General features: G+C 36.6%; 2 protein-coding genes across 2 annotated transcripts; both read right to left on the bottom strand.

The window, feature by feature from the left end:
* Positions 1-33,179: 33,179 nt before the first annotated feature.
* Positions 33,180-40,872, bottom strand: LOC125821013 (probable glucan 1,3-alpha-glucosidase). Its single transcript, XM_049500442.1, has 6 exons — positions 39,156-40,872; positions 36,907-37,180; positions 36,679-36,814; positions 34,631-34,841; positions 34,068-34,274; positions 33,180-33,664 (listed from the first exon to the last, which is right to left on the bottom strand). The coding sequence occupies exons 1-6, from the start codon at positions 40,734-40,736 to the stop codon at positions 33,299-33,301; spliced, it is 2,775 nt and encodes a 924-aa protein (XP_049356399.1). The 5' UTR covers positions 40,737-40,872; the 3' UTR covers positions 33,180-33,298.
* Positions 40,873-45,590: 4,718 nt separating this feature from the next.
* On the bottom strand, positions 45,591-48,023 carry LOC125821075 (serine/threonine-protein kinase PCRK1-like). The gene is made up of 5 exons (XM_049500494.1): positions 47,990-48,023; positions 47,101-47,465; positions 46,763-47,023; positions 46,553-46,675; positions 45,591-46,197 (listed from the first exon to the last, which is right to left on the bottom strand). Exons 2-5 carry the CDS (start codon positions 47,461-47,463, stop codon positions 45,667-45,669), a joined length of 1,278 nt encoding a protein of 425 aa, XP_049356451.1. The 5' UTR covers positions 47,464-47,465; positions 47,990-48,023; the 3' UTR covers positions 45,591-45,666.
* Between the last annotated feature and the right edge of the window lie 24,066 nt (positions 48,024-72,089).

Genomic DNA, 72,089 nt, shown 5'->3' with positions numbered 1-72,089 from the left:
CTATTATGATATAGATGACTAAGAGTCAATTATGCTTATATGATTATGACTTATCTCCATTGCTCATTAGTTATGCCTTATGTTGAGTTATGTTTATATGATGCTTATGTTGGAGATCATGCTATGACTATGATGATTATGCTATGAGTTTGTTATTATCTCTTATGATTATGTCTTATGCTGACTAATCATTTTGAGATGCTCTTATGATGTTGTGCTAGCTTTCATACTTGGTACATTTTGTACTAACACATATTGCCTACATTCTAATCGAATGTAGGCTTTCGGAGATTGAGTTGCTTCGAAGGCAAGGTTTCTAAGGTGCAAGAAGAGTTGAAGAATTGGTGAGTCCTCATAGCTTCGAGGACAAAACCCATGTTTCCTTTATGTCATTTCTTTATGTTTTAGACTTTGTATGGGATGTGCCCAAGACTTTGATTCAAGAGTTTTATAGATGGTTTGAGACAAAGTTTAGAAAAAGACTCTGCTTGCATTATAAAAGAATATTTTTGATTGTATGGATAAAGTTTTTAAATTTCCATACTTTTCTATTATCTTATGTAATGATTATGCCAAGGGCTTGTATGAGACCCCTTCTGGGTCAAGTATGCCATGTTATGTCTAGGGGGTACCCCTGGGTCGTGACAATGTAGGTCTCCAGTTGGTTGGTTTGAAGTAGGTGAAGCAACCTTAATAGGGCCAAATTCAATTCATGGTGTTATGGAGAAAGTGCAACTCATTAGAGATAGACTTAAGATATCCCAGAGTCGCTAGAAGTCCTATGCAGATGTAAGGATGAGGGAATTAGACTTCTAAGTTAATGATTGGATTTTCCTGAAAGTGTCACCCATGAAGGGGTGATGAGATTTGACAAGAAAGGGAGGCTTAGTCCTAGATATGTAGGCCCTTACAAGATGTTGGAAAGAGTTGGTAAAGTGACTTATGAGTTAGAGTTGCCAGTAGAACTAGCAGCAGTGCATCCTGTTTTTCATATTTCATTGTTAAAGAAGTGTGTGGGTGATCCAGCATCTATTGTACCTTTAGAAAGTGTGGCTGTGAAGGATAGTCTCACTTATGAAAAGGTACCAGCTGAGATTCTTGATCATCAGGTTCGAAGGTTGAGAAACAAAAAAGTCGCTTCAATTAAGGTTTTATGGAGGAGTCAGTCCGTAGAGGGAGCTACTTGGGAAGCAGAAGCAGCCATGAAGGCCAAGTATCCTCATCTCTTTCCTTCTAATTCCATTCCAGCTTGAGGTAATAGTTCCTCTTCAGCATTTCAGTCATTCATGCGCATATTCAATCTTAGTATCATGTTCATTCAGTTTGTACTTTCATTTTCAGCATATTTGCATGTCCTTGGAACTTAGTTCTGTCAGAAATCAGTTTCTAGTAAATAATGGTAGGGTTTGTAGCTCTTTCCCTCCCTATCCAACTAGTTTAGACTTCATTCAAGAACAAATGTTCCCAAGGGGGAGATAATGTAACACCCCGTATTCAAAAACAGACCGAACCAAAAGATTTCAAGAAGTTGCAGGTGCAACCCACAGTTGCCACCCACGGACCGTAGGTGACCTACGGTCCGTCCTGGTGGTCCGTGAATGGCTACCTGCAGTCCTCCACTGAATCAGTCTAAAAATTCCTCAGGACCACCCCCTAGAACCCATCCTCTAAATTCAATTGATGGACTGACTGGACAGATTATGGATCAGTCCACGGATCGTCGATCAGTCCGTAGGTCGAGACCCTCAAGAACCCCCAGAACCCATCCTCTGAAGTTGATCAACGGACTGACAGGACGGATCATAGATCAGTCCACGGATCGTTGATCAGTCCATAGGTCGAGACCCTCAGGACCCCCTAGAACCCATCATCTGAAGATGATCGACGGACTGACAGGACAAATCGTGGATCAGTCCATAGGTGGCTTCAACAAATTTTAAGTCCGGGGTCATTTGGTCTTTTCCTTATTCGTTGGACCTCTAAACTACTTCGTTTAACCCATAAACTACATGGTTTTGGTCAGTTTTAGCCTAGTAAACTAATTAGAACTTACCTTAATCAATTATTCACAAAAAATTCATTAACCTTAGAGCAAAATAGATGAGAAAGTCGACCACGCATAGTTCAAGAACGTAACAAGTTGTTATCAGTTCCAGCCCCAAAATCGAAAGATTTCTCCGTGAATTTTGCACCAGGTATGTGGGATTTCACTAGTGGGTTCCTCTTACCCATTAGGTCCCTAGATTTTAGTTAGAATCTTGATTCGCTTAATATTATCTAGACCTAGAGTTTCTAGAATGTTAGAAATTGTTGGGTTTTATATGTTAGAATGATCCAAATCAGATTATCATGATTTTTATATTGTTGTGTGTAAATTCTTTTATAAATTCAGAACCCTGGCCATGTAGTTCTTTTAGTTCATGAATTACACATGCTAGGCCAGTGATTTCATATATACATGCTTCAGTTTACGAATGTCACATTATCAGTCATAACTGTTGCATTCTCAGAGGTTGCATATCAGTAATTGAGCTATTCGGTACTTCACATTTCAGTCATAAAATTGCTTATATACATTATAATTGGTAGTAACTTAATACCGAGTGGAGTATGGTTCAGCGTACCTAAATAGTCCCAGAACTACATGCCCCCGTAGGTTTATAAGTCCCCTCTGTGGGCATTACATTTTAGTGATCACGCCAGTCATGCCTCTATACCTCTGGCAGGGTGTATTGGGGCCTCTCGATGGGGCGTATACATCAGACTCCACATTTAGCTCATATGGTTTTATGTCGGTTATTAGTAGCTCTCTTACAGCAAGATTCTATTGCATTGACCATGTTATCAGTACAGTCAGATCTCAGTCTCAACATGTTATAAGCTTGGTCATTGTATTCAGTTAGTTCATGTTCAATATTTTCAGTATAGTATCATGCTTATCTCATATCATTGCTCAGTTATATGCTTTGGTTCATTTCTGTTTATTATTCATCTTTACTCTATCATGCATGCTCAGTACCTTTCAAGTACTAACGCATACTCTGCGCTACATCTTCTCGTGATGTAGGTTTAGGTTCTCAGCTTCCACATCACGCATAGACCATTTCCCGATCTTCAGCTCAGTAGTATCAGGGGTGAGTCCTCATTCTCCGAGGACGACATACATGTTTCCTTTACTTTTAGTCTTTACTTTCAGTTTTTGCTAGATCTAGCTAGGCATGTACCTACATTTCTAGTCAGTAGAGGCTTTATTTCAGATATAGTTAGATTCAGCTTTAGCATTTGAGTTTGACATTTCATCTGTTGTTAAACTCAAAACTCTTTCAATCAAGCAAGTAAGCCAAGCAAGGCAAATCGCCAATTGATTTGCCGATCCAACTATGGACAAAACACCACGCCCACGGGCTAGGCCGAACCGAGCCGCCCAGGCCACAAATGACAACAAGGCAGATTCTCAGACTGAAGAAGTAGTGGCTACCATTGCTGAAGTCCAGCATCAGGAACAACCTCATATATTCAGATAGTTTATGGGTATTCCCCATCATTTCAGTTTACATGATGATTTAGCTTCCGCACAATATTTCTTGTTTCAGTTTATCTTTAAGTATGCTTATGATATGCCAACAAGGTTAGCTTGGGGTCACTCATGATCCTAGGTCCCGTGTCCGCGTCTTGGGGTAGCTTTGGGGTGTGACACATAGTTTATGGGACACGGGTAATTTCCAGTTGCCCACTCCCTCCTAAGCATAATTACCACAGAATAGTCACCAATCATATTCATATTATCTTTAAGGGACATGGGTAATCGTCTCTTGTCTTATCGTTATGGGGATATGGGTAATCGCCTCTTGTTTTATCATTAGAATAGCTCCTAAAACTTGATTCATAGTTTAGTTGAGAAAGCCTTTCAACTCTAAGAATCCTTTATGTGAGAAAACATTTTCACATTCACGTATTGAGTAATATGTGAGAAATCCTTTCACAACAATCAACAACAACAACATTTATGCTTTACTATCAAAGCAACTTAAATCATTTTCATCAATTTCATAAGAACATGCTTATCTTCATAAATTCATCTTTTCATAGTTCAAAACCTACTTTCAATCATCATAGTCTAGAAAACATGGTTTAAGCATAGGTTCATGGAAATTCAACTTGAAAACATAGAATTATCTCAATTCATGCATAATAGTTCATAAAACAATCAATTGGATCAACATTGAAAGGAACCCATGATATAGAAGAAAACCCTAAACTCAATTAGAGATTTCTAACTTGTAAATTATAGTATTTAGGAACCCTATGGAGGAAATAGATCCATAGGTGAAGACCAGCATACCTTGATGCAAAAAGCTTGCAAGTAATTAAGGATTTGGAGACTTCATCTTGAAACCTTAGTCTTCTTCTTCCTTAGAGAGAGAAATATTTGAGACGATTATTGGTTCAAATTTTGGGAATTTAGGAGAATGAATTGAATTGGTTGTTTTGGGGGTTAAAAATCATTATATAGGGCTTTGGGTAGAGAGTAAAGTGACATAGTATTGGGTTAAAACAATTAGGGGAAAACTAAGAAGCCCCTTTAAAATAATTGTCGACCCTCGTTGACGGTCTGACTTACAGACTGTCCTTGTCAACTGTCTGTGGCTTCAGAGACACCTTTTTTAGATCTCCAACAATGGGACCCTATGTACGGTCCATGGGTCCTTTTACGGACTTTATATCCCATTGTGGGTCCTAACTTTTGATCCTAAAATTCGCTAAGTATGAGACTCATCTACGAGACATATCTATGACTTGTATATAGAACGACAGGCCATGCTGGTGAACCGTCAAATATTACTGGGACTTATCAATCTAAATGTTTAGGAAATTGCATTGATAATCCCATCTACGGTACGTGGTCTGACCTACGGACCGTCGGTGGTGTCATTTGTGCTGGCACCAGCTTTTGTGAAAATTGAAACTTCTACCTTCTTTTCAAATTTGAGGTGTTACAATATCTCCCCCTTGGGAACATTCATCCTAGAATGAGATTCAAGATATCATGAGAAGGGTAGGAACTAGATCTAACAGCCCAATATGAATGCAATAACTTAAATGCACATACCCTAAGAAGAAACATCAGCTCCAAGCTTAAAGCATGTTCAAAACATCATTTCATAAGGTCTATATACAACTCATACTCAAATGCACCTAAACATGAAGAAATCAATCAAGTTAACTCATTTTCTCAAAAATCACTCTTTTCATGAACATGCATAAATGAGGAATCATGGGAATAACTAAGACACGAAACCAAAAGAATGAACCATGAGGAACTCAATACCTCAAGCTAGAGTAGGGACAGAGGGAAAAAGATGAGGATAACGGGATATCATATCGGCCTCGGCCTCCCAAGTACTACCCTCAACTAACTGAATCCTTCAATGAACCTTCACCGAAGTAATTCTTTATTTCACAACTTTTGAACTTGCCGGTTTAAGATCTCAACCGGAACTTCTTCATAAGAAAGACTATCCTTTATGCCAAGACTCTCCAATGGTACTATAGATGTTAGATCACCAACACATTACTTCAACAAGGAGACATGGAAAACTGGATGCACCGATGCCTAATCATTAGGCAATTCAAGTTCATTAGCAACTCTACTAATACACCTCAAAATCTTATATGGGACCATATAATAGGGACTAAGCTTCCCTTTCTTTCCAAACCTCATTACACCCTTGATGGATGAAATTTTCAAGTAGACCCAATCATTCACATCGAATTCAAGATCTCCTCTTCTAGCATCGCCATTGGACTTTTGTCGACTTTGAGTCGTTTTAGACCTTTCCCTGATAAGCCAAACTTTCTCCATTGCCTCGTGTACCAACTCGGGACCTACCAAAGCCACTTCACCCACTTCAAACCAACCTATAGGAGATCTACACCTCCTACCATATAGAACCTCAAATGGGGCCATACAAATACTTGAGTGATAGCTATTATTATACGCAAATTCAATCAAATGCAAGTGATCATCCCAATTACCCTTAAAGTCAATCACTCACGCTCTCATCATATCTTCTAAAGTTTGGATAGTACATTTTGCTTGCCCATTGGTTTGCGGATGAAAGGCCCTACTAAGCTTAACACGAGCACCAAGCCCCTTTTGGAAAGATTTCCAGAACTAAGAAGTGAATTGGATACCACGATCAGAGATAATGGATAAGGGCACTCTATGAAACCTAACCACCTCTCTCAAATACAACTAAGCATAGTCCTCCGCTGAATAAGAAACCTTGACGGGGATGAAATGAGCTAATTTCTTCATTCAAACTATTATAACCCAAATTGAGTCATATTGCCGCCGAATGCGGGGTAAACCGACAATGAAGTCCATATTCAAGTCTTCCTAGTTTCAAGTAGGTATGCAAATGTCTTGGGACAAACCTCCCAATTTGTGATGCTCAACTTTCACTTGTTCACAATTAAGACACTTAGCCACAAATTCCGCAATATCCTTCTTCATCCCATTTTACCAATAGACCTCCCGTAAGTCACGGTACATCTTGGTGGCTCTTGTGTGAATGGAATATCGAGAACTATGGGGTTATTATAAGATCTTCTCTTTCAAGTCATCTACATTAGGAACACACAACTGACCTTGATAGCGAAACACATTATTTACCCCTTGGGAGAAAGCCTCAACGAATTTTTTAAGCACCAATTCCCTCAATTCAACAAAAGTCGGATCAAGACCTTGCTTTGCTTTCACTTCCGACACAAAGGAAGATTCTAAACCATTATGGACCATAACACCACCCTTGTTAGAGTCAACTAGCCGAACACCTATTCGGGCCAATCTATGAACAACTCGAACCAACTCCTTCTTAACCTCCTCTAAATGGGCAACACTACCCATTTACAATCAACAAAGAGCATTCCCCACCATATTCTCCTTACCGGGGTGATAGAGAACGCTCATGGCATAATCCTTTAGTAACTCAAACCACCTTCTTTGGGGAAGATTTAGATCATTCTGTTTAAACACAAATTGCAAACTTTTGTGGTCGGTAAAGACGTCGATATGAACACCGTATATGTTATGCCTCTAAATCTTTAAAGCAAACACAACCGCCACTAGTTCTAAATCATGGGTAGGGTAGTTATTTTTGTGCATCTTCAGCTGCCTTGAAGCATATGGAATGGCTTTCCCATTTTGCATAAGGACACATTATGACCCAATTCTTGAAGTATCACAATAAAAAACAAACCCATCGGTTCCTTTCGGTAAAGTCAACACCGGAGCGTAAGTAAGCGTATCTTTCAATTCCTGAAAACTCTTTTCACACGCTTCGACCATAAGAATTTGGCTTTCTTTTAGGTCAATACTGTCAATAGAGAGGCTATCGAATAAAACCCTTCCACAAACCTTTTATAGAAACTGACTAAACCCAAGAAACTTCTAATATCCGAAGGGCATAGAGATTTAGGCCAATTGTTAACTGCATCCGTCTTCTTTGGATCTACCTCAATACCCTTTCTGGAAATAATGTGACAAAGGAAAGCCACTGATTATAACCAAAACTCACATTTACTAAAATTTGAAAAGATTTTTTGGTCCTTGAGGACTTGTAACACAATCCTTAAATGATCGGTATGCTAATTTTCACTCCTTGAGTAGATCAAGATGCCATCGATAAACACAATCAGAAACATATCTAGGTATTGTCTAAACACCCTATTCATTAAATTCATAAATACGTCCAGAGCATTAGTCAAGCCAAAGGACATCACCAAAAACTCAAAGTGACCATACCGAGTTCGTAAAGCTATTTTCGGGATATCATATTCCTTCACCTTCAATTGGTGTTAACCCGACCAGAGGTCAATCTTAGAGAAGTAAATTGCTCCTTGTAATTGATCAAACAATTCATCTATGCTTGGGAGAGGATACTTATTCTTAATTGTAACCTTGTTCAGTTGTCGATAGTCAATACACATACGAAGTGAACCATCCTTCTTTCGAACAAACAAAACTGGAGCACCCCATAGAGAGATACTCGATCGGTGAAACCCTTATCCAACAAATCTTTCAATTGCTCTTTTAAATCCTTAAGTTCTGTCGGATCCATTCGGTAAGGAGGAATAGAGATAGGTTCCATATTCGGGAGAAGGTCAATACCGAAGTCTATTTCCCTTTCAGGAGAAATACCAGAAAAATCATCAGGAAACTATTCCGGAAACTCATTTACGACGGGGACCAACTAAAGAGTAGGAGTTTCGAAATCCATATCACTCAACCTAACTAGATGGTATATGTAACCCTTAGAAATCATCTTTCTAGCTTTAATACAAGAAACAAACCGACCATTCGGCATAGAATTTCCTCCATCCCACTCTAGGATGGGCTCATTTAGAAACTGAAACTTGACCACTCAGGTTCTACAATCAATAGAAGCATAACAAGAATGCAACCAATCCATACCAAGAATAACATCAAAATCTAGCATATCAAGCTCCACAAGATCAATATGAGTGACTTTGAATGATAAGGAGACAAGACAATTTCTATAGACTCCCTTAGCCACAATAGACTCACCGATAAGAGTGAAGAGACAAAAATGGTCAAACAACACATCCGGAAGAACATCAAACCTTGATAGCGAAGCACACCATCTTCCCCTTGGGAGAAATCCTCAACGGACTTTTTAAGAACCACTTCATTCAATTCAATAAAAGCTTTTTTTCACTTCCGGCACAATGGAAGATTTTGAACCATTATGGACAATAATACCACCCTTGCTAGAGTCAACTAATAGAACACCTTATTCGAGCCACTCTATGAACAATTCGAACCAACTCCTTCTTACCCTCCTCTACATGGACAACACTACCCATTTACAATCAATTAAGAGCATTCACCACCATATTTGCCTTAACGGGATGATAGAGAACGCTCATGTCATAATCCTTTAGTAACTTGAATTTGCGGAAGATTTTGATCCTTCTGTTTAAACACATATTGCAAACTTTTGTAGTCGGTAAGACGTTGATATGAACATCGTATAAGTTATGCCTCCAAATCTTTAAAGCAAACACAACTGCCACTAGTTCTAAATCATGGGTAAAGTAGTTCTTTTCGTGCATCTTAAGTTGCCTTGAAGCATATGGAATGACTTTCCCATTTTGCATAAGGACACATTCTGACCCAATTCTTGAAGTATCACAATAAACAACAAACCAATCGGTTCCTTTCGGTAAAGTCAACACCGAATCGAAGTAAGCTTATCTTTCAATTCCTGAAAACTTTTTTCACACGCTTCGACCATAAGAATTTGGCTTTCTTTTGGGTCAATGCAGTCAATAGAAAGGTAATCGAATAAAATCATTCCACAAACCTTTTATAAAAACTGACTAAACCCAAGAAACTTCTAATATCCGAAGGGGATAGCGGTTTAGGTAAACTGTTAACCGCATCCATCTTCTTTGGATATACCTCAATACCCTTTTCGGAAATAATGTGACCAAGGAAAGCCACTGATCATAACCAAAACTCGCATTTACTAAAATTTGAAAAGAGTTTTTGGTCCTTGAGGACTTGTAACACAATCCTCAAATGATCGGTATGCTAATTTTCACTCCTTGAGTAGATCAAGATGCCATCGATAAACACAATCACAAACATATCTAGGTATTGTCTAAACACCCTATTCATTAAAATCATAAATGCGTCCAGAGCATTAGTCAAGCCAAAGGACATCACCAAAAACTCAAAGTGACGATACCGAGTTCGGAAAGCTATTTTCAGGATATCATCTTCCTTCATCTTCAATAGGTGTTAACCCGACCAGAGGTCAATCGTAGAGAAGTATATTACTCTTTGTAATTGATCAAACAAATCATCTATGCTTGGGAGAGGATATTTATTCTTAAATGTAACCTTGTTAAGTTGTCGGTAGTCAATACACATACGAAGTGAACCATCCTTCTTCCGAACAAACAAAATTAGAGCACCCCATAGAGAGATACTCGATCGGTGAAACCCTTATTCAACAAATCTTTCAATTGCTCTTTTAAATCCTTAAGTTCTGTTGGATTCATTAAGTAAGGAAGAATAGAGATAGGTTTCATATTCAGGAGGAGGTCAACACCAAAGTCTATTTCCCTTTCGGGAGGAATACCAGGTAGATCATCAGGAAACACTTCCAAAAACTCATTTACGACGCGGACCAATTGAAAAGTAGGAGTTTTGGAATCCATATCACTCAACCTAACTAGATGGTATATGCAACCCTTAGAAATCATATTTCTAGCTTTAATACAAGAAACAAAACCGACCTTTCGACATAGATTTTCCTCCTTCCTACTCTTGGGCTCATTTGGAAACTGAAACTTGACTGTTCGGGTTCTACAATCAATAGAAGCATAACAAGAATTCAACCAATCCATACCAAGAATAACATTAAAATCTAGCATATCAAGCTCTACAAGATCAATATGAGTGACTCTGAATGATAAGGAGACGGGACAATTTCTATAGACTCCCTTTGCCACAATAGACTCGCCGATAGGAGTAGAGACATAAAAATAGTCTAACAACACATCTGGAAGAACAACAAACCTCATAGCCACATATGGCGTCACAAAAGACAAGGTAGCACCAGGGTCAAGCAAAGCCTAAACATCAAGATGGAAGACTTTCAACATACCGGTAACCATAACAGGAGAACCCTCTTGTTCATGACGAATCTGGAGCGCATAAAACCTATTTTGCTTTTGACTTCCACTAGAACCAGACGAACGATTAGGTTGAGCCCGTTGATGTTTATCTCTTTCATTCTTAGAAATTGAGGGACAATCCCTTATCTTGTGATTTGTATTGCCACAACCAAAATATGCATTAGAACCGGCTAGAAATCTACACTCGTGTTTCCTTCCACACTTAGTACAGGTAGGCAACGAAAATGCACTACCATTTCCTCATTGTGGTCTAGGGTTAGGCACATTATCTTTACTGAATAAAGGAGGATCATTCGAGGAGCCTTGACCTGAAAACCTTTGTCGAAACTCGAAACGACCATGTCCATCGGACGTTGAATGTGAAAAGTCACCATCACCGGTCCTTGTCTTCTTCACTTTACTAGATCTCTCCTTCAGTTTATCCTCTTCTATTTGTTGAGCATGAACCATAAGATGAAAAAATTTCATTTCATTGATAAGCATGGCGGTGCGACATCTCTTAACCACCATATGAGACACGTCCGAAACAAACTTACTCATCCTTACCCTAGGATCGGAAACCATATTAGGAGCATACCTAGACAATTGTGTGAACTTCAAAGCGTATTCCTTTACACTCATGTTTCATTGACGAAGATTGATGAATTCAAGTACCTTTGTCTCCCTCATCTCAAGGGGAAATAACTTATCAAGGAAAGCAACCTTAAACTTTTCCCAATTGAGAGGACCCACATCAGCCAACTTTCCTTCCATTCATTGGTTCAACAAAACTTTAGCAACACCCTTAAGTTGGTAAGCGGCCAATTTTGCCTTTCCCACCGGTGTCACTCACATTATCATAAACACCTTATACACTTCATCAATAAAGTCTTGAGGATCTTCTTCAACCTTGGAACCATGAAACTCCAAGGGATTCAGTAACACCCGGAAAACTAGTAGGTGAAACTATTGCCTTACGTAAGGTTTCTAGAGTTTATGCAGGGGTTAAAATCATAAAAATGACTTCCCAAACATAGAATGAGGGTTTTAGAGTTAGGGAGTCAAGGTACGACCCCCCAAGGACCAACCAAAGGTCCTTGAGGATGACCCCAAAACAGTCCCTAAAAGCTGTCAAAAAAACAACCTCCCATAAAGGGCATTTATAGTCAGTAGATGGACCCGTGCCTAGTGGGAAGGGATCGTGGGTCAAGGCCCTAGTTCCCCTATTTGTTGAAACCCTAGACCACCACCCACGAAGGAACAGTACGGTCCGTAGACCCACCCACGGTCTATGGGTAGAGGTCTCGTGGGTGGGGCAGTTTTGGTGGTTAGTTGGGTTAAGTTAGGGGTTAAGGGAATATTCTAGAATTAGTTAGTGGTTAAGTAGGGTCGGTTTATTAGTAATTATACCCCCTATATAAACCTAATAGACCCCTAATTAATTCATTCCAAATCATTCTCTCAACTCACTAAAAAGAAACCAAAAAGAAGAAGAAGAAGGAAGCTAGGGCAGAATTCCTTCATTGTTGCAAGCTTTTGTGAGGTCTTTGAATCAAGGTATGTTAGATTACTCATCTATGTATTCTTTCATCCATATATCCCCCTAGATTTCCCCCAATTGTGAAGACAAAACCCAATTCTAGCTAGGGTTTCTTCCTATGATGTGGGTAGAGTTGAGTATGATTCCAATTGAGTGGATAGTACTTGTTTATGATTGTTTTAGTATTGATTCATGATATTATGATGATATTACATGTTTTCCATGGTTATATCTAGTCTAGTTGATGAAATTGAATTATGGGGTTTATGCCGTGAGAGGTGAAATTGAGGATTCATAGGTAATCTTCTAAAATTGATGTATGAGTAGTAATTGTTCAAGAATAAAAACATGTAAACATGAATTGAACTAGAATAAAGTATATATGAGGGATTATGACTAGTAAAGCTTTATAATGAACATTTATGATGAATTTTGACTAGAATCACTTAGTAATGAAGAATGTGATTAGAATACCTTTAAATTTAGGTATGAATGAAGAAGGTAAGAAGTAAATCTTTGAGAGTAAGGCTTGTAGTCATGAATTTTGAATTACTAGAGCTTTGAGAGTAAAGTTAATGTGATGAATAGAAGTTTAATAGGTAGAATTGTGGTGAAAGGCCTATACTCACCTAACCTACCTTATATATGCTTGAATGCATGAAGTGATAGAATCACTTAAACATGGATGGATTGTCAAGGACATTCTTCCATGAGACATGAATATTAAGCAAGGCTTAATAGTGAATCTTGGGGTGTATGCTTGGCCCCAAGTGGATATTGATTATGAGATGGAGTGTCACACAAGGTAGGGTTTGGGCTCCAAGTTGAAAGGAGAACCACACCTAGTTGATGTGAGGACTATCCAAGGTAAAGGGGAAACTCTTACGTAGTAGAGTGTGGGTTTTTCCAAAGTTAGGTCTCATGAGATAGAAGCGTTCACATAGTGGAGTTAAGGTTTCTAGTAGCAATCTCCATATCCAATGAACTACGACATACTTGAAGAAGTATCTCGAAGTGTTCAAAAGCATTAATGGACTTAGACATGGTTAAAGAAGTATCTCATAAGGTCCATATTAATAATGAACTTAGACAGGCTTAAAGAAGTATTTCATAGGGTTCAACCTAATAATGAACTAATATGTGCTTAAGGAAGTACCTTATACTGGTCTAAGGTTTAAAGAGAGGGACTAGCTTCCAACTAAGAAGTATGAGTATGACGACCTAAAAGCGATACTTAGTATGAATGGTATTATAGGATGTCATTCATCATTGCACAAGTATGACTTAAGGTTATTCAATAAAATGCTCTCTTATATGAATTATGCTTAGATAGGATTGTGCTAAAGTTTCCTTCCTTGTTAGTATTAGCTAAAGGTGATAGATTTGTAACACCCCAAAAACTAATGAGTTGAACTAGTGTGTTGTAGAGTCTTCTAGTGGAGTTTTGGAGTGTTGTATGAGGGTTAAAACTCATAGGAATGACTCCCGTAGTTAGAATGACATGTTTAGGGGTTAAACGTCCGGGTACGACTCCCCAAGGACCACCCGAGGGATCCTTGAGGAGTACCCCAAAATAGTCCCCAAAAGCTGTCAAAAATGGTGAACCACGGTTGGACATTCACGGCCAGTAGATCAACCTACGCCCCATAGGTCATGTGGGTAGGTCAAGCCTGAGTTGACCTGAAACATATGAGCCTCGGGTCCAAACCACGAACCCAAACCACGTCCAGTCAACCCATCCATGGTTCGTGGATGGGGATTCGTGAATGCTGCCAGTAATTTAGTTTTAAGTGAGGAGTTGAGGGTTAGTTTAGGGGTTAGGATGGGTGATAAGTTAGTTAATTAACCTCCTATAAATATTTAATAGACCATAAACTAATCACTTTAACTCATTCATCTAAAGAACCCAAAACTCTCTCCAAAAATCATCTATCTAGAATAGAAGAAGAAGAAGAAGAAGAAAAAGAAGAAGAAGAAGAAGAAGAAGAAGAGAAGAGGGCAACAACTTAGGGTTATTTTACCCATTTATTCAATCTTTGTTTAGGGCTTTGATTGAAGGTATGTGAAGCTTAATCATTCATGGGTTCTTCCACCCATGGAGCTCCATAGTTTACCCCACTTGTGAAATCAAAAGCCCATTCTAGCTAGGGTTGTGCTTGCATAATGGGTAGGGTTTGGATGTGATTCCAATCTAGTGGATGACATTCAATTATGATTGATTTAGATTTTTTTAGTGATATTATGATGAATTCATGTGATTTCTATGAGGAACACTAATCTAAATTGATGAATGTGATCATTGTGGGTTTATTCCATTAGAGGCAAAGTTGAAGGTTCAAAAGTGATCTTCCTAAATCAATGTCTTGAATACTAATCGATCATAGTTAGGATCATCTAATCATGAATTGAACTAGACTTGATTGAATAGGGAGGATCTTGACTTGTAAAGTTAGAATTGAACTTTTATGATCAAGTATGACTAGAATCACCTTCTAATGAACAATGTGATTGAATAGCTTTTAATTTAGACATGGATCATGACATAATGAAGTTAAGCTTGAAAGTAGGGCTTGTAGCTATCATTGTTAGGGCTTTGGGGGTAAAGTCGATATGAGGTGATCTTGATTGAGTATTCTCTTTCTCTTATACACTTAGACATGACTATGCTAGGAGATTCAAGTTCTCTCACATAGAAGGATTCTAGGTTGACTTAATAACCTAAAATGAATCAAATCATGGTAGATTATAATAGCTTGAAGTTGTGATATATTATCCCTTCTTGTGTAGCTTGACTTGGTAAGATAAGACCAAGATATGATAGTTTGGAATTGAGGATTTACACTATCCTAAGGATAGCTTGGCTTAGCATTGTAGGATGCATGAAAAGGGTAGCATGAGTTATTCATGGTAGCCTAGGATTGAGGATTTATACTCACTTATGGGTAGTTTGAACTAGCATTGTTAGGATGCATTCATGGTAACTTGACTTGGTTTGGCCAAGAATATCTCATGGTAGCTTTAGGCTCTAGGACTTATACTCTCCTAAGGGTAGCTTAGGATTGAGGATCCATACTCTCCTAAAGGTAGCTTGACCTTGCATTGTAAGATGCATTTAAAGGATAGCTTTAGTTAGGTTAGTCATGGTAGCTTGGGATTGAGGACTCATACTCTCCTAAGGATAGCTTAGGGTTGAGAATAATACTCCCTTATGGATAGCTTGCATTTGTATTCTAGCACACTTGTAAGGGTAGCATGACTTAGTTGGTTTAGGACTATTTCATGGTAGCTAGAATAAGGCACTTGTACCTTTCCTAGAGAAGCTTGGACTTGCATGTTAGTGTGTCTTCCAAGGTATTTATCTTAGCTTAACCTAGTTATGTTAGTAAGATGATAGCATGGTCTATCCTATTAGGGGAGTTATTCCTTGGTAGCCTTGAATTGAGAAATAGAGTTCATTCATGGGTTATGACTTGCCTAGTACTAAGTAGAGAAGTACTTTATATGAAATGAAGGGTTTACTTATGTAGTATGACTTAGCTTGGGTTGTTGCCATAGTTTCCTTCCAAGATATGATTGACTAAGGTGGTAGTTCCTTTGTCCTTATGAAGTAAGCTATTAAGTAAGACTAAAGTAGGGTGAATATGACTAAGATAACTTCAAGGTTATGCTTAGTGTGAAGGGTAGTATGAGATGCCTTTCATGCATTGCATAAGTGAGTCTTGAGGTTACTTGAAAGTATGGTGCCCTTATGGTAAAAAGTCTTATGACTTAACCATGCACATAGACTATGATTAAGATGACTAAAAAGGGATACTTGGCTTGGGTGGTATTATGGGATGCTATTCATGTTTTGCACTTGTATGCTTTTGAGGTTACTTGAGAATAGTGTTATTATGGTATGGATGACCAAGAGTCTATTATGCTTGTGTGATTATGACTTGTCTCCTATGCTCATTAACTATGTCTTATGTTGACTCATGTTTTTATGATGCTTATGTTAGAGACCATGATGTGATTATGATGATTATGCTATGAATATGTTATTATCTCTTATGTTTAGTCTTATGTTGACTAACCATTTGAGATGCTCTTATGATGTTGTGCTAGCTTTCATACTTGGTACATTTTGTACTAATGTGTATTGCCTATATTCTAACCAAATGTAGGGTCTTGGAGATTTGAGTTGCTTTGGAGGCTAGGTTTTAAGGATCTAGAAGAGTTGAAGATCTTGGTGAGTCATCATAGATTCGAGGACAACATCCATTTTACCTTTATGTCATTTCATTATGTTTTTTAGACTTTGTATGGGCTGCATCCCAAAGACTTTTATTTATGAGTTTAAATAGATGGTTTGAGACAGGTTTTTGTAAGACTTCCGCTTGTTACTTTTATGAAATATGATTTCGATTGTAAAAGTTTTAATTTGTTCCGTATTTTCAATTCTATTACCTATGTTATGATGCAATGGGCTTGTATTAGACCCCTTCGGGGTCGAGTACGCCGTGTTATGTCTAGGGGGTACCCCTAGGTCGTGACAAAATTCCCTTGGTTATGAGAGTTAAACTAAAGATGAGATCTTAAGATGATTAATATGATGGCCTAAGGTGGTACTTAGTGTCAGTGGGATTATGGGGTCTTAATCATACATTGCACAAATCATACTTGAAGCTACTTATGAGAGCCTAAGGCTTGACTAGTGATATGGACTATGTTTAGGATGACCAAAGAGAGATACTTAGCTTGGATGGGATTATGGGGTCTTTTCCATGCCTTGCACAAGTATGCTTTGAGGTTACTTGAAATGGTTCTATTAAGATATTAAAGTCTAAGGGTTGAATAATGCTTATATGATGCTTATGTTGGAGGCTTTACTTATGATTATGATATTTTCTCTTATGCTTATAGTTGATGTTTCATGAAGTATTGGATTATGTCTTATGCTAACTAACCCTTATGATATTATGCTCTTATAAAGATATGATAGCTAACATATTTAGTACATTTTGTACTAACGCATACTTTCCCTACATTCTCATCAAATGTAGGGTTCGGAGATTTGAGTTCCATTATTGAGGATAGTTTTCTAAGGAGAAAGGAGTTGAAGAATTGGTGAGTCGTCATAGCTTCGAAGACAAATCCACTATTTCCTTATGTCTTTTATTTTCATGTTTTGAGACTATTGTATGGGCTATGTCCCAAGAGTATTCAAAGTTGTAATTGATGGTTTGAGACAAAGTGTCGTAAGTATTCCGCTTGCTTTTGAAAAGACTCTGATTGTATGGATAAAGTTTTAAAATCTACGTACTTTTCTATTATCTATGTTATGATATGCTAAGGGCTTGTCTGTGACCCCTTCAGGGTCAAGTACGCCATGTTACATTTAGTGTGTGAAAACTTGGTAATTAGAGCACAAGGTTTATAATAGTTCTATGATTGTCTCAAACCACATCTAGTAAAGTACTGTTCATAAATGTGAAGCGCACCACATTTATGAATAGGAGGCTATTGGATGTTTAGTAAACTTCACTTCTTTATTCTCTAAGTCGTGCTATAGAGTTTGGCTCTAGTAGGTCCTTCTTCTAATCGATGCCCGTTGATTTTCAGGGTATGGCTAATACAAGGGCAAATGCTAGGAGAGTTGAGGAAAGTTATGTGGAGTAAGAGGATACTCTCCAAGTTCCACACCAAGCTCCTCCTCAAGCTCCAGTTGACCCTACAGGGGAGAATGTGACTCATGCTAAATTTAGGTCTACTATTGTTGGCTCAAGCCGTGACGGCTCAAGTCAATAGAGGGATGGTAGCTTCGGTGAACCCTAATGTGAATTCCGTAACTTTGAGGGTGAGAGAGTTTTTGAGGATGAACTGATTATGTTTTGTGTTTTATGTGTTGTGATGCATTGATCCTCATGCAACATATCACTGTTCATGAAAATATGAGAAAGTGGAGAAATACTATATTTTTTAGAAAGAAAATGTGACACCATATATCTTTCACCATGAACTAGGTGGAAAGTTGATGAGATATGAGATTATGAGATAGGTATATGGACTGTGAGTCCCCCATGGGTCCTTGTTTGGAAGCTAGAGGCTCGACAAGGTGTATATAACGGGTTGTGTGATGACCTTGGTACCACCACATCATTCCATCATTTCTGTGACTTGTTTATGTGTTGATTTAGCTATTATATGTTTACTTTATTCGTATCATCTATATAAATTGGCGGCACCGATGCTGGAATGAGAGCTTTTTGCATGCAGGTGGAAGCGTTTCATAGTTCATTTCTTAAGTCTGTTTAGTTGCTTATACTTAGTTGGTCTAACCTAATGTGTACATATGGATTGCACTCACCCTCTACTTATGTTATCCTTTTGATGCAGATCCTAGTTAGGGTGATCCTCGTAGCAGTTGATTGGATCTAGCAAAGTTCTCTCTTCTGGAGTTGTGGTGAGATCTTGTTTTCCAGATCGCCATTAGTCTCCATCTTTCACTTAAAGTCTTTTACTTTCCTTTCGAAGACTTGAGATGTATTTCAGATTCTAGAAATGTATTAGATGCTCTTTATACTTAAGCTACCAGGTTTTGTGATATTACTTGATGTTTCTCTATTGTTTGTGGTCCGACTTCCCTTAGGAAGTCTTGTATATGTATTTATTTCAGCTTACACACCATTTTTGGGGTTATCGGGGTGTGTGCCATCATTACCTCAGAATTTAGGTCGTGAAAAATTAGTATCAGAGCTCTAGGTTCGCCAGTTCCATAAGTTAAAGAGCAGGATGTCTAGTAGATCTTGAGGATCGATACATAGAGGTATGTAGTCATCTTTGAGAGGGTACAAGATACCTAGTAGGAGAGATTCTTTTCCTTTAATTCATTTTGTGCGATTAATTCATACCAAGTGTTGAATACCTCTAATCTATTCTCTCTTCGAAGATACCGAGGACTAGAGCCAGTATTTTAGTGAGTGTGTCCGCACCAGCTGGCCGAGCCCTAGTTGGTGGGAGAGGCAGGGGATGCAATGGAGTTAGGGGTCATGGCCGAGCAAGCGAGGCAACACCTGTCGAGGACGAGCATGAGAGGTATCATCTAAGCCCGTACTTAAGCATAATAATGTCACTGAAGAACAAACTTAGGAGAGAGGACAAGCCTAGCCTCCTTCAGTTCTATAAAGCACTTTGATACTTCATGAATTGACCGCTAGGTTATTGGCTAGATTGTATAGTGTCCCTTTATCTGGTGTTCTCCCAAGTACTTTAGGTTATCCTATTACAGTTGGTGCAGGTTATCCTATTACAGTTGGTGCTACACCGCCAGTTCTGGGGACTATTGTGGGATTTCAGACTCCTGGTTCTTCTTCAGTGCCTTCTATTGCACCTCTGAAATTTGCAGCTCCACCTATTTCTGCCAGTGCAACCATGTTTGTTGCCGAGTAGAAAAGATTTGAAAGATTTGATAGATTTTACCTCCTAGGTTTTACGGTACAGTTGGACAGAAAGCTTATGAATTGTTGATGGAGTGTCAAGATAGATTGTTCAAACTAGGTATTGTAGAGGCTTATTAGGCAGCTTACACTTCTTATCAGTTTTCAGTAGTAGCCAAGGAGTGGTGGAGATCATTTCTTACTTGTAGGCTAGTTGGGTTTCCTGCTATGGGTTGGGAGTATATTACTAAGGTGTTCATTGAGAGGTTTATGCCCTATAGCCTTCGAGATCAGTGTAGGGACGAGTTTGATAGATTGGAGCAGGGCTCTTTATCAGTCTCTAAGTATGAGGTCATTTCCATGAGTTGTCTCGTTATGCCATGTCGAGTATTCCCGTAGAATTTGAGTAGATCAATAAGTTGGTAAAGGGGTTCACCAGTTATCTTCAGAAGGCCACAACATCTCTTATGTTATCAAGTGGCACGTTCTAGAGTATTATTGACCATGTCACGATGATTAAGTGTATTCAACATGCTAAACAGGGCAGTAGTGCCAAGAGATTTCGTCACCAGGTTCAGTTCAGCGGTCATTCATCCAGAGGCAGAGATTATTCAGGTCAAGGCTCATAGGGTTATCAAGGTAGACCATTGCAGGCTGCCATTCAGAGTTTAGGTGGTATTAGTGGATCCAAGCCTAGTCAGACCAGTCAGGGTATGCCTAGTGAATATCCATGTCAAGGAGGGCATGCAAACCCTTCTGGTTACTTTCAGCTGGGTTTAGGCCCCGTGGTTATTTTTTTTGTGAGGAGTTCGGGCACAAGGCAAAGGATTGCCCCAAACATGTTTTTTTCTACTATCCAGTCAGGATCATAGACTACTCGTTCTACGCCAGCTACAGCGACACGAGGTACTTCACATAGTACTAAGGGTGGTGACAAGGGCACCAAGGGTGGAGCTCTGAGAGCTCGAGCTACTGCTCGTCGTGGCTCTTAGACAAGTGGTGACCGTAGATAGTTCTATGATATATCGGGTAGATCCGAGGCAGAGGCTTTCGATACAACGATCACAAGTATCGTTCCAGTCTATCATCGAAGCAAAAGCTCACATTACTTCAGAGGCAATACAAAGCTCACTCATTTAAGCAGACAAATCATGTTGTACATTTCATCAGGATCTTGGAAAAGTGGTCAGCTAACAAATATTCATACCATAGAAATGCATCAGCAAATACAGGGTAAGTTTCTATTCACCAATTTATCTACCGCACAAGCCCCAAACAACTTTAACTAATTATACTACTAACTACATATATCGGCATCAGAAGCCTAATATTGCCTCAGATAGAGACTGACAAATATCTCCAAATAAATCAATACTATGACACATTAACTGCTACTGTGTTTACCCATTGATTTACATTATGTGAAACCCTTGACGCCTCATTACATCAAAACCATAAACAACACAGTATTGTTAATGTATAATAAATTGAGTGCACTCTATATTTACAACCGACATCGCTGATGCATGATACTTAGTAACTACATTTTCAAAAACTCTTCTCGCAAAGCTAATGTAACCAATTTTAATATTCAGTTATGCAGGAATGTGAAAACATCTTACATCCAATGCATCCACAGAGAAGTAGTAGCAGACTAGCCCTTCAGAACAATACAAGTACATCTCTTTCTCCTTGAACAACATACATAATTACATATCGACATAACCCTATGCTGGGTATAGAACTTCATAATTTGTGCATACAATACTTATATTGTCTCCCACTAGACTAATGAGCAAGTTGAATGCAAGACAACATGGAATTTGGGCCCTCCAACCTACACTTGTCAATATAGTGGGGCCATTCTATGGTATGACGAATGGACAGACAATAGTAAAAATACACGGTAACCCAAATTCATAATTTGTTGTATTGAAGGACATGTTCGTCTACCATTACTGAGTCAACCTTCACCCTAGCTCAAATATCTCTTGGGCACATAATTAGGAAAACTGGGTATGAACTTTAGGAAAAATATTAGGGTATATAACTCCATGTTTGCACTTACATCTATGGGAGCCGAGTTGACATATCAATCAATTTTTCAAAGAGTCCTTATATATTCAGAATAAGTGATCAAAATTATCATCACATTGACTCGCTATTACCAGAAATTGGAAAAAGGCAATAATTTGCACATCTATATATATATAATACGAATAATGAGATAGAGAATAGAATCAAAAGTCTGATGCATGAAGAAATTGCAACATAAATTGTACTGGGACTATCAGAAATTCTAGACGAGCATAATATTTTGGTCAAATCATTTCATATGGCTAGAGATAGATATAGAGAACAACCACAAGCAATGTTATGTATGTGCCTCCTATATGAAAGGGGCAAAGATGGCTGACAATACAACATACCAATGACTTCTGAAGTAGCTGGATTAATCATTGGTGATCTTACATATGCTAACTTCCAACGAGATGTAATTATGGAACACCATAAGAATGGGCTGCAAAGGATCACAAATTTACACCCAAGTTTCATGTCGATGACCTATCCATTAATACATCCATATGGGTAAGATGTATATAGGCTTGGAATACCTTTGTTTTCTGAAAGACACAAAATATTCACGCAAGAAAACTTGATAATGAGATAATTTTATCGCTACCGCATACAAAAATGCTTTTATGAGGCCCACACTCCACTACAAGTTGACAGGTTGTTGCAGCAGTACATTGTGGATGGGTACATGGCAATTGAACAAGAAAGATTTAGGTACATCCGGAGAAATAAAGAAACTTAGGTCTCATCTTTTTGGTGGCTTGATGGATGCTATTGTATGTGGAGATTCAGATTGCTCAATGGTGGGGAAAACTATTATACTACCTTCGTCACACACTGGGGGACCTCGGTACAGGGCACAAAATTATTAAGATGCAATGGCTATATGCAGGTGGGCTGGATACCCAAATTTGTTCCTGACTTTTACTTTTAACCAAAAGTGGCCAGAAATAAATGCAATGTTGCACCTAATAAACCAAGATACCGATGGTAGCCGCGTGGACATTATATGTAGAGTTTTCCAGATCAAGTTGTTCTAACTAATGTGGCATATTGAAAAGGATAAGTCTTTCGGGAATATAATTGCATGTATGATCTGACAATCAAATACTCTTCAATACTGCTACTAAATCACACCATATGCAATCTCAATGATTTTATATTACAATATAGCTACATATATATGTGACAACAAAGACAAGGAAATTGTCACAAAACCATAATTATGTGCCTAACCGACCTAACAAGAACTCCTAGGGTGGTTTATTACTAGGAATTGCATCGGTACTTTTGGAATATGTGATACATATCAACAAAATAGGCCCAAAATTAAAATAAACAACTAGTGAAAAAATTGGACTTTGATACTAAGCAGAAGTCTACTATTGTGATTTGAAGAAATAACTTAAGGTTATAGAGTTGAAAAGGAAGACATGCAAAAAAATTACAAACCAACAATAATCATGCCCAACAAATTAAAATCTAATTAGCAAACATACTAAACAATGATTCATGTAATTCATTGGGTTAGTAACTTCTGGAAGATGAGTATTGTTTATATCATGATTTTATGTATTACGTATTTTTCATATATAGGTAAATAAGAATACTATTCGGACTAATTTCATAAGAAACAATCAATATGCAATAGGTAATAACACACTTCCAATCTATAATAAAGCTTAATAAAAATAAGGTCAAACATAAATGTGAAACAAGTAAACACCAAACACTATTAATATTAATGGCATACACTAGAAGAGTTGGTTAGATTTATAACCTACAAGAAGATCATAATTAGAGGGCTTGAGGGAATAGATCATTCAGGGCAAGACTATTTAGTCATGTCTCTATAAATGAGTACAAACATCTTGTTAGGTATTACAATACATGTTTATTTCAAGATTAAGGAACCAATTCACGGCAACTTACATGCTAATCAAGTCCACATACAAAACATTTTGCAGATATATATACAATTGAGTTCCAGAAAAGAGGCTTGCCACATGCACATATACTACTTGTCCTTTATGAAACATTAAAAAACTACACACTAGATCATATTAACAGAGTAATATCAGCTGCAAAACCTAATCTTCGAGAAGATCCAGATGGGTTTAATGCAATCAAGAACTTTATGATACACGGGCCTTGCGGAGAACTGAATCACATCTGTCCATGTATGAAACAAAGGGAAGTTCACAAGCATTTCCCAAAGAAATAAAATCACCGAACAATTTTTTATTCAGATGGATTCTCTATTTATATGAGACAGAACACATGTATTGAAGTCAGGAAACATGGTGTCAAATTAGACAACAGATATGTTGTTCCATACAACATAGACTTGCTTGTCTAGTTGGATGCACATATAAATTTTGAAGTCTGCAATTATTCAAGGTCGATGAAGTACTTATTCAAGTATGTTCATAAAGGGTCTGATAGAGTAAAAACATTAATAGAATCGACTGGGACAACAACAGACAACGGTGAAATCAAAAAATTTCTAGATTGCAGATATATATATCGGCTACAGAAGCTTACTGGAGGATATACATCACAGACAATCGGCAGTTGAAAGCTTACCTTTCTTTTTACAGAAACAAAACACCATAATATTTGAATAATTGAGGATAGTTGAAAGCATACTGAGCAGACCTGATATAGAAAAGAATAGAATTTACGAAATGGTTTAAGATAAACAAAGAATATGGATGCGCGAGAGCTGACATATTCAGATTTTCCTACATGCTAGGTCTGGAATGGAAGAGACAAAGAATGGACCAAGAGGCAGAAGGGACACACGGTTGGCAGAATCTACTTTGCACACCCGACAAGTGGAGAATTAATGTTTTTATATGCGTATGTTGCTCAAAATTGTCAAAGGGTACACTTCCTTCGACAACATCAAAAGAATCAATGAAGTAGATCATACAACTTATATAGAGTCCTGCTATCCATTAGGCTTATTAGATGATGACAATAAGTGGAATGACCGGTTGTCAGATGGCCCAGTGGGCTACTAGAAAGGAGTTGAGACATCTCTTTGTAACTATACTTATGCATTGTCAGGTCTCTAATCACGCAAGGTATGGAAGAATAACTATGGAATATTATCTGAATATATCACATCAATTTAGAGAAAGAGATTACGATTGAAAGATTTACAACTAAACGAAAAGCAAACTAAAGTGTACACACTATTTGAGATTGAAATCATTATTCTAAAGATGGGATGCCACTTCCAGATTCTACCTTAATGCAGAATGTAGGGAATCACATAATCAATGAAGAACTAGACTATGACAAAGACGAGCTCAAAATAATTCACTACAAATCATTCGCTTTGTTAAATAGTTTCCAACTACCGGCATATGAAGAAATAATAGCATCAGGTTATAATGAAAAAGGTAGATTATGTTTTATACACGACCATGGTGGTACATGTAAGTCATTTATATGGAATACAATTATTTCCAAGATCAGATCACAATCAAAAATAGTTCTCCCCATCGCTACTTCAGGTATAGCAGCTTTATTACTATCAAATGGTAGGACTACTCATTCACGCTTTCATATTCCTATAGAAGTCACTCCATACTCAATTTGTGAAATAAAATAAGGCTGCCACTTAGCAGAACTTTTTAAAAAGACTACTTTGATTATCTGGGATGAAGCACCAACAACAAACAAATTGGTTTTGAAGCCTTAGACAAAACTTTGAGGGATATATTTTGAGATAGGTATAAAAATAACATCGACAAAAAATTTGGGAGCGTAACAGTCATATGTGGTGGTGATTTCAGCCAAATACTGCCAGTATCCCCAAGAGAAGAAAAGCTAAAATTGTTGATGCATCGCTAAAATCCTCACACTTGTGGCCCTACTTCTCTATTTATGAATTGAAAGAAAATATGTGACTTAGCTGTGAAAAAGTAATGGGTTCTGAAGCACACAAAATAGCAACTTTTGATAAATGACTTTTGGAGATTGGAGATGGATCTGTTTATGTAGATAATAAGAATAACCTCATTAATTTGTTGCTTGATGTATACATTACACCCTTGTACAATCAGATAGAATAAATTGTAGATGCACTAAATCTGTCCCTATTACAAAAGTATAAAGACCTAGCATACTTGAAAGAAAGAGTCATACTCACACCAAAAAATAAAATGTGCATGAGTTGAATGACAAAATTATGAAAATGATACTAGAGGAAAGAAGAACTTATTATAGCTTGGACAATGTGTGCAAAGCAAGCGTTAATACTAATGAGGAGAATATATTGTATATGACGAAATTCCTAAATAACTTACGATTCTTAGGCCCCCCAAACCATGAAATGCACTTGAAAGAAGGAATTCCGGTTATGCTTTTTAGAAATCTAAACCAAACTGAAGGTCTCTACAATAGTAAAAGATTAATTATAACGCATCTTGGTATTTGGTAACATCATTTCTGGTAAGAACCTCAGATAAAGAGTCACAATACCAAGAATTATCATGTCACCAAATGATTCAAAGTGGCCATTCAAGCTTAACAGGCATCAACTTACTTTAGCACCCTATTATGCTACGACAATCAATAAGAGCCAAAGACAAACTCTTCAAAAAGTTGGATTGTATCTTTTGAAATAAGTATCCACACATGGACAATTACATGTTGCGGTATCATGTGTAACAACAAGAGAAGGATTGACAATCCTCAATGCAGACGAGGACACAGAAGACCAGAGATTCATAAAAAATATTATTTATAAAGAAATCTTCCATAATGTATTCCCAAGAATTATGAAAAAAGACGAGGTATTTCTTAACAATTAACCATTCAGTATGGCGACTATAAAAATACTCTTACGATTAAAAATGACATAACTAACTTTTGTTAATGATGGATGTCAAGATAACTAGCCATACAAATGAGGATTCGTAATGGAGATGGAATGATAATGCCTCAGCATATAACCACATGTCAGACTCTATACGGCATAGCTAATCCAACAAATGCAGAATCAGTTTCAAATACAAACTTTGTAGTCAGTAGCTTAAGCAATTTATATCTATATAACAAATACTAACCACTAACATTAATGAATGGTCATAGGAAAAATAAATGAGGATGGTATGCAACACACATGAACATAAACCGGAGGTTAGCTAAGGACACTTTGATGGTTCCTGCCAGATTGCTCTTTCGGGGTATAGGTTTGGGGGGGATTCTACCTTGGAGGTGCTAGTACATAATCCAACACTTGTGTGCAGGACTAACCAATAGAAGATTAACTTTATATTGTATTTGGTAGTACATATTACAGTCTTGTTGAGGCCATCTATGATAGAGGAGCTTGATGCCTTCCACTAATTCGAGCTAATAAATAATGGTATAAAATGTGCAACTTACTATTACTACTTGTAGCACAAATTAATTAGTGTGGTTTCTTTTTGTACCTCACTATTGGCTGAGTCATGTACTATCATATCATAGGCAATATTTTTGTCTACGTCCTGCATATATAGAGGCCTTTTTACATAGAGACGCATGTTATATAGCTTTGTATATAATGCGCGTTTTTTAGTCCCATGTCGGTAGCCAACAATCAAAGTCCTACTAACTATGTATCAAATTCCATTCAAAACAGTGTTGAAGCATAACATACAGACAATGTGAGCCAATGACAAACAATACACCGCAAGAAACTGTGTAACAATCTATTAGATCGTTTCGAACACTAAACCTATTTCTATCATAAAAGAATCTTCTCATAAATTTTAATATGTTAGTGGAGTTTGTCACTTTTTAGTACATAATTAATTTATTTAGAAAATAAAAGAGGGAACTGAGAAGGATAGTTTTGCCGCATCACGAAGATAAACAGGCAGGTACATATTAGATGCAATTTCTCTAGTTCTTGTTTACATAAATTACATTCTTAAATGTTGGATGAAATTTTATAGGATCATATATATATATATATATATATATATATATATATATGCAGAAAGTTATTATAGTTTATTGTAGGAAGATCAAGTTACTGCTTTTGATTTTTAAGGCTGAAAATTGGAACAAGTTTTGGTAGTCAATAATGAAGCAATGATTGCTTCATAATTGATTTGTCAATTAGTTGGTAGTAGATTGAATGGACAAATGCTGCAATTTGTTCCGTAGCGAGCAATTGGTTTCACCAACAGTGAATTTTGACTTTTAATTTATTTTAATTATCACATTATGATTCAAGTTTGAATATATTGAGATATGTAATTTAATTGTTGGTGTATAGTATTATATGAAGATATTTAGATATATATTATTTGGAGAAATTGAGACGAAACCGTTGACTTGAAATTTAAGAAATATGAGACATGATATATTAATTGGCATCAAGATTAGGAACTGAATTATATATTCGTGCTCTATGATTTTTAAGTAAATGTGCTAGACATATAGTAATATGGATGTCTACAAACTCGGTTACTTACGAATATTGTATACTTGATAGATTGGAAACGTTCTAAGACATTGAAGAAAGGAAAAATATTAGGGAATTAGCTTGCTTGACTTCAGCTCTTCAGTGGAGATAGGTTATGGTTTATTCTAGGTGATAGAAAGACTCTTAAGAGATTGATAGTCATTGAGTAATGCTATGAAATTTTTCATGTACTTAATTGTTGTGGTTTGAATGATTCATGTATTATTGTGATTGGTCTGTAATTCCAATATTGTGAAATCCATAATCTTGAACTTGTTCTATTAAAGTGATGTCTTGAATAAAGAAGGTTTAATGAAATATTATTAAGAAAGTGGGAAAAGATCATAAAGAATGATGAATCAACACAACATACTTAGATCGGATGCCACGAGTTGGTACAATATTATTGGATCGAGTGTCATATTCTGGCACAATAATATTAAAGGAAAATATATTAAAATGACTTAATATACTCAATATCAAATAACTCATTTCTCAAAAGAGTGTGGCGTGGAGGCATGAGTCCTCGTGTGAGTTCTTGATATTATGACTAATTACGTACTTGCTTTATTATTTTTGTCACTTGTTCATGTTGTTTGTTGTTTGCCACCAGCTAAGTACTATAGTTGATTTCATATTATTACTTTATGCATATTGGTTTCTATTTTGAGTCGACCGATGATATCTACTCAATACATGTTACCCTGTACTGACCCCTACTTATGTTTTTTCTTCGCTTTCCTTTGATGGAGTGTAGCGAGTGTACCAGCAAATTTGACTCGCCCTCAGCTCTAGCCAAACTCCAGCACATCAGATTTCAGGGTGAGCTATTCCTTCTAGCTCGTGTTGGATTAACTCGGTCATGGAGTGATGTCATTAGTTTTCTGACACAAACTATTTTATTCATTTATTATGGTTTCTTTGGTACTCTCAGATTTAGTATTTGGGGATTAGATGTCCTTGATGTGATGGCTTTCAGGTTTTGGATAGGATATCTAATAGACTCTAGTAGATTCCTATTTCTCACTTTAATAAGATTTGAGTTTCCACATTATTGTCATATTTCATAAGTTGAATAACTAATATAAGTTGGGGCTTGAATTCTTTGGTTCGCCCACCTAGAAGGTTAAATGTAAGTGTCACTCCTGACTAATTGTGGGTCGTGAAAAACTTGGTATCAGAGTTTTAGGTTCGATAATCTCATCACACAAGGATAGGTCTAGTAGAGTCTTGCGGAATAGTACATGGACGCTTTACCTTTCTTTTAGAGGCTATAAGACTTTAGGAAAACTGTTTTCCTTCATTCTTTCGTGTTATTACTTAAATCCAATTGGTATCTAGGTGATACAAATTGGTATATGATCTTCGTCACTCTATTTCACAAATGGTCAGAACTAGAGCAACAATAGTGGCAACACAAACAACAACAAGAGAGGATGCATCTGAACCAACCGTTGGGGTTGTAGCCCGAAGGGGAGTAGAGATGAGAGTCTGTGGTACAGGTCACGTGAGAAGTCTCACCAGGAGAAAAGATTAGGTAGCTGGACAGCCAGGGATATAGTAGTGACCCCTTCATCGGCCGATAAGGTAGCAAGAAAGGGTGATGAGGCGGAGAATGAGCAGATTCATGAGAAGGAAGCACCACTCCTACCTACTCCAGAGATTATCAACTAGGTTCTCACCTATCTCACTGGATTATCCAATCAGTATGGGGAACCCCCAACGTCTTCTGCACTCGTACCTCTGGTTCAAGAAGTACAATATGCAGTCATTGTGGCTCCCCGCATGGATGTGTCCTTGAAAATAGACACGTTTCCCTGATTGGATACAGGGCCTGCAAGGACTAGTGACCAACATGATCTATTTATTAAGTTCTTAAAGTTGAAACATTTGGTCTTCAGGGATACTGAATCTGAAGATGCTTATGATTTTCTTGTTGATTGTCATGAACTACTTCATAAGATGGATATAGTGGATTGATTTGGTGTTGAGTTTGTGACATACCAGTTTCAGGGAGACACCAAAATGTGGTGGTGGTTTCTTATTGAGAACCAGCAAAGGCACTACCCATTACTTAGGCAGCATTTTCTAGCTTTTTAATGGAGAAGTATATGCCCTGAAATTTGAGAGACATGTGGAGAGATGAGTTCCTAAATATAGTTCAAGAGAAGATGTATGTAGCAGCCTATGAAGCCAAATTTTGTGCTTTATCCAGGTATGCTACTTAGATTTGCTTCAGTTTGCAAGAACATATTCGCCGTTTTGTGAAAGAATTGAACTCAGATTTGCAGATTCCAGCTTTGCATATGGATGCTTCTAAAAAATCTTTTCAAGAAGTGGTTGGTTTTGTGATAGAGGTAGAGAGGGTGAATCCAGATGACTTCGCCAAGGTGACAACATTCAATAAGTTCGGTAAGAGAGGTAAGTTTAGTGGTTCAGGTCAGTCAACCCTTTTCTGAGTTTTAGGGTTATCTTCAGTCTTCTTCATCTTCACAGAGACCTACTCTCTACTCCAAGACTTGTTATGGATATGGTGAGACTAGGCATACCAGGAAATATTGTTCAAGGAAGATTCCGGCTCAATATGATCAGGGTTACAAATCCCCAACAGTTATAGGTAGGGATGGTTATGGTAGAGGCCATCATTCTAGAGGACGTGGTGGCCAAAGTCGTGGTAGTTACTAGTCCGACTGGGATGGAGAGCAGGTTAGATCTACTGGAGTGCAGCCTGGTAAGGAGAATGGTCAGACAGAAAATAGAGCCCATTGTTATGCTTTCCCTGGGAGGCCATATGCAGAGGCATCTGATGTTGTTACTACAAGTGCTCTTCTGGTTTGCAATCGTATGGCTTTCGTATTGTTTGATTCTAGATCCATTTTTTCTTATGTATCTTTCTCATTAGCTAATGGAATTGATTTAGATTGTCACTTACTTGACATGCCTATTCATGTTTCTACTCTTGTGGGTGAGTCTGTGTTATTATGTAAATTTGATTATTCTAGGGATGGTTGATTTTGATGTAATTCTAGGTATGACTTGGCTTTCTCCAAATTTTGCTATCTTAGATTGCAATGCTAAGACTGTAATTTAGCGTAAATTTATGGATTTTTTCCCTACAGACCTCCCTGGAATGCCACCAAGGATTGATTTTTGTATTGACCTGGAGTCATGGACTCACCTCATTTCAATTTCACCTAATAGAATGGCCCCCACTAAGTTGAGAGAGTTGAAGGTCCAACTTCGGGAGTTTTTAGGTAAAGGTTTTATTAGATCGAGTGTCTCTCCTTGAGGTGCTTCAGTTTTATTTGTGAAGAATGATGGTAGTTTTCGGATGTGCATAGACTACAGGCAGCTGAATAGGGTGACTATTAAGAACAATTACCCCATTTCTCGCATTGATGACTTGTTTGATCATTTACAGGGTGCTTGTGTCTTCTCTACAATTGATTTGAGGTCCGGTTATCATCAACTGAAAATGCAGGCAGCGAATGTGCCAAAAACTGCTTTTCAAACAAGGTATAGGCATTATGAGTTCTTAGTAATGTCTTTTGGGCTTATGAATTCCCCTGCTGCTTTCTTGAGCCTGATGAATGGAATTTTTAAGCTTGGATCTCTTTGTTACTGTATTTATTGGCAATATACTGATCTAATCAAAAAGCAGGAAAGAACATGAAGAGTATCTAAGAATTGTATTGGGATTATTAAGGGAGAAAAAGCTTTATGCCAAATTCTCCAAGTGTGAGTTCTGGCTCGATTCAGTGTCCTTCTCGGGGCACGTGGTTTCTAAGGATGGAATGATGGCGGATCCCCAGAAGATTGAAGCAGTCAAGAGTTGGGCAAGGCCTACTAATGTTTTAGAGGTAAGGAGGAGTTTTGTCAGTTTAGCTTGTTATTACCATTGGTTCGTCAAGGGATTAGCTGACAAATTTTACCAAACAAAATATTTCATTTATATGGTCGGATGAGTGTGGAAAGAGTTTAATGAACCTCAAGACCTTGTTGACTACTGCACTGATTCTTGCCTTTCGTGTGGAAGGTAAGAATTTCATTATTTATTGTGATGCATCTTATTCTGGTTTAGGTGCAGTGTTAGTGTTGGAGAGGAATGTAATTGCCTATGCTTCAAGGCAATTGGAAGAGCATGAACGCAACTACCCCAATCATGATTTGGAGGTGGCTGCGATTGTATTTGCATTGAAGTCGCGGAGGCAATATCTATATGGGGTTAAGTGTGAAGTGTATACAGATCATCATAGTTTACAATATGTGTTTACTCAGAAAGACTTGAATTTGAGTCATAGGATGTGAATGGAGTTGCTAAAAGACCTGTTACTATTCTTTATCACCCAGAAAAAGCTAATGTCGTAGCCGATGTAGAAAAATAGAGAGAATGGGGAGCTTAGCTCATTTGCATGTTCTTTTTCGTTTCTTATGCACAGATTGACCATTATTGGTTCTAAGGATCCAACTTTTGTAGATCATAATTCACAGTCAAGAGTCTTCAAGATTCTTTTATTTTTTTAGTTTGAACGATTTTTAACCTATTAGTGATTGCAATACAGATATCTCCCATTTCTTTTTCAAAATAATAATTACTCCCTCCGTTTCAAAAGATGAAATTGTGATTGACTGGGCACAGTGTTCAATAAATTAAGAATAAAAGGCTTCTTGAAACTTATATTTTAAAACACCAAAATATGAATTTGTGATTGATTGGGCATAGTGTTCAAAAAAATAAGAATAGAAGACTTTTAAAACTTATAATTTAAAATAAATCATAAATATTTATATGACTATTGCTTATCTCATTTAGAGTAATCGGAAAGTTTTCAATAAAATTATTTCTAAAATATAGAAAAGTATCATTCTTTTTTAGACTAACTAAAAGAGTGTCAAGTGGAGTACTTAAAATTACCAAAACTAGGATCAGAAAACTTTCAAGTCTGAAGACTTCAACAAGGGATGAGCTTCAAACTATCCCTGTATAACAATCTTCATCAATGTTTAATTCTTCTAGTAAAGATTTACCTATTAGCTGGTCTAACCCAATACATGATGAACGCGGAAGAGGCTACAAACTTCTTACAAAATTTGAATCGACCAATCATCTGTAATACGCACATTAGGCTTGCGGATGGTTGGAACAGATCCTCGATTTCCTTGAACGAAGAGTGGCCCAAGCTCAATTTCAACTTTCTTGTTTCCTGGTTCAATAAGGGCTGTTTTAGCTCCAGGGGACAATCCTAACAAGATTATCCTCTCTACAGTGCACTCGGAAGAAAATGTGTCACTGCCAGCTGTAGATGGGGCTGCATTTGAAGATATAAGCCTCCCATTTGAGAATGTGAAACGCCGATGAATGAAGGCACCTTGTTTGAACTCATAGCTCTTCCCATCATCGATATAAAGCTCACCTTCAGCTGCCTTGGAACTATTAAGAGCTATAACCTGCAGTATAAAACAAGCTGGTTGTTAAAGATGCTCCAAACACTATCACAAAAAAGTAGCAAAGAGTAAGATGGGACCATTAATTGATGATGTGGCATGACCATAAAAAAATGTTATTGGCAGGTCATTCCTTGTCCCTAGTCGAGAAAACAAGGTTGGCATTGAAGGAAGAATTTCGGATTGAGAAGGAAAATGCATTGAATTGGATATGAAGGAAGAGAAGTAATTGGTGAGTTTTTCTTTATTCTGTCTAAAAATATTAGTTACGAACTTAAATGTCAGAACTTCGGATTCACAAAGAAAGATATTAGTGAAATTAGTTACGTGCCCTAATGCCAGCACAAAGGAAAACATATCAGTTAAAGAACAGATATTCCCAAAAGATTCAAGATATAGATGTTACCAGAGTATAAGGATCATTTTCCATCTGTGTCGAGCTCCGACGTAAACGATCTTTCCTTGGTATGATAGTTCCGGCCCTTTGAAAAGAAGGAATACTATCTTCTGAAACCTCATACTTGTGTGTATGACCTCCGTTGTATGCAGATGCACTTCTTAAATCATACCAGGATTCCTCCCCTGGTAGATAGACAGAAACATGTTTTGCTTTCTGTATGGAAAGATATGAACTTTCAGGTAGGTAATAAAGAAAAGAAAAGAGGTTGATTCAAGAAAGAACACTGCTGAGAATGAAAACGAGTTGCTCCCAGCATTTATTTTATGTGACTGTTCCACTGGAACATAAGAATTTAAGATGTTGATTTGATTTTAATAATATATTAGGGATAATGAAAGAGTATTAAAGTTGTGGTTGAAAAGAGAGCAAACATCACATCAAAGTTAAAGAGTGACCAGTTTCAGTAATTTAAATTCTTGAAAGTTCTATCAAACATTTTGGGATGTCCCATAATACAAAGAGTGACATCAATTCGAACGGAAGGAATAGTTGTTTAGTTAGAACAGAACCTCTGTATAAACTCCTTGCACTAGAAGACCATTCCCAACCATGAAAGCCTCATCATTGCTAAAAGATTTTTCATCTCCAGGGAACTCCATCCAAAGCGGGCGAGCAACTGGAGTACCACTTGAATTTGCTTCTCTAAATAGAGTGTAGAAATAAGGAAGATACATGTAACGAACATGTATCGCTTCCCTCATCAATTGTGTATTTCTTTCTCTGTAATGGACATAACAACCTTGATAAATAATATCTTAAATCACATGTAGGTCCTAAAGCCCAAAAAGATTGTATCAGCATTAAATAACACTACTATATAAACATTCTAATGCAGGCATTGTATTGCACGAATCCATATGAGATTATATATTTCCTTGCAATTATTAGTACACATCACGAATTGTTGAACAACCACCAGATGTTACAGGTTAACAATTCAAGCAGTACTACTATATCATTTGCAATCATCTAAAATAACACTTAATATCAGCTGACATGACAAAATAAACAAAAAGCTTTAGGACATAAAGATATTGCTTTAGTTGGTTTAGCAGTAACATTTGGATCAATAGTAATAAATCTGTCAAAGTATTAAATATCAAACATAAAAAGATTACATTTTCAAGTTGAAAAGATGCACAGAAATATTATATGATAAATTTAATAAATATTTACACGCTGATCTCATATCAAATGGGTAAATAGTAAATATTTACACGCTGATCTCATATCAAATGGGTAAATAGTAAAGAACCGACAACAATCATGCATGATAGGTGACCTCTACAGGTTTTTCTTAATCACTGGTGTCCGGGCCAACTTGTGCGCATCTCAACTAATTTCACGGGATACTCGCCACCTCCTACCAGCAACAGGTATAAGGTAACTCTATCCACCTAGGCTAGGACATATCTCTGTTGGAATCTGAACCTAAGACCTCATGGTTCTCAACTCAATTCATTGACCACTAGGCCATACCCTTCGGTGCTAGGTGACCTCTAAGTTTGTGGTTCAGCACTGAATGAGCTACAGGCTGATGATGATGCAGAAAGTTTTTTTTTTTTTTTAACTACAGTAATGATCTGGTTGACTCAGTCATCCCCTTGCGGGTAAACTTTCCACAACGGCTACAACCCACAAATACAAGTGTCAGGTAAACCTGCCACCAAGGCAAGATAGATGTGTTTACATGAGTGTTATATAGCTCAGAGTCGAACCTAGAATCTCCAAATTCTTACTTCTATATCTCAATCACTCAGCCATCTCCTAACCGTTCTTACAAGCAATTCCTGTTTTTTTAATAAATAGGTCTCTTAACAGAAAACTTATGCGGTGAGAAGTGCCACGTGACCATATTTTTATTTGGTAGCTACATATAAGAGCCATTGGTAGGAATTTCATCCATATAGTGCTACATGGAACCAGAATTAAACCAGAAGCAAGCACACAATATCTTCACAAGAAAGAAACCCATTTCTACTTAGGAAGCCAACTTTTGCAAATTTCTAAAAGAGCTTCACATGAGTTATACTGCCTCCCTTAAATCTCGTTCTTTGGTCTCTTTGGGTAGTATAAATTCCATTCAGAACAAGTCTAGGGGGGTTGAAGTGTGCAGTTGAAAAATGGGACAAGTTGGAGGGCATTTTATGTATCAAAACCAAATGAGAAATGTAATGCTGACTTGTGGTGTATAACGATCACAGAAGCATTGGAGAATTAAAAGACAAATATAAGAATTTGGAGAAAATTGACAAAAAAACATATATGTATTGTATTATAAACTTTTTTCATAACCACGGCATCCTAGTCAAGTTGCGCGCACCTCGACTAATTCCACGGGATACCTGCTACCTCCCGCCAACACAGGTATCGGAGAACCCTGTCCACCGGGGCTTGGGCAGAGGAAAGAAATCACCTAGTATTTTTACCTCCATCGGGATTTGTTTCGGAAACCACATGGTTCTCAACCCATTTAATTGATCACTAGGTCACACCCTATGGTGTTGTCTTGTACTCTTATATTATAAGCTTTTAACATTAAATTGAAGAATCATACCCAAATAACCAAGGTTCCCGTCTTTTAGTGTCATGATGTGCATGCCCCCGGAAAAAGGGATAATATGCACCTACTTGATACCAGCGAACCAACAACTCAGTGCCAGGATTACCAAAAAATCCACCAACATCTGCACCTGTTAAAGAAAGACGGTGCACAACAGTCATGAAATCAGAAAGATATGGCTGCCTACTCATTGACCGAGAAAAGAGAATCATATTAACTAACCAGAAAATACTATTCCAGAGATGCTAAGAGTTAACACCATGGGGACTGAAACCCTCAAGTGCTCCCATTCTGCTGTATTATCTCCAGTCCAAATTGCTCCATATCTTTGACTTCCGGCAAAGAAGGCCCTTGCCAAAACAAAAGGCCTATCTTTTCCATCTCCACGCTTTAGAAGCCCGTCGGATGTTGCCATATGGAAATAGTAACCATATGAATTGTGCAACTCCCTGTGCTCTACTCCTCCATGATGTAAAGCATCTCTTGGCATTGTTACCTATCATTGAGAAAGAGTGAAAATTTCAATAACATCAGTAAAACTACCTCCAGTTTTCTTTTCTTGTTCCATTTTTGTCATAGAATCTTATTTTCTGATGCTTTCCACAGGCTATCCTCAGAGAAATTAAGATATTTCTTTATTTATCTTGCTAAACCTGCTTCAAATTAGTCTGGAAACAGGACAACTGTAGGGAAATAATTAAATAAAACAATGGGGGCCTTGAGGGCTCAAGATATTTAAATAATGAAGATGCAAATGGTGTCGCACAACTTTTACAACAGCAGAAATATTAAAATCCAATGTAGCAGGAATAATTTCAAATTAAGATTTGGACCAGCAATTCAAGTGACTCATCTGAGCCATCTATGCACCGGACTAAGAAACCATGGAGTACCCTATGAGTTCAAATTATTTTGATTGGCTTTGCCAAACAGAAGAAGAAATACATAGCTGATGATTTGGTAGGGAACGGGTTGATTCGCTTTGTCAAAACAAAATGTTCATTGACTGTCTAGTGTTAAATTTGAGATATGAGGAAACAATGTTGCCCAACTATTATAAGCATAGTACTCAGGATCAAACATGAAACATCTTGCTTCAGGAAGCGTGTTCTTTCATTAAATAAATTTCTGCCTAGTTAGTTTTGGTGTACATTAGAGCATGCAGGAGTTGATTATCATTTCCACTTTTGTACTCTCAACCACTGCAACATATGTTGGCATCAACTCCAATAGAAATTGTCTAGCAGTGGCCGTGTCTCTCCTAATTGACTCCTAGATAACATATGCAATCATTATGCAGACAAGTCTTGTGTAGATACATTTACTTAACATTCTTGCAAATGGAAACCGCATTAAATATATTGGAAATTCTTGAAGATTCAGCAAATAGTGTACTGTAAATGGGTGCTTCAAATGACAATACTTATCATCACAGTAGTACTCCACTATTCGACTATTAACAAAGGAAAGAGATGTGGACATTAGCAAGTGAAAACTGACAAATTGACTGCATTCTTGAAGAACTGCAAGAAATTCTACCTAGTAAAATTTGAAAGATGAGTATAAGGAATCTATTTTCTATGGACAAAAAAAGTATTAAGGATATTATGCAAGGGACAGAATAGCTAATTTTTTTAGTGCTCTCAATCAGTTCACAGGACTACAAGCTGGTGAAGATACTCTGTGGTGACAAGGAAACAGTAAGGGCTCCTACAGGGTCAATGCAGCATATCATCTAATGAACCAGCCCAACCTCCAGATTCATAATTGGCCATGAAAGCAAAATTGGAAAGCAAAAATCCATATAAAGTTTCTTGTTTTGTGTGGTTACTAGCTAGAGAAGTTGTCCTCACACTGGACAATTTGATGAAGAGGGGAATGCCCTTGTGTTCAAGATGCTTCATGTGCAAGAAGAATGCAACGGCAGTAAACCACCTATTCTTACACTGCAAGCTCATAGGCATGATTTGGAGTGTCATTTTGAACCTTAAAAGCATAGCATGGACCATGTCATGAAAGGTTTCTCAAGCTCTAAGAAGTTGGGAAGAAGCAGGCTCAATAGCAAAGGACAGAAATAGATGAAGACTTATCCCTATATGTATCTGGTGGACAGTGTGGAAGGAGAGAAATTCCAGGTGCTGAGTGAATAGAGAATTATGTGCAGAAGATTAAGCTAAATTTTATCTTACTGCTTTGTTTTTGGTGTAATCTTTTATACTCTAATGACACTATTTCTATCATTGATGTCCTTGATTCATTATGGATAGAAATCTTGATTCATTATAGATAGAAATAGGAGCACCCTAGAGTTCCAATTGTATATATGGTTTCAGTACTATTTTGGATATAATACACAGTTACTATTCTCAAAAAGATATGCAAGGGACAGAATAATAATCGAAATGTTGGTCCAGCATAACTGGAAAAGTATCAAAACAGCAAAACAAAATAATCACAGGTAAATAGTGTACCTCTGGTCCATTGAAGACGGAAGGTTCATTCATGTCATTCCAGATGTATAAATACTTTGTTGAGCCAACATAGCTATCAAGTGAAAATTTGTCACTCCACCATGACCTAATCTCGGGATTCAGCAAGTCAGTATATGATGAGGAACCAGGCCAGCACCATCCATCATAGTCCTTACCAGTAGCATCCTTAACATAGTATCCCTTTTCTGAGGCCTCCTTGTGTATATGGTAAGACTCATCCCTCTTGATATGAGGATCCACAATGGTAACCATGTGTCTACCCTTTGCAGCTAACTTCTTCTGCATTTCTTCCGGGTTAGGAAATAACACCCTGTCCCAAGTAAAGTACTTCTTCCCATCTGTGTGCTCAATATCAAGCCACAAAACATCATAAGGGATATCATGCTCATCAAATTTTGAATCAACATTATAAACATCTTCCTCGTCTCTATAATTCCATCTACATTGATGGTATGCAGTTGCGAATAACTGTGGCATAGATGGCCTTCCCGTTACACTAGTATACTGTCTAACCACATCTTTTGGCCCAGGACCAATGAAAAAGAACGTATCCACTACACCAGACTCACTCATCCATAAAGTGTCAATCCTGTGCTTGTCCGAGGGCAACATTATCTTTGAAGACTCATTTGAATTCCAACCAGATCCCAATACATCAATCTGCATTTCCGCAGCATTCAACCAGAAAAAACCCGAACTACCCCTGGCTTTCCCATGTGAAATCATGAAAGGAATTGAACCATAAAGCCCAAAAGGCGACTCATGAAGATACTCAAACACATCAAGATTAAATAACCTATAAGGCTCAGAATATTCCTCTACATTAGGCCCCTTAGTTGGTTTCAAAGCAAAACTAGTAGCATGTTCAGGAATGCCATAAACAAAATCTGCACCATAAAAAGATACATCAAAACTAATTGATTGTGGACCATAAGGCCTTGTATCAGTATGACTCCTAAACTTCTCCTCCCAATCATCCCCTTCTTTCTTCTCCCTCAACTGTTCAAAATCAAACAACCCATTTGAGTTTATGGACAACACTCTCTTCCCACTTCCACTCTCTCTGGCAAAAACCTCAAATGGGTCATGTCTCAACACCCCTTCATACCCATCAGACAAGTAAAAAACAGAGGAAAAACTCGAAACTCCGTCGATTTGCTCCTCTTTTACTCTGGTTAACCACAGCTTGGTGTTGAGGAAATCTTCCTCAATCACCTCAGGAACTTCAAATCTTTTCTTGGGTGGATTCAGATTTTGATCTTCATCAATTTTCACCCTCATCACACCATCTTGGTACACAGAAAGAGTGAGAACCAAAGGCTTATTGGGTTGTTCACTTTCTGGGTTTTCTTCTTTGGGGACAAGTTTGGCTATAAGATCCCCATCGGAGATGGACACATCGGCAACCCGCAGATTGCACGATCCAGGTTTTCGGGAACGGGCTCTTTTGCAAAATGGGGTTTGGTCGCAGTTTCGAAACTCCTCCTTCTTCCAGGAGTAGGCAGAGGTAACAAATAGAAGGAGGAGAATGAGTGGATATAGGAGTAGTGGAGCTCTCATGGTTATAATCGGAGATCAATGTGGAAAGATATCATAGAAGATCGGAATTCGGAGGGAACTCTGCAAGACTGCAACCTAGAGATGAATGCTGCTTTGCTCTCGTCTATTTTGCACTCTTTCTATACAAACACTTAATTGGAAAGTCAATGCCTTTTTAGACCATGTAATTAGAAATTATAATCGAAATTACACCTAATTAAGTTTTGTTTGAATATGCAATTTGAATTTTAAATTTTACTTTTAGATCAGCATTGCCATAAAAAAGATGGCATTATGATAGTGATAGTGATAGTGTTAGTTTTGAGATTTTCTTTAGTAGGCTTGAATTAAGATGTTAACTTGCAAAAAATGTGATGTTACAAGTGTGGTATATGTAACCCTTAGAAATAACAATGAATTGTAGCTAAGTCATTATGATTTGTTATGTGTTTAGTTAGCATGCTTCAACTACCAATGTGGAGAAGACTGAAGTAATTACATTTTATGGTATTCATAAGAGTTGGGTCGAAGGGGTAATTTATATATGATTATACGTCTCCCATTATAGTTCGAGTTTCCTTTAGTTTGATACATATGAACTTAGAAGAGGAGTGTTAGCATGCTAAGAAGAGGAGGTCAGATCATAAGAATTATAAGAAGTGGCTATGTAGGCCAAGAAGAGTTAGCGGTGATGAATTGGTATTCTACCAACTCATTAGACTCAATTTTTTGAATTATTGTCATATTGTAATGTTAATTAAAGGGATTTTAGGCCCTAGTTCTCTTGGATGCAAGCACTCTTTGGAAAAAAACAAGTTTGATGGATTTGATGTTGTAAAGCACTGAAGCACACCGGCAAAGAAACTGGCGTCTCGTCAGTTAACGTCGGCTTGAATGGAGAAAAGATACCTCAATATCGGTGTTGTATCGACGTGGTACAATGATTGATTGGCGATTCATCAATCCTAGCGGAAATTCTTTTGTGAGAACAGAAGGTTGAAGTGAGGAGACAACTAACGCTCTACTTTCTCTGATCAACGTTTTGTCGATTCAATGCAAGTCTGAAGAACCAAAACTGAAGGGAAAAAACACTTACATGAAATATAGTGCTTCCTTTGAATGTTCCAAGGATAAAATAGAGATTTGTTCAATTATGTATCATTATCTTCCTCCCATTTAGGGATAGAGAAGAGGGATCAATTATTGTAGAAAATATTAATAAAGTAATAGTGAAGAACTTCTTAACTTGTAGAGGAAAAAACCTTAGATTTGTGCCAATCTAAGGTTGGAATTCAAGTTTTGCTTATCAAATTAGCTTGGAATGGAGATTTCCTATATGGGTATTGTCTTTATTTCTTTTTTATGAGCAGTTAAACCCTTGGATTAGGTTTAAAACGAAACCCCATATTCTTGAACTGTTCTTGAATCTTCTTGAAACCTCAAGAACCCTCCATGGAAATATTTCAATTTCTTGATAATTCTTTACCCATTAGTTTTTCTAAGATTTCTCCATAAAATTACGAATGATTATGAAAGTATGGTTTCTACCTTGAAACTAAGACTAATGGTTTCTTAATGACTTTTTGATAACTCCTTAATAGTTTCTTGATGTTTTCTTGATGAATTCGACAAAAAAAATTATTTTATAAACTATGGTTTTCCCCAAGTGTAAATATTATGATGTTGTCCTCTGTTTTTTTTTATAACAATCTTATGATATGATATATGTCTCTCATGAATGTAAAGCTTTGGTACATGAACTATAACCTCATGACGTGATGATATGAATGAAATTTATGAATTATGATCCTTGAATGCTATGAATATGAGCCTTCATGCTAACCCCTCATCACATGAGCTAGGAGAGCTAAGTAGTTAATTGAGAAGGCATATAAATGACGAATGCTTGAAACTACATTTGCATATATAGGTTAAGGATTGTATCATTGGCTTGAGCGAACCTTTTATTTCCCTGGTAAGAGCTAGTTATGGATCCACGTGATATGTACATGTATATCACATACCTTACAAGGTATGAGTTGGCTTAGCTGATCGGGACAAGATCAACCTCTATGCGCTCACTCTTATAATGAACTAAACTATGATGAAATAAATATCCTTAAAGCAATCTAAATGACCTCATCTCTTAACCTTCATTTGTTACGATTATGACTATGTTAACTGATTTTACTGATCTTGATATGTACATTTATATTTCATTCTACCATTTTACATACAATACTATTTCACATGTACTTATATCCCTTCTACCAGGGACGCTGCATCTTTTTACCGATCTATGCTTAGGTATACAAAACATGATTAGGCTATTGCCGCTTGTTAGGTTCTATCTATATCTTCTGTTGTTGGTGAGCCCCTTTATGTTTTCGGGGATTAGTCTACATCTTTTCAGTACTTTATGGTTTATATGTTTATAGTATACCCGAGGGCCTTGTCCCGGTAGACAATACTTAGTTATGTTTCAAAGCATTATAGATAGACATATGGTTATGTTTCAATTTGGACCTTCATGACCTTTATAAACGTTTCAATTCTACAACTTATGTTTTGTGCAAAGTGTTTTCTTTTACAAGACTTGACCTCTGTCACGATTCAAAATACACCCTAGACGTAACATGGCGTATAAGACCTCGAGATACCCTACACAAGCCACTTAACATGCATACAACACAACATAATAGACAAAATTAGGAAATCTCATATCAATAAAAGAGTTTGATATAAAAGTGGAAATCTACTCATGGTCTCGACAAGCCAATCTAATGACGTAACTCATACACCACATACAATGATGGAAAACTAAAGACATTAAAGAATGTAAACATTGGTGACAAGGTCCTCTAAACATGAGGACTCGCCAAGTATTCAATCTACAAAGCAATCCACTAGCCACGAGCGAGAGGAGGAAGATCATCGGACCCTACATTATTAAACAATGTAGGCACAAGTATGCATTAGTACATAAAATGTACTAAGTGTGAGAAATATGTATAAAATGTAAAACACAAACATAAGGGGACTAAACATGATATAGATGACCGAGCAAAAACATAGTAAAAACATTTAAAGAAGAATCATAAATCATGAATGTAACACCCGTAAACTAGTAGGCAAAACTAGAGCCTTATGTGAGGGTTCTAGAGCTTGACGTGAGGGTTAGAGTAGTAAATATGGCTTCCCGTACTTAGAGTGAAGGGTTTCGGGCTTAAACGTCATGGTACGACTCCCCAATGACCAACCAAGGGTCCTTGAAGAGGATCTTAGCCAAAACTACCCTAGAATCTGCCCCAAGGCAGTGTACCCACGAGGGGATCACGCCCCGTAAGGGGGTCCACGCCTCGTGGATGGCCTAGTGGGTCAGGGTCCCAAAATGATAATTGCAGACCACCACCCACGATTGACTAGCATGGCCTGTGGGTCCACTCACAGCCCATGGGCGTGGTCTCGTGGGTGAGGCAGTGAAGGCGTGTTAGGAGGTTAAGTGAGGGCTTTGTGGTACTTTCCCAAATTAATTAGGGGCTAAGTGGTGTAGTTTTATTAGTGTTTAGACCACCTATATAAAGCTATTAGACCCCTAAATACATTGATCCTATTCATTATTTCAATTCACCCAAAGAACCCAATTCCCGATCCAAGAAATTCTCTCTCTAGAAAGAAGAAAAAAAGGATTAAGCTAGGTCAAATTGTTCCAATCTTCCAAGATTTGTGAGGGCTTTATAATCAAGTTATGATAGATTATTCATCCATGGATTCTTCCATCCATGGAGTCCCCTAAAAATCCCCACTTGTGAAGATGAAATCCCCAATTCAAGTTAGGGTTCCTTCCAATATTGTGGGTTAAGTTGAGTATGAATCCAATTGAGTGGATATTACTTGTTTATTATTGATATAGTAGTGAATCATGTCACTATGATGATATTATATGTTTTCCATGGCAAACCCTAGTTTAATTGATGAAATTGTAGTAATGTGGGTTTATGCCTTGTGAAGGGAAATTGAGGATTTATAGATGATCTTCTAGAATTGATGACATGTATAGTAATTGTTCAAGAATGAAAGAATGTAAACATGAATTGAATTAGAATAATGTATATGTGATGGATCATGACCAGTAAAGCTTGAGATTGAACCTTTATGATGACATATGATTAGAATTGCTTAAGAATGAAGCTTGTGACTAGAATATCTTGTGATCTAGGTATGTATGATGATTGTAAGAAGTAAAACTTTGAGAGTAAGGCTTGTAGTCATGACGCTAGAATTCTAGGGCTTTGAGAGTAAAGTTAATATGTTGAATTATGCTTGTAATGGCTTTGAGAGTGAAGCCTATATGAGAATGGTAGACTAGTAGATGTCATTGTTGTGGAAGGACATTACCCACCTCATCTACCTTCTGACTGTTTGAATGCATAAAGTGATAGAATCACTTGAAACATGGATTGGTTGTCAAGGACATCCCTCCATAAGTCATGAGTTAAGTAAGGCTTAATAATTAGTCTAAGGAGTGCTTGCTTGGCCCTAATGGATATTGACAATGAGAAGGGAGTTCACACATAGTCGGGTCCGGGTCTACAAGTAGAAAGGATGCTCACACCTAGTTGAGTCCGGGCTTCCAAAGTAAATGGGGAACTCTCACATAATTTATTTTAAATACATATCACATGTTTGCCTTGATGTATAATTTTCCCTATTTAGTATGCCCAACATGAAATCATCTCCTTATGACCAATTATAATTTGAATGGAAAAATATTGTGTGCTTTATTTATCAAAATTTCTAAAAGAAATATGAAATTTGCTATTTTAGTTTAGTTGGCATCTTTGACCACTTGACTCAAGCATCCAAAGTAAAATAATTTTACAATTCAAGTGATTGTTTTGCACAAGAAAACCAAAAGTAGCTAGAGTAACTTTAGTTTCATTTCTGCTGCTCAATTTGAACTGACAAGCTTAGGCTTCCACAATTTCCAAACCAACAACTTGTTTTCTCTTGGTGTGTGTTCTACCAACCTTCTACTTGCATTGAGACACCTTATCATAAACATGTCATTGTCGACGTTTGGCGTTGAACTTTCGTCTACAGGGGTTCGTGGACATTTAGCTCCTTCAGTTGCCTCCACAACCTGATTTACCATCTCCAAGACCTCGCTCATTTTTGGACGATTTCTCGGGTGTTTAACTAAACACCTATTAGCTATGGCAGCTAACTTCTGAGCAGATTTAATGGAATAGTTTCCATCCAATCGAGGATCCAATATTTGTTCAAACTTCTTCAGGTCGGAAAGATGTGGTCTTACCCATTCAAGAAGTTTCTGCTCATTTTTAGGTTTATTTCTGTCCAACGGACGCCTGCCTGTGATGAGTTCATATAGAAACACCCCATAGCTCCATACATCACTCTTGGACGTTAGGCGCCCAGTTTGTATATATTCTGGAGCAGCATATCCAACAGTTCCCACCACCTAATGAAATCAAAAGACATGTATTTGATCAAGTATGTTGTACAAAATAGGATATTTCACATAGCTAGTGCTGGTGTTTTAAAACCAAAATCCAATATCTTTGACATATTTTGAGATATTTCATATGCTAAATTAACTATATCAGCCAAATCGTGACATTTGAATATCATATTGCTTTTAATGTAGTAATTAGTTTTAGTAACGAAAAGGGATAATGCATAAGTATCCTGAACTATGACCGAAATTCCAGTGACACACCTAAGGTCCTATTACCCTTAATTAATTTTGTAAAGCACGATCAACTATTCTGAATACATAATAGAGATTCTTAATTCAATGGAGATATTGGGCATACCGCTGTTGAGACATGGCTTAATCCGTCAGAAGGTCCTAATCTGGCCAAGCCAAAATCAGACAACTTTGCATTCCATTTCTCATCCAAGAGAATGTTAGACGATTTGAAATCTCTAAAGATAATCTGCACCAAAAAATATGTATCAACATGATAGTGCAAAAGTATCATATAATGAGGTGGAAAAGTGTTACAGAGGAACAACAGAATTACCTGAAACTCCATTCCCTCATGTAGGTAAGCCAAGCCTCGAGCAGCATCACGAGCGATATTTAACCTTGTTTCCCATGGCAAAGGTGACATAAAACGACTTATTAAATGATCTTGTACACTTCTGTTGGGCAAAAACTCATATACCAGTAAACGTTGTATTCCTCTTTCATCATCCTGTGCACAATAGCCTATTAATTTGACAAGATTCGGATGCTCAACGACACCAAGGACGTTCACTTCCGTCACCCATTCCTTATGCCCCTAAATCACAAGACAAACTCAATCTTTTTGTTTCACAGTCCACTACATTAAATATAAAAATCTTAAATGAAACTAGCCTGCAAGCCTCTTTGGCTGAGTTGTTTAACAGCAATATTTGTGTCCTTTAAAACGCCCTTGTATACACCTCCAAAACCGCCTTCTCCTAGCATGAGGGATCGACTAAAGTTCTTGGTGGCGCTCTTCAACTCTTCAACTGTGAAGACCTTAAGGTGACAAGGCTTTTTATTAGACAAGCACGAAAACGAGAGCCTCGAAGAGGACTCAGTGCTAATGTCCGATGACACATTTTGTGAGTTGTATTCAGATCCTTTCAGGTCAGGATCTGTGAAAACAGAGGCAGATGACTGGCCTGATGTTGACTTTCTAGTCTTGTTATGATCATCATTCTTATCTGAATTAGAGAACTGGAAACACTTCATCCCTGCATATATCACAAATCTAACCAAATCATATATGCAATTCTTGCCTTGAAATATCACAAATATAATTTTTTTACCTAGAAGAAACACTTTTTCAATTTTCACTATCCATGTGTTTGTTGATTAGCTTCACAGACACTACTAGTTAAATGTGCTATGTTTTTCTTTGTTCAGTACCCGCATTAGAGTTCGACTAAATCTATATTCACACCAGAAAGTCCCACATTGAGGTTAAAACAATACCTAACAAAGGGACTCAAAACCGACAATGAAGACTATTTACCACTCCACCACAACATAGTGGTATTATTTGTACTAAAATAGTTATATCCATGGCTGAGTGGCAAATTGTTGAAATTCTAATTCTAATGGCAAAAACAGGGAAAGTCATCTGAAAATTTTCAGACAGAGCAATAATTTATGCAATTTAAACAGTTATGTGCATTGAGAAAAGGTGTATTTATCAAGAAATTCAAAAAAACGACACTAAAAACATATATCATATAGAAGAGGTATATATATTTACCTTTAGGGAGAAATGAATGGAGAATGAGAGTTGAGGTAAAATGAATGGAGAATGATGAAGTGATTTTTAAAAAAAGAAAAAAAAGGAAGAGAGGAAATCAAGTAAGCAACGAGCATACCATGATCTAAGGAAGTCAATGCTTGGCAGCTGGAATTCAGTTCACCAACTTAAATTAAAAGGGACATTTGGGAAAACAATAAATGACTAAGAATACATTTAAAATATATTTTCTTTTGTTATATAAGAGATAGTTTCAAGTTGAAGACGACATGCCTCATCAATTGCTGTTTCTGCTTCAGGAAGGATATTTTTGAAAAAAAAATTAAAAAAAATTATTTATTTTGATTTAATTAGTATACATTTTTTTTAAAATTAAGGATCCGCTTAATCTATCTTTAGTTTTATTATTTTGAATGCCAGTAAATAATTAATTATCAATAATGAAAAATATTTTAATTATGAAGATCTTAGTGGACTTCTAAGCCCAAAAAAATGAGATGATATACTATCACATAAATATTTATTATAATTTATTTCTGAGTAAGAAAATTTAAAATCATTTAATCAATACTGCTTAAAATTTATAAATATTAATAATATTTATCAAGTATTTAATTGATACTCAATTAGATAATTTCATATCATTTAATTAATATTGTTTTAAATATTAATTTATGAACAAATATTAAACTCAGGCCCAACACGGAGTTTTCATAATTAGTTTTTATAGAAAAGAGGGTTTGAGTCATCAGATGATTCACTTCGTTTAGGTGATAGAGCTATGACTATGACATGTTTGGATACATATAATTGGGGGTGACGGTTCAGACAATTATTTTTAAAAAATTATATCATTCCAATTTTTTGGGTATTTTATAATATATAACTAAATTATTATTTTTTAAAATTATATTATTCAAAATTTTCAGGTATTTTATAATAAATAACTATTTTTTAAAAATCATTCCAATCATATCAGTTTCTCTTCGGTATCGATATGTTTTGGTTAATTTTCGTTTTTTTACTTTTAAAGTATTACCTCAAAACTACTATTATTTAAATATTTCTTTTGCAAATATGTTCTTGAAGAAGCATTTCAATTCTTCACCAAGAAGTCAAGAATGTAAAACTTTATTGCCATACTGTTTAATCTTAAATATTTAATAGGAGTGCTTGCATATGTTTTGTTGTATTGTTTGATACATTATCTACTATAGTATCTTTTAGTTTTAAACTTAATTAATTAAATGCAAATTAAAGATGAAAAAATCAAAGTTGTCCGGTCACCGGTCCACCAGAAGCCTAGGACCTAGGTTATATTTATATTTGAAAAATGCTATAAATATATTTATATATTAAATTTAACATATTGTTAATCTATAAAATATATTTACATACTCAAGGTTATTCACTTCTGTTCGTGAATTTTTATTTTTTTTATAAATTTAAAAGACCATTTCAATTGTTCGGGACAATTATAAACTTAATAAAAGTCTACGATTTTATTGAAAAACTGACATAAATCGGTTCGATTCGATTTGATCGATTTTTCATATTCTTTTGACACCCTAGCAAATAATCCATCTATAACATGTTATAGGCTTTTATAGAATATTTGGTTGTCATTTTTGAATTTGTCATAATTAATATCAACATAATTTTATATATTAAATTATTTATTAGAAATAATATATAGGGATAGTTTTGTTGGATGTATATTTAGAACTCTAATACATATATTAGTCACCACATTATTTAATCTTTTTTTGGGTATGATTTTGAGTCTATATATGAGTAATACATGTTAGTTATACATTTTATTTAGTATTATCGGGTGTATAGTTATTACATAGCAAACACCGATATTAGCAGTATATGAGTCATTAATATATAAATAAGCATGTGTAAAGGTTATATATATATATATATATATATATATATATATATAACACATAAAATTCCTTTGAACTTGATAGCAAAATTTACTTTAACACTTTAAATTTATGGGTAATTATTTACCCCCCTAGTCAATTTTCAAGTGAATTTAATGTCACCCTAAAATTATAATACCAGTCTCACGATGGCAAGTGCATTTCCACACGCGCCCTTTCATTGATATATCAGCGCCACATAATTGCCACGTCAGTGTCATGTAGAACATTATTTAATTTTTACTTTTTCAATTCTTTTTTTTTTTGTTTCTTTTTATTTATTCATAATTTTAGAAAGCAAAAAAAAATTCAAAAAATAAGAACCCTGTTCCTCAACTCAGTCACGGTTGCAATTGAACAAATTCGATCACAATTGAAAAGATTGATTCAAAATGTTAAAACTATTCTCACAAAAACACATTCAATTTTTGAGACACATTATAAGACAATAAATAATGACTGAAAATTTAATTTGAAATGAAGAAATTATAGATTTTCCATTAAAAAGAGCTTCAAGTTCATCACATTCAAACACTACTATAAATAATAATTTTGAAGCAAGAACAAATTGTTGGCTTTTCTATTTTCCCCCCCTATTCATCACACCCTTTTACGGATAAAAAGGAAATAGAGGTGGGGTGAGGGTATTTCAAAGAAAGAGAAAGAAGATGGAAAGTTCAACAAAAAAGAAGAAGAACAAGAAGAAAAGGCGATGCAGTGGTGGTTGGCGGCAGATCCGAAGAGAAAGAAAGAGGGTGAGACTTCTAAGAGGAGAAATAGGGTCAAGATGGGGGTTTCGAAGAAGGAGAAATTAAAGAAGTGGGGGGTTCGACGAAGAAGAAAGAGGTGGTGCAAGTGGTGGTTGAGGGCGAGAGGGCTGGTGGGGTGTGAGGAAGATGAAGGAAAAAAAATTATTGGCTAAAAAGAAAAAAAAATGGGGCCACTTATTCTTTTTCTCTTTAATTATTGGTATTTACGCGTAGTAAAATTTTTGACTTGTCACATCAGCTATTTGGGTGTATTTAAATTCACTTGAAAAGAGATAATGGGGTAAATAATTACCCGTAAAGTTAAAGTACTAAAGTAAATTTCGTTGCCAAGTTCAGGAGGGATTTTATGTATATATATATATATATATATATATATATATAAAAGAGGTGGTAGCGCATATATGTCAGCACACAAAAAAAAATGTTTTTTAAATATTTAAAATTAATTATATGGAATAGGGTTAAATAATTAATTACTATTATATTTTTAAAATGATTTTAAAGCAAATTTTACAATTAATAATAATTTTAAAATAGTTCTAAAAAATAGTGTGATGTGTGTGATTACTTTTTTGTGAAAAAGTTATCATATTTTTTATGCAAAATATTTTATCCATCTTTCCACCACTCCTTATTTACCGCAAAACAAATGCATATTTTTTACATTAATTTTTGTAATTTATATTTTTTTAAGCCCGTTTGTAATTATATTTTTGTATAAATTTATCATATTTTTTAATTCTAATTAAATATCATATTAATGCTAAATATCATGTTTATAAAATTCAAAAATAAAAATAAAAAACATTTTAATTTTTTTTTTATATCTATCAGTCTATATATAATAAGAGAGGCAAAATATACCACATGTTAGGAGAGCCTAAGAGTAGCACCATAATTTTTTAAATTTTCTGAATAATTAAAATTAATTAATTATCTGCAAGTATATTTAATAATAACTAATAAATTACAATTTAAAAAATAAAACAAGTTTTTCAGACAGTTTTTAAAATCTATATATATTAAGAGATGTAAAAAATACCACCGGTTAGGAGAGGCTAAAAGTAGCACCATAATTTTTTAAATTTTCTATACAATTAAAATTGATTAATCATCTGTAATTATATAAAATAATAATTATTAAATTACAATTTTAAAAAATAAAACAATTTTTAAAACAGTTTTTAAAATTAACATGGAAGAAGTTCATAATTTTAAACAGTTTTTAAAATTTAAATTTAAAAATAACATGGAAGCAGTTTTAAAATTATCCATTTATAATTTTAAATAGATTTTAAAATTAACATTCCAAAAACATTTTTCCACTAAAATAAAACATTAAAAAAATCCCCTCTTAACAAACACACGTTTATAAACTACACAAAAAAAAACTCCTTATTTGTAGTAACGAAATACATGTCTTTATTTCCTTTTAAAACGCCATGTCATGTCTAGGGTGTACTTTGGGTTGTGACAAATCCATGTTCTTAGAGTCAAAAACCTTGTCCCAAATGAATGAAGGGAATGGGTTATTTTTAGAGGAATTGGTGCGTTTTGGGGGGAATTTGAAAATTTCAAAATCCTTTGAGAGAACAAATTGAAGGTGAGATACGGATAGAGTAATGATGAAAAGAAGAAAGAAAAGAGGGATATGGCAAACTCGCTCATCTCCTTCTTTGTTTCAAACTTTATGGGTATCAGAGAGGGTACTCAAGTTGGATTTTCCCCTCGTTGATCAAGTACTCCAAATCACAACGAAACATGTGGCACATTTCGATGTCTTGACCCTTGGTGTCATGGATGAGACAAATTTCATCATCTTTACACTAGACAGTGGAGGTCATTCTTTCCTTCCTTACAACATGAGCCAGGATCTTGGCTTGAACCAACTTGCAGTAGATGCTCAGATACAACTCTGCGAAAGCCAAGTCATAACGATGGATCAAAACATCCTTCGTGATTTGCATACAAGGTTCCGCTTGATCACAAACAAGAATGGTGTAAGGGCCCCATATATGACTGATTCTTCAGCTATCGACCATGCTTTGACTTTTAGTCCTCAGCTCCACACACTCTTCAGTAGTATGACCAATCTGATTCTAATGATAAGCACACTTCTTGTGTGTGTCTTTGGGATTAATCTTAGAGTCGGATCCTTTGATAGGGTGCAAGATACCATAACACAAAGAATTTGATAAATAGTAGCACACGAAATCACTTTTGGACGTAGGCCATTGCCCGAAAGTAAACTTGAAGGGTAATCTTCTCATCTCCTTGTCTAAATCATTTTGGTAAAAAGGCCGCACCATCAAATCTTTCTTTGAATTTCTTCTTAGCAATATCAGACTCATTTATTCATCAATAATCATGTCAATCTCCTCTAGAGTGAGGGAATATCCTTTGAGTATTTTTCCAATATTAGAGGCTTCATCATTATTTTTACTTAAAGCTATGGCTATCAACTTGTCAACCTTAGCCCGTTTTCCCTTTGTGATCTCAATCTTACCATCCACTTCAACACTTTTGGCTATCACGATCGCCTTAGCTAGGTTCACTTCCTGAGTCCTTCTCTCAACTTCAGCAATCTCACAGGTGACTCTTTCCATTCTCCTCCACAAAACTTCTTCAACATTCAAGTATCCTTCCATCTTGATGACAAAGTTTAACCTTTCCTAACAAGATAGAGTAAGGGTTTAGATTTTGAGAGCGAAGCTCGGATTTTGTTGGGAAACTCAAGACTCAAAGAGTATTTGGACAAAAATTGATAATGACTTAATTTTGTGCTTGAGGATTCGATAAATTTTGAAAAGATGTGGGCTAGAACGTTTCCGAATAAAGCAAAATATTCACATAAAATAGTTATAACACATAGTACACAAAAAAAATTATTGCGCGTCCTGAAAAAATATGTGACCTTTTGTGTCAAGGTTAGGCTTAGAGAATTCAAGGATGTGTATACCTTGTAAGTCAATCCATATCCCCGAAATAATTTCATTGATAAAGGACAAAAGTGTTTTACAAAATAGAATATGAGGACACAATTTGAAAAGTTAAATACTAAAGAAAAAGTACAAATGAAGAGTAATCCCACGCAGGGGATGATGACAAACTTTAAATAGTATATGGTCCTTTACTCTTTTAGTGGCATCAACTTTTTTCCAAATAAAGTATTTGTTCATCCACTAGTGATCTCCGATGAGCTAAGACCTTTCTAAATACCCAGTCCTCTCTACAGTCTGGATTTGTAGCTCCATGTGATCATCTAACTCGGTTATGCATTGCCTTACCCTTTCAGTTTGTTGCCTAAGCTGATCTATGACTCTTGCATCCTCCAAATATAGGAAACGGTGTGCCAACTAATTTTCTTGGTATCTTTGTTGAAGTCTTGGAGTAGGACTTGATGCTCAGATTCATCGTCTTTGATACATGTGGTCACGTTTGGGCTGGGCTTGATGGTTTCGACGAAGCTCTTCTTCAACCATTCTTTGTACGCGCCACGACGTTCAACATCAAACCTGTTTGGAACCCTATCACCATTTATCTTTCAAGTTTCCATTCTCCAATGAACATTCTGGCAAAAGTGACTTGGTCATCCTCGTGGCCCATTGAAAATTCTTAATTTCTCCTATTCGAGGATGACTTGCTTACCTCTTAATTTCCTGAGAACTAGACCTTGAGCATAAGGTCGGGCTCCTCTAAGTCTGGAAATTACCAAGAAATGGATATTTTCCCCTCGGATCTAAGTGTCTCATACGACAAGATCGTCGATTGCCCATTGCACATTTTCATCCCTTTATTCATTGAGTATCAGGAACTATAACTGTTGCACATATCCTACCTTAAAATTGTTTATATATAACCACCAACTATGAAATGTAAATTGGTCTAATCGAGCTTTGGAATGGGGTTCCTTAGGATTGTGGACTTAAGCAACCGTTTAATCATCCACCATTGGAGTACTAGGTTGCAACCCTGAAAGAGGATACTTTTGTTCTTACACTTATCCAAAGCCCTATAGATGTCGGTGAGAATCATAGGTGTCAAAGTGTGATATTTGATTGTCATTCCCTTATTGACTACGTAGAAGATGTCATGAGTGAATATTACTACACTTGGATGAATGGTATGATTTGAGTCTTGGGGGAAGACCATGAACTCGAGTAAGCACACTACAAATACAAAAACATGTTTTTCTTTCCAAGTTTGCTCAGAAATGAACTCTTTTTACAAAAAAATTGAAAGCCTATCACGACCCAAAAATGGACGTGATGACACTTGTCTATTCCTACCAAGACAAGTCATCCTCAACCTAATTGAAAAGAAAAAAATGTGGAAAACAGTAAAAGTAAGAACAAGATAAAGCGGAAAACTTATTCTTCTATTAAAACCCCCAAATCTGGTTGTCACGTGTACAAGCCACTAAATACATAAGTACGAAATTAAGAAATAAATACAAATCTCAATCTTTATCTCTCAAGTAGAACAACTCTTAAAGAAAAGGAAAAGAGGGCCCGCCAGGATGACAAGCAACTACCTCTCAAATCCTTCAACAAGCCTCGACTGACAGGGAAAAAGAAGAAGATCATGCGGGTCCGGGATCAGAACCTACACAAGTGTAGAAGCAAGGGGTGAGTACCAACAACACGGTACCCAATAATCAGCCTATTAAACAAAGCAGCTAGCTAGAAAATGAATACCCAGACTGTCCAACCGAACCTAGTCAAACTACAACCTGCACAAAAATCTACCCAAACCTAGCAATTCTATAATACACGACTCACATGCCCAATATTCACAATTCAAATCTTCGCAACTCAACAATTAAATAAATCGAATAAGTCAATTGCAATGACAAGTAGTTCAGGCACACACCACAAGTACATCAATCTCAAGTATCAAGCAAATCACGCATGAGCATAAAATACATCAAGTCACAATAATCATTCTCTTGACGGAACCATTTCCCATCGACACAATATCACTAGCCAAAACCATTTTTCATCGATTTTATATCACATCACTAGCCGAAACTATTTCCCCTCAGCCTTATGTCACATCACTAGAAGAAACCATTTCCCATCAACTTTATATCACATCACTAGCAACAACCATTTTCTATCGGCTTTATATCACATCACTAGCATGAACCATTTTCCATCGGCTTTATATCACATCACTAGCCAGAACCATTGCCCACCAGCTTTATATCACATAACTAGCTGGAAATGACCTCGACCTCACAACACTCCGCACATAACTTATCACAATGTTCAACGATTAAATCACACAATATCACAACACATAGCAGACAAAATAATTTGTGCACAATTAAAGTCCACATTCATGCTTTCAAGAATTTCATCAATCAATCAATAAGGGTTACATTAAGGCAATACATATCATCATTCTCAACACATAGACTTTTTCATTTCAACCCCTTTTTATTCTTTTAGATGTATCAAGTGGACAATTTAAACCCTTCACCTCATCCCTATTACTCCCAACATACAATCAATGAAGGAAGCATATGAATTCAACTAGAATACAAGGTTTAGAAAACCACTTGCCTTAGATCAATCAACAATCACTCCAAGTGTTGAGTCTTTCCCTTTCGAACCACTTCCAAAGCTACACAATCTAAAATAATCAAGTATTCACAATCATTTACCAAAAATCACAATACCCTTACTAATTCTCTTGAAAAGTGGGTCAATCAACACAAACCCCAATTTGAAAAAGAAGGTTTGAATCCGAAAATTAATACTTGAAAACATTACTCAAGGCTTTAAGAACTCATTAGAGAAAACCATTTCAAAAAAAGGGATTAAAATCACTTCAAAATAACCATTTTAGTTAAGAACTTGAGTTCATGAAAAACTTCCACAATCACCTATCAAAATCTCATATTTTGATGTTAAAACTCATAATTGATTAATGGAAAGTGAGGGTTTAGGATCAAGAACACCTACCCAGGTGATCTAGCTTAAATAACGCCATCAAGGGTCCCCAAAGCTCAAAAAGGTGAAATAGGGCTTAAACCCTGAAAATGGCAGCAAAACCCTCTCAGATGTTGCTTAAGCGAACCACGGGTTCTCTTAATCATGGGTCTCACTTTTGGGAACCAGGCTTCGCTTAAGCGAACCTTTCCAAAAAGTCCGGCCTTCGCTTAAGCGATCACACCTTTGCTTATGCGAAGATCACTTAAGCGAAATGCCTATTGCAAAAGTGAAGGTTACAAAACTCAGGAACCAACAAAACTCAACCAACTCTCAAACATTGAAAGGACCCTCGGGATTCGTTCGGAACCCCGTACACACAAACCACATATGGAAATTAATTATACTCGACGTATCAGACTCAATGGAATTGTCAAAACATGAATCCAAGGTCTCATTAACACGACATCCGCGAAAACTACAAGAAACTAACTCAACACCTAAAAGGCTAAAACAAGCTCGAGACCTCTCAAAAATCAACCAAGACCTCACCTAGGCCTATAATCATCCCCCGAATGCAACATAACTCTCAGAATTCCGATCCGAGCATCTGAATCCTGAATGTTGACCAAAGTCAACACAAAGGCTAAAATTTCACAATTTTACAACTTAGGACCTCAAATTCTAAAAAGATTCAGAATCTGAAACCAACAAGTCTCACGAATAAAATTTCACATTTTAGGACTGATGGAATTGATGGAATTCCATTGTGATACTCGAAACTCCAAAAGACCCCAAAAACTACTTTCTTAACAACTTAGTCTTTAAAACTCACAAACTTACCAAATTCTCAACTTTTAACTCAAAGATCAAAACCAACCTTTCAAACTCAATCAAAAATGACTTGGGGTCGATAACGGGAGGGGTAAAATGGAAATTTCATGAAGCTTTTCAAAAATGACTGACCAGTCATTACATTTTCCACCACTAAAAACCATGTTTGTCCTCAAACATAAAGCAAAGAAGGTACCTGAAGCTTAAAAAAACTGAGGATATCTGGCACGCATATCTGACTCTGTCTCCCAAGTCGCCTCACCGACTAAATGATGCTTCCACTACACCTTCACTAAAGCAATCTCTTTGGTCCTAAGCTTCCAGACTTGCCTATCCAAAATGGCTATAGGCTCCTCCTGAAAAAAGACAAGTTTGGACCTAACTCAATTGAATCAAGGGAAAGTACATGGGACTCATCTGGCACGTACTTCCAAAGCATGGAAACATGATATACAGGATGCACAACTGACAAGCTAGGTGGCAATGCCAACTTATAGGCCACCTTTCCCACATGACTCAAAATCTCAAAGGGTCCAATGAATCTAGTGCTAAGCTTGCCCTTCTTTCTGAACCTCATCACACCTGCCAAACATGATCACCCTCCATGAATGTTAGGGCTCAAACTCACCGACCTGCATAACTCTTTTTTTGACTCTAGGCAGTCAACAGTCTACTCTGGATCGTAAAAACCTACTCCATATCATCTTTAAGCAAGTTCATATATAATGAGTCCATCTCAGTTGAATAAAACTATCCGATCGGAGATCTACATCATCTACCATACAACACCTCAAAATGGGTCATCTGAATGTTGTAATGATAACTGTTGTTATAGGCAAACTCTGTAAAGGCAAATGTAATCCCATCTAGCACCAAAATCAATCACACAAGCTCGGAGCATGTCCTCCAACACCTGAATCGTCCGCTCGGACTGACCATCGGTTTGAGGATGAAAAGTTGTACTAATATCTAACTGGGTACCTAAACCATGCTGCAATGCCTTTCAGAAATGGAAAGTGAGCATGGAACCTCGATCAGAGACAATAGAAACTGGGACTCCATGCAATCACACAATTTGACTGATATAAAGCTCGACTAACTCCTCCGTCCTATACTTCATCCAAACTGGGATGAAATGGGCGGACCTGGTCAACCTGTCAACAAACCACCCAAATAGAATCATAACCACCCACGGTGGTAGGTAGTCCCATAATAAAGTCCATAGTGATCCGCTCCCACTTCCAAGTAGGAATGAGAATCCTCTGAGATATACCTCTAGGTCACAGATGCTCACACTTGACCTGTTAACAAGTCAAAAACCTCAAAACAAGATCCGTAATATCTCTCTTCATACCACACCACCAATAGTGTTGGCTCAGGTCATGATACATCTTCGCTGCACCCGGATGGATGGAATATCGGGAATAATGGGTCTTTTCAAGATCAGTCTAATCAACTCGTACACCTTGGGCACACAAATCCATCCTCCAATCTGCAAGACACCATCAGAATCCAAGACAGCCTCCTTGGCTTCCCTTTTCATCATCTTGTATTAAATGAGACATAATTTCTCATCATCAAACTGGCGCTCACGAATCTTCTCAACTAAGGAAGAACAAGCTTCACTGAACGCAATCAAACCACCCGTCTTCTCAGAAACCTATAACTGGACGAGACTGTTGGCTAAAAGCTGAACATCTCTAGCTAATGGTCTCTCCCCACACTAATAGCGGTAAGACTTCCCATACTAGAAGTCTTCCTACTCAAATCATTGGCCACCATGTTGGTCTTCCTTGGATGATACAAGATAGTAATGTCACAGTCCTTCAGTATCTCAAGCCATCTGCACTACCTCAGATTCAGATCACTTAGGCTGAAAATGTACTGAAGACTCCGATGATCTATGAAAATCTCACAATAAACTCCATACAGATAATGTTGCCATAACTTATGCACAAACACTACGACATCCAACTCTAGATCATGGGTAGGGTAGTTCCTCTTATGGATCTTCAACTGCCTAGGAGCATAGGCAATTACCTTACCCTTCTACATCAGAACACCTCTAACCCGACTCTAGAAGCATCGCATTAAACAGTGAAGTCCACGCCCTCCTCCGGTAAAATCAAAATAGGAGTCGACGTCAACAAAGTCTTGAACTTTTGAAAGATCTTCTCACACTCATCAGACCACTGAAAACTCACACTCTGCCGAGTCAATCTAGTCAAAGAAGATGCAATGGTAAAAAAGCTCTGCACAAATCATTGGTAATAGCCCGCAAGTCCTACAAAACTCCAGATCTCAGTAAGTGATGTAGGTCTGGTCCAACCCCTCACCGCCTCAATCTTGGCTGGATCTACCCGAATACCTTCCTTGGATACCACGTGTCCCAAAAATGCCACAGAATCAAGCCAAAACTCACACTTTGAGGAGAACTTGGCATAAAACTTCTCCTCCCTCAATCTATGGAGCACAATCCTCAAATCCCGATCGTGATCCTCCTCAGTCTTGGAGTACACCAAGATGTCGTCAATGAACACTATTACAAAGTAATCTAGATACAGTCGAAACACCCTATTCATCAACTTCATGAACGTTGTTGGGGCATTAGTCAAGCCAAAAGACATCACAAGAAACTCATAGTGCCCATAACGAGTCCTAAAAGCTATTTTAAGGATATCCGATGCCCTAATATTTAGCTGGTAATAACCGAACCTCAAGTCAATCTTAGAAAACAAAGATGCACCCTGAAAGTGATCAAACAAATCATCAATATAAGGAAGAGGATATTTGTTCTTCACTGTCACCCTTAAATTGATCAAACAAATCATCAATATGAGGAAGATGATACACATCCTCATAGATACATCCTTCTTCCTCACAAACAACACAAGAGCACTCCACGGAGAAATACTAAGGCGAATAAACCCCTTACTCAATAGATCCCACAACTGATCATTCAATTCCTTTAACTCGGGTTGATCCATATGATAAGGAGGAATAGAGATGGGTTTGGTGCCCGACTCCAAGTCAATAACAAAATCAATATCCCTATCCGGAGGAACACCTGGAACATCAGTAGGAAACACATCTACATGCTCTCAAATCACGGACATTGAATCCATAGAATGTAGCTCAACACTAGTATCTCGAATGAAAGCCAAGTAGGAAAAGCACCCTCTATCAACCAATCTCTGAGCTCTAATGAATGAGATAACTTTTCTAGGGTAGGAACCACTAGCACCCGTCCACTCAACTCTTGGAACACCCGGGATCGCTAGTGTCATAGTCTTAACATAACAATCAAGACTAGCATGATGCTGGAAAAGCCAATCCATACCCAAGATAATATCAAAGTCTACCATCCCCAAAATGATCAAGTCTACCCAAGTATCATACCTGGCCAAAGAAACAAGAAAAGATCGATACACTTGATCCACCACTAAGGATTCACCCACTGGTGTAGAAACTTGAATAGACACAGACATGAAAACAAATATCATATCAAACCCAACAACAAAATAGGTAGACGCATATGAGAAATTAGATCCTAAATTAAACTAACAGGCGTAGGTCGATGGAAAACTAGGACGATACCTATGATCACAACATCAGAAGTCTCAGCCTCAGGCCTGTTTGGAAAAGCATAACACTGGCCATCCTGGGTGCCTGCAGCATGAATAGAACCTATTCCTCCACCCTGCAGAGCTGGAGTACCTCTACCAGTATTCATGTCACCTCTACCTGTCTGAAATCTGCTTCGACCCCTGGCCAACGGTACTGAATCCCTAGCTGGAACAACTGAAAGAGAACACTAAGGTCCTTAATGCGTCTGTAGTGGACACTGTCGCATCATATGACTTGGATACCCACAAGTATAGCAAGATCTCGGCATGGATAACTGTTACTGCAAACCCGATGAGGTACCATAGCTACCTCGACTAGAACCATAAGATCATCGAGATTACTGCCCACTCTCAGCCGCTGTCATAAAAGCTTGAATTGGTCTATAGCATTAGAAGGAACCCCTACGCCTATGTGAACCTCAGCCTCCAGATAAGGCACCAGAAAACTAACCAAAATAAGGGGCCCTCTTGGGCTCCCTAAACTCCTCGAAAACCATCAACTCCGCCTTATTGGCGGTGCTCACAATGGACTGAAAGGAAGCCCCCTCTCTAGCTGAACACATAAGACCTGACGGAGAAAGGCAACCCTCTCACAAACCGGCGAACTCTCTCTGCCTCATCCTGAACAATAGTCATAGCATGCCTAGAGAGCTCACAAAAATGGGCTTCATAATTGATCACAAACAGACCACCCTGAGTCAAGCTCTCAAATATTAGACGACTTTCCTCTCTCACGCTCCAAGGAATGAAGAGGTCTTGGAAAGCACTAGAAAATACCTTCAACTCTGCTAGAGGAGATCCAACTGGTTCAGACCTCACAAAAGTCCTCCACCACTCTCTGGCGCAACCACGAAGCTGAAGTGTAACAAATCGGACACCACGAGCATCCACCATACCCACTGCCTCAAGCATCTCATGGCACAAAGTCAAAAACTCATGAGCATCCTCAGTCTTACCACCCTGAAACTGGGTGGTTTCAACTTCTAACACCTCTCATAGCATTGTTGATCAATCGCTATCAAGATAACCTCAGGAGCAACCTGTGCACCAACAGCTGGTGTAGGAACCACTGGTGGCTGGCCCACCTAGACATTATCACCTCGAGTTTGATCCCTAACTCTCGTCTAAGAACCTGGGCTGTGCACGACGCACCACTTGGAGAAAGGTTTTCTATCACACCAAACATCCTCAACAAAGTCTCCTAAAACAACAGAGCTCCAAAATCGTGAGGAACCTGGTCCTCAAAAACTTTAACGTGTGGCTCAAGAGAAGCCTTTCTAGACCTTTCTCTAGCTGATGCTGCTCCACTGGCACGACCTTTACATGGTGCTACTCCACGAGCATGACCTCGAGCTTGGGCCTACCTTTACCCCTAGCTGGGGCCTCAACAACAGGCTTGGGGATTGTCTCCCCTCTATAACTGGAACTATAAGCTCTAGTCCTCGACATCTTCCAAAACAACATGCGGCAACTCAGCACTAGCGAAGGTAACCACATGATAATAAAGGACGAATAAAAGGAATTTTCCCTACAATCTTTGTAACCTTTTCAAGATAAGTACATATGTCTTCGTACCGATCCTGAAACTCTACTTAGACTTAGATTGTACACATGTGAGACCTATGAACTTGGGGCTCTGATGCCATTTGTCATGACCCACAAATGGAAGTGATGGCACTTTTCTATTTCCACCAAGACAAGTCAGCCTCAACCCAATCGAAAAGAAAGAAATGCGGAAAACAGTAAAATTAAGAACAAGATAAAGTGGAAAATGTATTCTTCTATTAAAATCTCAAAATCTGGTTGTCACGTGTACGAGCCACTAAATACATAAGTACAGAATTAAGAAATAAATACAGGTTGCGGTCTTTGTCTCTCAAGTAGAACAAAGCTTAAAGAAAAGGAAAAAAGGGCCCTCTAAGATGACAAGCAACTACCTCTCAAATCCTTCAACAAGCCTCGACTGACAAGGAAGAAGAAGTAGATCACACGGGTCCAGGCTAAGAACCTACATAAGTGTAGAAGCAATGGGTGAGTACCAACAACACGGTACCCATCAAGCAGCCTACTAAATAAAGCAACTAGCTTGAAAACCACTACCCCAACTCTCCAACCGAACCTCCTCAAACTACAACCTGCATGGAAATCAGCCCAACCGAGCAATTCTACAAAACACGGCTCACATGCCCAATATTCACAGTTTAAGTCATCACAATTCAACAATTAAACGAATCAAATAAGTCAATTACAATGACAAGTAGTTCATTCACACACCACAAATACATCAATCTCAAGTATCAAGCAAATCACGCATAAGCATAAAATACATAAGTCATAACAATCAATCTCTTGACGCATAATATCACTATTTGGAACAATTTCCCATCGGTTTTATATCACATCACTAGCCGAAACTAATTTCCATCAGCTTTATGTCACATCACTATTCGGAACCATTTCCCATCGGCTTTATAATACATCACTAGCTGGAACCATTTCCTGTCGGCTTTATATCACATCACTACTTGGAACCATTTCCAATCGGCTTTATATCACACCACTAGCCGGAAATGACCTCGACCTCACAACACTCATTACATGTCTCATCACGGTGTTCAACGATCAAATCACACAAGCAATATCATAACACATAGAAGAGACAATAATTTGCACAATTCAAGTCCACATTCATGCTTTTAATCATTTCATCAATCAATCAATAAGGGTTACATTAATCCAATTCAAATCATCATGCTCAACACATAACACTTTTCATTTCAACCCATTTTTATTCATTTAGATGTATCAAGTCAACAATTTAAACCTTTCACCTCATCCCCATTACTCCTAACACACAATCAACGAAGGAAACATACAAATTCAACTAGAATACAAGGTTTAGAAACTCAATTGCCTTAGATCAATCAACAATTACTCCAAGAGTTGAGTCTTCCCCTTCCGAACCACTTCCAAAGCCACACAAGTTAAAATAATCAAGTATCCATAATCATCTACCATAAATCACAATACCCACACTAATTCTCTTGAAAAGTGGGTCAATCAACACTAACCCTAATTTTGAAAAAGAAGGTTTGAATCCAAAAAATAATACTTGAAAACATTACTGAAGGCTCTAGGAACTCGTTAGAGAAAACTGTTTCAAGAAAGGGGCTAAAATCACTTAAAAATCACCATTTTAGTTAAGAACTTGAGTTCATGAAAAACCTCCACAATCACCAATCAAAATCTCATATTTTGATGTTAAAACTCATAATTAATTAATGACAAATGAAGGTTTAGGATCAGGAACACTTACCTAGATGATCTAGCACATAAAATCCTTTCAAAACACCACTAAGTGTCCCCAAAGCTCAAATATGGTGAAATGGGGCTTAAACCTCAAAACTGGCTGCAAACCCTTCTCAAATATCGCTTAAGCGAACCAGAGGTTTGCTTAAGCGAACCCTGCTAAAAACACGGGTTTCGCGTTTGCGAATCAGGCTTCGCTTAAGCGACTATTGATAAAGCGAGCCCTGGTTCGCTTAAACGCATCTTTCCAAAAAGTCCAGCCTTCGCTTAAACAATTACACCTTTGCTTATGGGAAGCTCGCTCAAGCGAAAGGCCTATCTCAAAAGATTAGGTTACAAAACTCAGGCACCAACAAAACTTAGCAAACTCTCAAACATCGAAAGGACCTTCGAGATTCGTTAGAAACCCCGTACACACAAACCACATATGCTAATAAATTATACTCGATGTTTCCGACTCAATGGAACTATCAAAATATGAATCTGAGGTATCCTTGACCCGACATCCGTGAAAATCATAAGAAACTAACTCAACACCCAAAAAGGCTAAAACAAGCTCGGGACCTCTCAAAACTCAACCAAGATCTCACCTAGGCCTAAAATCATTCCCCAAATTCAACGAAACTCTCAGAATTCCGATCTGAGCATCCGAACCCCAAATGTTGACCAAAGTCAACCCAAAGGCTAAAATTCCACACTTTCACAACTTAGGATCTCAAATCCTCAAAAAGACCCAGAATCTGAAACTAACAACTCTCACTGATCAGATTTCACATTTTGGGACTAATGGAATCAACAGAATTCCATTCCGACACTCGAAACTCCAAAAGACCCCAAAAACCACTTTCTTAACAATTTAGCCTTTAAAATTGACAAACTTACAAAATTCTCAACTTTTAACTCAAAGTCCAAAACCAACCTTTCAAACTCAATAAAAAAATGACTCGGGGTCGCTAACGGGAGGGGAAAAATAGATATTTCATGAAACTTTCCAAAAATGACCGACTGGGTTATTACAAAGCTCTAGCACGTCCAACTCGATAGTAAAGCTTGTGGAGCAGGATGTTTGTCCTTTGAGTCTATTCACCCACTCGACTTTGTCTAGTGCGATTCCTTAATTTTATCGTGATCTTATACATTGAGGATTAAAATATCATTGTCAGAGCTTTTTTATTACACATGGCCAAGATTTTGTAGCTTGCAACTACTTCTTCCATGCTTGGAGCCATCTCCACATCTTAGAAACAAAACACCATACACTTGCTATCCCAAAAATTTACTATTGTCCGGATCAAATATGGTCGAGCTTCCATTTCCATTACGGATGGTAGATGGCCTATATGTTTTTTGGACTTCTGATTTGTCGTATATACTCATGTATTTCCACAGTACTTTGAGGTAGGCATGGGGTTGAGTTACCATTTGGATTCTCAGATGGTCATGAACTTGAGTAATCCTACAAAAGAGGAAAAGGGTTAAGTACCTCCTCCCCTCAAGCGATAATGCACTATTTAAAATGGCATACACTTACTTCAATTTGACACATAAATTAAGATTGTCTTTTTATTGCTAATGATCCAAATAGACACAAGGTGATTTCTAATGAGACCAATACACCTTGGGTATGAGTTATCTTAGGCTAATGCTCTTAAAAAAAGATTTGGTTTAGCTCTACAATAATTTACTAACACTGGGCATTTAAAAGATCGGGGTCAAGGGGTCAACTTGGGTTGAAACTATGACAACCATTGGACGCATAACGAATCAATAAATTGTCACTCATTCTGAAAAATGTTATGTATAAGAAAGACTGACTACGGGATCACTAAATCATTCTTAATATACTCAAAATCGATGTTGGTTGACGAAAATATTCCATGAATGCAATGATAGTTTAATGTTCAAAATTGAACACATTATGCCCAAGTAAAGTGAACAAATGTATTACAATCCCGAATAGTTAGTCAAACAAGTGAGAAAATCTTTTGGTTAGAACCTAATCCAGAATCCCCAGCAGGGTCATCATTTTTGTTATGTCGTGATTTTTATATATTTAAAAAATCACTTTAGAAATATTCCAAGTATAAACCAATTTAAGAAAAATACTTAGAAAAGAGTCGACACTTAATTTTTTTAAAAAAAATAGAAAACTTAATTTAAAAAGACTCTCACAAATTAAGTCTTTAAAAATTTAGAGAAAATGGGTAAAAAGTTCTTATTTCTACTTTAAGAAGGTATTAGCCCTTAAAGTATTCACTAACACGCGGTTATAACTAAACTATTTGACTAAGTTTGAGAAAATAATTAAGTAAATAACATTTTTTTTTGAGTTTTTTAAGAAAAAGGGAAACTTGACTTAAACATTTGAAATAAATTGAAAGTGATTAATACTTTAACAAAAATAGATTAAGTAAGAATTTATTTGAATCATTTGAAGGTAATAACTTAAACCGACTTAGTCGATTAAAGCAAGAAACTACCTTAAATTAATTAATAAAGTTTTGACTAAAGATATTTGATTAAGTAAATAAAGAACACAACAAATTGATAAAATGAAATTCATTAAAATAAAACAACACAAAGAAAATAGTTCATCTTTTGGGGAATTCGACTAAGTTGATTAAAAATTCTAAAGTTAGAGTTAAGCAAAACAAACAATAAAGAATTACAAGTATAAATTTTAGGAATCACATAGTTTCAATATGAAATTAAAATCTATCCCTATTTAGTTTGTAATTACATTAATCCCTGAAAAAGTAAAACAAACGGGATACATAATATGTAGCTCGAATACATTAAAAACTAGCTCGGATACATTATAAAATAAACCAGATACATAATATGTTGCTTGGATACATTAAAAACTAGCTCGGATACATTATAAAATAATTTATAATTAGGAGAGAAATAAGGGATTTTAGAGGTTTTTCGAAATAAAAGGGAATATTAGAAATAAGGGAAACATAAGACGTGTATTTCAGTAATTTTTCCTAATTACAATTACATAATTTAAGAGTAAAAGGGAAATTGAATTTGGGCCCTTTTGGCCCAAATTTATTGATGTCGAGAAACTGAGCTATTGTTGATGCGTTTTTGGCCCATTTCTTTCCTTGTATATTAGTTGTATAACAACTATATATCAGTTATATATTTATGTATATCAGCTCCTTAAATCTGAATTTTTGTCTTCAAGACCTGTAAATTTGCTTCTATTTTATTCTAACCATGATGGGGCTGACTCAAAAAATGTATCAACTCAACAATATGCAGGGATCGAGTCCATAGTGGACTCGGGTTGATGTCACATGTGAGAGAAACAATAAAAATTAGTGGATGAATTTGAGAAAGGTACATCATATTCAAGGCAAGTAATGGACATCCATTAACATTAGTATATATCAACATTTAGATAATAGATAATGAATAATGAAAGGGCATAAAATGGCCTAATGCATATTTGACAAGTAGCATGCTTCATGTAGTAAACGAAATTAGATATTTCTATACTTCTAAGTCTAAGAAGCAAGCTTTATCACATTTAAAAACTTCCATAAAAAATATGCTCTATCAAATTAATCAAATTATTTCATCCGGAGACAACCAACTTATTACCTTGTAGGGAATTCATAAAACTGAATAGAACTAACACAGAGACTGTTACGTCTCGAGCTTACACCTTGAACATGGCCGACACTGAGAAATCATCACCGGTCTCCAAGCGAATCCTTGGCCTGGATGACTACTTAGCAGAAGACTAACTCAAGCATACGTAAACTTATAACTGAAGAACATTTAAAGAAATTAACTGAATCTTAAAGCTATCTAAAAATACTAAGTATAAATGATCAAGTTTTATCAAAACATCTGAAACGAAAACTGAAAGACTTACAAACTCTGTCCATCTATGAAGCTTCTACTGTCTAAAGATAGGTGTCATGATAAGACCCACAACAACCTTAACCAATACTCCTAAGGCAATAAAAGACTGGAGTCCTCCGAAAAACAAGGAGTCCTCACAAAAACTGACGAGTGGATGATGTGATCTCAAGGAAGCGCCTATTGATGATCTTGAATACCTGGATGATGCAACGTTAAATGACGTTAGTAAATGGAATGTACGGTATGTAATAAAGCTGAATGAAACAAACAACTAAACTGAAGGACTAAAAGTAACTCAACTGAAGTAAAACATGAATATTAAGTAAAATCATTTAAGCTTCACAATATAATATGCAATGAAAGCGATATATATATATATATATATATACACACACACACTTTACTTTCTTGGAAAGTTTCTCTAATCGACAACCATCTATATGAGCCTCGTGATTTAATAACGTCTCACCCATGTTGCCAGAACCGTACTGTACTTTTTCGGAGTATAGGACGTAACTCTACTTATGGATCCACTAAAAGCCATCTTGAGGTAGGTGAAGAGTCATCCAAATTTAGGTACGGTCCTATCTACGTTGATAGCGTTTATCATGGGGTTTGAGTTATCTGAACTCTTACCCAAATTGCTGCTCAACACTACTCCCAAAATATAAATATAAATACTCAGTAGGTTTGAGGGTTTGAGTTAATACTCAAACCTCTTTAAGGGTTAACTAAAAATGCTTCTGAAAGCTATTTATAATCTTCTTAAAAATAGTAATTCTTTTCTCAATGTAAAATAATATGTTTGTAACCATTAATGAATCCCTTAGACTCTTCTCAAAAGATATTTTAAAATGTTTGGACTTGCTATAGTTTTGAAAATCAATGTCTAGAAATAGTTATGCAAAGATTCTCAACAATTTTCAACTCAATATAATTCATGTAATAAAATAGCCATGAACGATGATTCAAACTCAAAATGCACAAAGTACTATAATCTCAATAACAATGAATTTGAAACTCAAAATAAGGAATGCAAGTACAACTTAGAATCATAGAACTTAGGGTGCCCAGAATTTACTCTTAGTAACTGAATTTAGATGTAAGGCGTGGGGACAAACATAGTCCAATGCTATGAATAGACTTACATACTTGGAAGAACAATGTTCTTGGAGAAACTTAAATAAAAATCTTTGGAAGATAATCTGGAGAAGTCTTGGATTAAAAAACCTTGGGTATCTTGAAGAGAATTTTGAACTTAGCCTTTAGATCTTGCGAAATTGGAGAAATCCCTTTCTTTGAGTTCTTGATCTTTAGAAGAAGGAAAATTGAAGATTTTGAGAGGTTCTATACATATAATGATGTTATTAGGTTGTAATATGGAATTAGGAAAGTTAATTGACGGTAAAAGGTCAAGAATACCCTTCTAGAAATGTAAGAAGATCATGAAAACCAAAGAAAATTATCTTTTAATGAATCCCATTGGCCAAATCGGTGATCTGGAGGTCCCCTCACCAAAATATTCCTCGGATTGCCAAAATAATCAGAGATTGAAGGTTTTCAGGACATTTCGGTGAGGTTATTCAGTGATTCACCAAACCATTTGGCGAGTCAACGAATGAGTAGGTGTCCCCGCTGAATTTGTGTAGCCCGTACATGTTCCAGTAATACGACTAAAACTTTTTACTTTGAACTCGTATTCATGCAAACTTGGTGGAGTTGAAAAGAAGGCTCATAGAACTTTAATTTGATAGTCCATGGGCCACCTAACACTTTATATGTCGAGAAATATGGTTGTGAAAGTTGACCTTAATATTAATTCATGCGAAAACTTGGCCGATAGGAATGCTTTGAAGTTGCCTTGGTGTTTGAGGTCCCTTATAACCCTAAATCACTTTCAACACCCTTGATACACTTGTTGAAGAACCTTAAAACACATGACCAAGTAGGGCATCACTCTGTTCAAGCTAATATATACTTAGGATAACTATTCACATTTTTAAGAGTAGAGTCGTGAGATGTTACATAGATAATCACTCGATTTAGAGGAAATAAACATGCGAAATATCAATCTTCATACAAGATTTAGCTTGTCAATGGCAATTCAAGAGCAGTTTTAAATGGATACTATCAATATTGATGTCATACAAAATGATTGTGATTAAGATATATCTTAGTGTGGTGACAACAAGTAAACGGTGGCAACTAAAGAAAAACTAGATATACTAATGAACAACATACTCATCTGAGCAACAAAAACAAACCAAGATTCAATGTACTAATAATCATATTCATGGTAAACTCTTGAAGGCACACGGTTAAAAGAAAGCATGAAGATTTGAGGCATAGGAGCATCGTAGAGAGCTCAACTAATAACGTTTGCATGTTATGAGAGAAGATAAAGAACTTTTCGCACATATATCATAAGTTTCCAATACTCAAATAACTTTCCGATCTAAAATGTATTTTCGAGAATCCTAACAATATTAATAATTCTAACATTTATGCATCAAAGCAAATTCAATCTTTAGGAGAAGCAGTTATAAAGCATTTGAATAGAGGAAACCACATTTATAAACATAGGGGCCAACAAATTGCAATTTTAGCCGTTTTGAGTGACCTGTTGCATTAGAAATTTAGCCAATTGAATTTAGAATGTAGCCAAATTGAATCAACTAGCTAAATTTGATCAAAATTGAAATAAGATGAATAAATGTTTGATCTTCTTAATTTAAACAAGACAAAATAATTATCAAAACATAAGTTTATTACTTAAAATAGAGAATTAATTACACATGAATATAAAGTTAGCTAATTTAAAGACAACAAATATGTATTTAAGCTGAAAACTATTTTTGAGGCTATTTCCTAAATATTTATATAAAAGATGAAAATTATATATATAAATCTATATATAAACATATATAGTTGTATAATTATTTCTAAAAAACTAACCAAATTATTTGGAAAAAGATTTAATATATTTTTAGATTTTTCAAAGAAATTATTTCTTTTTTTTTTAAATTGTTGAAGCTTGATAATTAATGCAAATTGCATAGAGTAAAAAATGGGTGTTAACAACTGCCCTTCTTTAGATAGGGCCGATGAAAGAGATTTTGTGCAAAGAAAATTGACGAATTTAATTTTGATTGAACTCATTTTCATCTCTTTTGAAGAAAGGCACGATATGAATTTAAAGACCTGTGGAACCCTAGTGTTGGGTTGCCTGCATATCTCAAGTTACATGAGAATTCAGGCCACCTGTAGTTTAAAAAGACATTTGATTTGGCACATGATATAAGAAGAATTCACAAGCTTTTCCAATTTCGAATTATAGAGAGGCTAGTAGGCTCAGGAATAAGATTAAGATGGATTGTTGGAATACAACTGAAATTTCAGCATCCATCCCGCCTATATATCTCTTGAAATCAGGAATTATGATGTTTATAGTTTAACTCAATCAGTTGGAAAGACAATCTAGTATGCTAAGATAACCTTTGATCTAGAAAAAGTAACAAATAAATTGAGTATGAAAAAGAGGTTTTCTAACATCTTAATTATGAATGTAGATCCTTTCACACCCATAATTGTGAACTTACATGGATGTAGTTTCCACAACTGTTGGCGCATTGTCACTCGAATTTAAAGATTTGGTTATAACGAGAGTCTGAAAAATTTCAAGAAGTGAAACTGAAATTGTCGAACTCCACAAAAAAAAAATACCAACGTGATTTTTGATAGGGGTGTGATTTGATTATGGTGGAAGTCTCTCCTCAGCTCACGTCAAAGAGTCTGATATTTCTCCATGGACTATG

The sequence above is a fragment of the Solanum verrucosum genome, unplaced genomic scaffold (assembly GCF_900185275.1).
Source record: "Solanum verrucosum unplaced genomic scaffold, falcon-dt-bn FXZP01000050.1, whole genome shotgun sequence".
Classification (NCBI taxonomy): Eukaryota; Viridiplantae; Streptophyta; class Magnoliopsida; order Solanales; family Solanaceae; genus Solanum; species Solanum verrucosum.
This window is presented reverse-complemented; position numbering and strand designations above follow the sequence as displayed.

Excerpts from the sequence above, each read along its gene's own strand:
- LOC125821013 (XM_049500442.1), bottom strand. The coding sequence starts at position 40,736 with ATGAGAGCTCCACTACTCCTATATCCACTCATTCTCCTCCTTCTATTT. Across the intron at positions 37,181-39,155 it reads CCGTCTTCAATGGACCAGAG|GTAACAATGCCAAGAGATGC; the intron begins GTACACTATTTA and ends TCTCAATGATAG. Across the intron at positions 33,665-34,067 it reads AAAATGATCCTTATACTCTG|GTTATAGCTCTTAATAGTTC; the intron begins GTAACATCTATA and ends TTTATACTGCAG.
- LOC125821075 (XM_049500494.1), bottom strand. The coding sequence starts at position 47,463 with ATGAAGTGTTTCCAGTTCTCTAATTCAGATAAGAATGATGATCATAAC. Across the intron at positions 47,024-47,100 it reads TCAGCCAAAGAGGCTTGCAG|GGGCATAAGGAATGGGTGAC; the intron begins GCTAGTTTCATT and ends CTTGTGATTTAG. Across the intron at positions 46,198-46,552 it reads TAAGCCATGTCTCAACAGCG|GTGGTGGGAACTGTTGGATA; the intron begins GTATGCCCAATA and ends TGATTTCATTAG.